General features: G+C 39.8%; 3 protein-coding genes across 3 annotated transcripts; 2 read left to right on the forward strand and 1 right to left on the reverse strand.

Annotated features, from left to right (window-relative positions):
• Positions 35,851-36,192, forward strand: LOC109236910. The gene has a single exon (XM_019403151.1). The coding sequence runs from the start codon at positions 35,851-35,853 to the stop codon at positions 36,190-36,192; it is 342 nt and encodes a 113-aa protein (XP_019258696.1).
• On the forward strand, positions 48,379-50,112 carry LOC109228052. The gene has a single exon (XM_019393237.1). The coding sequence runs from the start codon at positions 48,921-48,923 to the stop codon at positions 49,803-49,805; it is 885 nt and encodes a 294-aa protein (XP_019248782.1). The 5' UTR covers positions 48,379-48,920; the 3' UTR covers positions 49,806-50,112.
• LOC109228058 (small ubiquitin-related modifier 1-like) lies at positions 52,907-57,335 on the reverse strand. Its single transcript, XM_019393243.1, has 3 exons — positions 57,124-57,335; positions 53,479-53,628; positions 52,907-53,397 (listed from the first exon to the last, which is right to left on the reverse strand). The coding sequence occupies exons 1-3, from the start codon at positions 57,217-57,219 to the stop codon at positions 53,332-53,334; spliced, it is 312 nt and encodes a 103-aa protein (XP_019248788.1). The 5' UTR covers positions 57,220-57,335; the 3' UTR covers positions 52,907-53,331.

Here is a 72,089-nt window from a genome sequence, read left to right on the forward strand (position 1 = left end):
ATGAAGTAATGATTTTTATACCACGAACTTCATGATTGAAGTGCTTTACAAAGGTTGAATTAAGAAATGCTCATGAACCTCTACGCATTCCCTATTTTCTATTGCCATGCTATTCTTATTGAAAATGTTTCAAGCATGTTTGACGCATCAAATGATATGATTTAAACGCATGTTTCAATTGCAAATCACTATGCTCTCCTTTTGGAAGAAATTCAATGTGCTTAAAGATCTTTCTAAACATGCTTTTGATGCCATGATTTCCAAATGTTCTACATATTGGGATTTTATAGCAATCCTCGAAAGTAAAGGAACGAAAGGATGGAATACAAAATGCGGCCATCGTGCGAAGAACGAAGATTTACATGTGTGGCCAAAAGTGCCAAGGAAATGAAAGGATTTTCTAAAGTGATATGAGATGAGTATTATCTTCATATAATATTTTTTTTGAGAGTATCATTACATAACCGAGAAGATATAGGTTATATAGGCCTATATCCGAAACTATACGTGTCAGTGTATGAGGTTATTGATGGGTGAATCGTCGTTATATTGTGTTAAGATTATTCCCCTTAATTTGGATGAATTTATTGCTAGCATCAGTCTGAATTCCCATGTCAATCCACACGGCATCATGGTGAGACGACTTAGCTGATCGAGCGGTGATCAGACTCCATGCTGCACACATGGTGGTAATGCGTTGTTATGTCACATGGATCGAGGTGTGACGGCTTAGCCGATAGAACGGTGATCGGACTCCATGCCACGAGCATGGTGGGTTGTAATTCTTGATATTATATTTGATTCACCATACCCTGCCAATCCACATATACATCGTGGTGAGACAGCTTAGCCGATCGAGCGGTAATCGTACTCCATCCACGAGCATGGTGGTTTGTGTCGGTAGCTAATGATCTCCCAAACTAAATTAAAGAGTTATGTTTGAAGGATTCACTCACACTCTACTTTCTATTGCGGAATGGCACATTACACGTGTATCCGTTTACTACTCTTTCATGTTTTCCCTACTTATGTTTCTTGTTCCATTTTGTGTGAGGATACTTAGCTTTACATACTAGTATTATTCCATATGTGCTAACATCCCTTTTGCCGGGGGAGCTGCATCATTAATGATGCAGGTGGCTTAGGTTCTTTATAGGTGTACCCTCTTCTCAGCTGATTTGGTGAGCCCTATTCTACTTCGGAGCCTTATGTCTTTTTATTTTGCACATTATGTTTTGAGGAATAGTCGGGGCCTTGTCGCTGGCATTCCCATAATGTACTCTTGTTCACTTAGAGGCTCCAAAGACGTACTGTGGGTTGTATTTTGACTTGGGATCACAAACTAATGATGTTGTTGTATTTTTCAAATGTTCCACTTCTAGACTATAAACGTGTAATATTTTGGTAATCGGAAAATGAAGCTCTTATAAAAACGAAAATTCTGTTGTGCATACTATTCTCTTGATTGGTTTAACTATTTATATTTATCCTCAAATTATTCATGGGCAGAATTGAACGGTAGGCGCTAAGTAGGCTTGCTTGACTGGGGTAACTCAATCGAGTGCCGCTCCCGCTCCCCAAGGTCGGGGCGTGACAACAGTCCAATTCTAAAATCTTACCACTGAAATCAATTAAACAAGAGTTTATCAGAAGAACTGTGTTTTTTTTCAATTCACAACATCAGATAAGACTTTTAATTTACCAGTTAGCATGAGAAAATGCATAGGCCTACATGTCAAGTATACATGTCAAGTAATCAAATGTCATGTCATTGTCTAGCATGAGGAAGGTACATCTTTATGCCTACATATCAAATATATATATCAAGAACTCAATTTCCGAAGGAACTCATTAAGTACACATAATCTTACCAAACTCCAGGTGTCTAGATCAAATGCCCCAATAATATCACCATGGATCCATCAAAATAATCACATTTATCATTGTGGGGGTGCCTAGCATAATTGACCATCATCAAAGCACATATATGAAATACTGTGTCTGCGCCCATTGCTGGCATGTATGACCCCGGAGGGACGGATCCTACCCAAGCTCTAATCATAATCACTTAGCCCAATGGTAGGGTTGGTGCACGCGTAGCCTCAAATCAGTACAGCTTAGCCCAATGTGGGGACTGGCATATGCGTCACCTCAATATTAATATAAATGTTGCGGCATGCAACCTGATCTAAATACCCATATCAATAAGGCTCTATGGCCCAAATCAGTTAACAATCTGCTCAAGTCTCAATATGCATACATCTCATAGAAACACAATCCAATTATATAACATGGAATAACACAATATGTCTCAAATACCGCTCAACCTCGTGTCACATACAAGGACACCAATAACATATGAGGCAGCATATCTAAACTGCACAGAGACCGAGATATAGCATGTGGATATAACTATCACGACTGTACAATATGACTACTGCTAAGGAAAATAGCTCAACATGTAGAAAATATCCCTATCATGTCTCAAACAATTGAACAGGTAGCCTAGGCATGATTTCTAGCATGAATAATATCCCACAGTCACATAAATGGAGAAAACATAATATCAAGGAAGAATGATCGCAAAACAAGACATATAATAGCCTAAGAACTACAAGCATCATGAATACCTCAGTGCACGCACTCGCGCCCATCACCTAGCACATGCGTCACCGCCAACACATCTCAATTATCATAGTTCTCGGGGATATTTACCCTCAAATCCAAGTTTAGATATGTTACTTACCTCAATCAAGCCACATCAAATACCGAGCAAGCCAATCGATACTTTAGAAATTCAATACCATGCAAACCAACCTCTGAGCGACTCGAAACTAGCCAAAAGCAACTCAAAAACATCAAATAATGCCATAGGAAATTAACCCAAACAACAAAGGTCGAATTTTTAATCAATTACTCAAATTCAACCAAAAATTCGAACCCTGGAACGCATCTTGTAACCCGACAAAACTCACAAATTTCGAGAACACATTCAAATACGAGTCCAACCATACTAATTTCACTTAAATCTGACTCTAAATCGATGTTTAAAACTCAAAAATTCACTTTAAGAAAGTTTAGACAAAAACCTCCAATTTCTCGTTTGAAATCATCAATCAAATGCCAAAATTGAAGATGGAATAAGTAGAAAACACTTACCCCAAACCATGTGATGAAAATCGCCTCCAAAATTGGCCAAATCCGAGCTCCATAGCTTAAAATGTAAAATAACTCAAGGTCCGAAATAGAGTACGTATATGCATTGCCTAGTGGTACACTACGCGTTCGCAATAGTAACTTCGTGATCGCGAATCAACAGCTGCCCTGCCTTAAAATCTCACCGCGAACGCTATTGACAACCTGTGAACGCGAAGGCCATCAGCCCCCATGCATCATGAATGCAATGACTAAATCTCTCCAGCCCCAATTACTTATTAGCGACCGCGTCATTTGGAATGCAAACGTGATGAACATCCAACTCACCTGCCAAAATACTCACTGCGATCGCGTCCGGGATCTCGCGATCGTGAAGCTCAGCTGGAGTACGAGAAAAACCAACAACACAAACCCATCCGAAATGATCCGAACCATGTCTGAAACTCACCCAAGCCCCCGAGACCCCGTCCGAACAGACCAAGATGTCCCAAAATATAACATGGACTTACTCGAGGCCTCAAATTATACATAACAACATCTAAACAACAAATCACACCTCAAATAAAACTTGATGAACTTTTGAACTTTCAACTTCCAGAACTCGTGCCGAACCATATCAAATCAACTCGGAATAAACTCAAATTTGCACACAAGTTCCAATTCACATGACGAACCTATTCTAACTACTAGCACCACAATCTGAACCCGATATCATCAAAGTCAACTCTTAGTCAAACTTATGAACATTCCAAACCTTCAAATTGCCAACTTTCGCCAAATGGTGTCGAAACCTTCTAGAAACATCCAATTGCGAATCCGAGTAGACGTCCAAATCCAAATCACTACCCGGACCTAACAGAACTATCGAAATTCCGATCTAAGGCCTAATACACAAAAGTCAAACTTGGTCAACTCTTCCAACTTTAAGCTTCTTAGTTGAGAATCATTCTTCCGAATCATTCCCGAATCACCTGAAAACCAAAACCAATGATTCACACAATTCATAATACATCATATGAAGCTACTAAAGATTTCAAATAGCTGAATAGAATAAAAATGCTCAAAACGACCGGTTGGGTCGTTACAACATAAGAATACACTTCATTCCACAAACGAACAACTGAAAAATCCCTAACGCACTCGTAACTCAGGACTATACAACACATCAAGATAGAAATCAAGCACCCAATAGTTCTTTTCACATATCAAGCAAACTCTTCTCGTCACATTCGAACAATCTAAACATATCCCCCGGTCACATAATACTCATCCTATAGCTATCCGACCAATCACCAAGCCTTAAATCCCACTCCTAGGGACACTACCGGACATATAAGTCTAAAAGTATGTGCCTAGACAATCAAAGCTACCGAGCCCAAGCTGCGGTAAAAATCAAGCCTCAAGCCCTCTAGACTGGCCTATCACCCAAACACAGTAAACACATCACGTACCTCATCCATGGAATCACAAGTCGTCGATGCACAGCTAATACAGAGCGCTCACATATACATGAATGAGTGGAAGAAAATCAAAGAGATATGCTTCAAATTGAAACAATACCGCACAATAAGGAAAGAAAGATCAAAGATTTATCATAGACGCCCTGTAGCCTATCGAAGATAGGTATGGATGTCATCATATCGATCCGCAAGACTCTACTAGACACTTGCTCATGACTCGTAGAACCTATAAACCTAGAGCTCTGATACCAACTTATCACGACCTGAAATCTAACAAGTCGTGATGGAACCTAACCCAACTTGCTAGGTAAGGCAAATAACGATCAACACAACTCATATGATATAATAAAAGCCAATGAATGAAATAACTGAACTTTTCAATACAAAATCCCAAGGATTAGTAGTACAAATCATGAGCTTCTAAGACTTAGAATTTACAAAATGATATGAAATAAATATGTTTACCTCAAAAAATGAAAGTAACAATTAAAGATAATTTGTGGTTCTAAAGATATGTGATATATTCTAATACTAGTGATTAAACAAGTAATGTTAAGCTTAAGTAAGAAGAGACGATGAACCAAATCAGTGTTGTTGAGGCGATAGGGGCCTCAAGCTTGGTTGTCCCAGGGACCTCGAGGTCAGCTAAGAACAATAAAGTAAAGACAATAAAGCTGAAGAATAATCATTGAGCACGTTAAACGAGAAAGGTAGAACAGGATGTTCATATTGCAGAGAATAATGTGAGGTGGATCTTACAAAATGATTGGGGTCCCCTTTATATAGGAGGAGGGATCCCCCAATATAGTACATTCCTAATTGTAGTAAAGAATTATATTGGTACAGGTGTATAACAGCCTAGTACATGACCTATACCATTTCGTACATTTCTTATCTTTTAATTTATCCCCTGGTCCACGTGTCCTTGAGAAATTCCCGCTCTTTCTTGATTGACTTCGAGATTGCGCTGCCCTCGATGCAAGTCATGTTAGGCCCTCGATTAGCTTCCTCGAGGCGCGTGTTCCTCAGCCGGGTCCGACCTACATTTCGAGTTGCCCAGACTCGGGCTCATAACACAATTTAAGACCTCGAGATCGGGCTCCCTGATTTTGACCGTATACAGATAGTCCCTGCGTTTCTTAGAATGAAATGATGAGAAACGATTTATATTCCCAAAGTCCTAAATGATGATTTCATCCTCATGATGCAAGCGTTCGAAACGTCCCGTTGGTCCGTTTTCCAAAAATATTGAATGTATGTCAGCGTTGGTCGGCCACTAAAGCCGTCGAACCGTCATTTCCCGCTTATAAATATGAGGCGATTCCTCCAAGTGAAGAACTTTGCTCTTTATTCTTCCCTTTGCCATCTTCATCTCTTTCTTCTATCACTTATTTCCTCCGCCTCTTCAAGCGTTAGAAAAACACCAAGCTCCTGCCTGAAAACACCACATCCCTGTGCACCCATAACACTTAGCTTTTAACTATGGCAAAAACTTCCAAGACGGTCCCCAAGAAGGATAAAGCATCATCTTCCTCTGCCTCCCGGCCAGCAAAACTGGTGGTGCTGCCAACACTTGAAGAGATCACCCCTGGTGATTGCATTATCAAGAAGGACTTCAATATCGAGAATCCTCTTGACGTCGAGGGCCGATGAGAGCACGTATCCCGATACATTACCCTGATAACTAAGCGGCTCGTCAAGGAAGTAAAGGAGGACTGTCTATAGGGAGAGAAGACCGAGGTGCAGATCCCGAGGCCTGATAAAAGCATAACTACCCACAAGGAGGGGTTTTTGAGTGTTTACTCTTACCCCTTCACACTGGGCCCCATCGATCCGGTGGTGATCGACTTTTGCAAGACATACGAAGTCACCCTCGGTCAAATCCATCCTTCGTTCTGGCGCATCGTGATCATGTTGTGGTTTTTCTTCGAGAAGGCCAAGGGTTTGGAGTACACCCTCAGCCACCTAGTCCAAGTGTATCGGCCCCCGTTATTTCGAGGGTTCATCAAGCTGCAGCGTCAAACCACGAAGTCCTTTTTTGCCAGCACCGATGAAACCAAAGATCGGGGTTGGATGAGCCGATTTGTTAGAGTCAGGACTTCGGACATCATCCCCGAGGAAAAACTGTCATTCCTAGAGAGGTGGAACTTTAACCGTAAGTGGAGTCCGTATTTTTTGTATCCATTTATGTTCTATCATTTTCCATAACTCTCTCATCTTTCTCTCGGCAGCCACTGCTTAGGCGGCCCTAGCGGTGCCCGACCTCGAGGATTGGGTCAGGAAATTAGCTGCCACTTCTTCCTATTACAAGCGGAAGTGGCGTGAATTGGCGAAAGGCCAGTGGGAGGCCAAGAACCACGGTGAGTGCCTGTCTATAGTCTCAACATTTTCATACATTTTGGCGGCATTTTTACTTGCTCATGTTTGCCCATGGAGGTCTTGGAGATGTGTTCGAGATGAGGCCGGCCCCGCTTGGGGAAGAAACCAAGCCATCAAACCTGAAGTCTGAGAAGGACAAGAAAAGAAAAAGGGTCTCGAAACCCGAAGACCCTCAGGATAAGAAAACCCCTGCTCGAAGGCTGCAAAAAAGATATGCTCAAACGAGCGTAGGCTCGACCCAAGATCTCCTGAACAATGAAGAGAATGATGATGAAGGGCCAGCATTGGTGACTCGAGTTAGGGAACCAGTCAAGGTCGCTGAGCCTTCCAAACTGGACACATCATCTCACGCTGATGATGCCTCGAAGAGAGAGACGGGCAAGGCCACTGCATCTGCGGAGGTCGAGATTGACCCTTTGCCTTCAACAACTATACCGGAAGGGGTAGATGCCCAGACCCCCAATGATAATGAGAACGCCCCGAGCGAGGAGCTCGGGGCCGCGACAACGGGTCACTCCCTTTCGTTGCCAACTTATTCTGAGGGGCCAATCGAAGAGGCCAACGCGATGCCGAAGCTCGATCCAAATAAGATTATCAAAGACGACCATTTTCAGGGTTGCTATGCTTGGATCGAGGATGCCAACGGCTTTAACAATGCATCCTGTCTTTTCGAGGAGGCTCAACGTCTCCTTATCCGGGTAAGGACCTGCCCTTTTTATTGCTCCTCTCCTTGCCTTCTTTCGACTAATATGTTTTCATTTCGTGTGTAGGCTGTTGCAAAGTTTAGAACCGAGCAAAGCCAATGCGAGGTCGAGCTCAAGAAGGTTTCAGGCGAAGAGAAGGCCTTGAGGCTCCTTTGTGGTCAAAGAGAAGAGGAGCTTAAGGATCTCCGAGCAGCATTGGCTAAAGCTAAAAAAAGCGAGTCCGAGCTAGACGAGCAGGTAACAATGATTTTAACAAAGTTCGGCCTTCTTGGCCCTACTTCAGAGGCTAACACTTCGATATTTCAGTTGCAGCAAAATCTTGATATGATTGGGCAGCTCCGAGGTGAGGTAGATCAAGTTCGGGCTGGTTGCCAATAGTGGAAGAAGAACATGGATCAATTTGTTGCCGAAAAGGAAGATGTTAAGGCCCGACTGGCTTCGGCGAAAGCTGAACTCCGAGGTGCTGAAGCAAAAAGCATGACTCAGGCCAGGGAAGTCGAGGGGCTGGGGGCCGAACTGGCTAAAGCCCGGGTTGAAGCTGCACAGGCTTAGGCTGAAGCAGCACAAGCTAAGGCCGAAGCTGAGAAGACTAAAGCTGCGGCGGATAAATCCATTGCCAAATATAAGAGAAGCTACGGCCGTTCAAGCTGATTTCAGGGAAGTCTCTGACCAGGAAAGAAGGAGCAACGAATTGGCTAAGTGCCATCTCGAAGGGAGACTCTCGAGGAAATCTGTGCTCGGGGACTTGACCTTGCCGAAGAGATAGCTGAAGCATAAGCGCGGGAACCCGATGCTAGGTTTCTCGTCTCCTCCGATGATGAGGACATGGTGAGTGGCTCCGGGGACGGAGAAAGTGAGGAAGATGCTCCTGAAGGGGAAGAGGCTCGTGAGGATAAATCCCCTGAAGATGAAGACAACACTCCCGGGGACGTGGCCCCGATAATAGATTAAGCTCCTTTTTGTACAAGGACCCCTTTGTGGGCATTGTAATATGTTTTGTAAATTTTCCAAATGAATATAAAGTAGCTTTTGCTCTGTCCTTGATTTGTGTTGGCTTCTATTTTCTCTCCGTTTGTGAAAAATTCCGATGATTCAAATGCTATGCTCGAGTATCGGTTTAGACTCGTAATAAGCCCTTGGCTTTTATTGCCCAAGATCATACCCTTAGGGTTTTAGATGATCCCCGAGCCAGACTTAAAATTAAATTAATGCGAGCTCGGGGTAACGGGGCCTTTGGGTCCGAGTTAAATGAGAACGGGGTTTCGGACTCCCATAGGTCTTTGAATCTATATTTCTATTAAGCTGGCCCTTAGGCTGTTGTATATTGCCCCTTAGGCTCTTTTTTAGAATTGGCCTTTAGGCTCTTCAAATTGGGTCGTTTTAGCCTCTAAAATGGCTATATAATTTTTCCCTCAATTCGGCTAAAAGACTTAGTGAAATTTTAGTTATTCGTTAGCATGTGTTTTTGTACCCCTTGGGTTTTTCGAAGGCTAGACGTATCGGAACCTTATTAGTCATTTTGTTTGTGTGGACATAATTGAATGCCTCTTAAGTGTTTTCCAAATATTGGTGTTATAGAAGCCTTTGTATTGTTCGAGGGTTGATTTATCGAAGCCCTTAGATTTTTCGAGGGCCGAATTTATCGAGGCCCCTTATATTTTGCTTTTAACGGGGGTAGCCTGACTTAACCGGTTTTTCAATGTTTGAAGGCCTTTAATTTTATAGCAAAAATTGGACGTCTCCGAATCGCATTATTTTGGCCGTAGCCTTTATATGACCGTAGTCTTTAGTGCGGCCGTAGCCTTTATAAGACCGTAGTCTTTAGTGTGGCCGTAGCCTTCGGGTTTGTCACTTGGACTTGTTTCCCGATATCTTTCCGAATTTGTTCGAAAAGTTAGTCCCCGAGTAAATTGGCCTTGGCCTTCGTTTCGAGGGGGTGCCTCTTTAAGGTTTTATGAGTCCGAGTTTTCGATGACTCGGATGTATTGACTGTCAGTGACAGTCCCCGGGTATTTCGGTGTGCTTTGGCCCGTGAGCCGCTTCCCGTAGGATTGTAAGTTTAGAGCTCGTATGAGACACAAAGTATTTTTGATATAACCAGAATGCTTCTTTAAGTAGTTGATACATGTGTACATGTTTTGCCATCGAGGCTCGACTATTCTATATGGACACGGTTCGTTTGACCGTTTGGCCCATTACAAAGTTTTCCTATCGAGGCCCTCTTAGGCGTGAAACATCTTTCCTGAAAAAGTAACCTCCGAGGGTGATGCCCCCCAGTATTCGAGGTTGATGGAAAAGAAGCCTTGAATACTTATTGAATGTTCCTTAGGTAGCATATGGTGTTGCCTCGTTAAAAACCATGCCGGTAAAACCCATTTGGGATAAAACCTGATCTAAGGAAAAAAGAGTGCAACGCATGCTTTCAAACCCAAGGCCTTCGAGCTCAGCAGTAATATCACTTGAGCATCGNCGCCTAATACCACTTCCCAGTCAAGCCAACACATAATGATAAATATGAAAGAAAAGAAACGAACGGTTAACAGAATAATGATAATATAGAGTAAAAATAACTTAGAAGCATACATAATAACTCTAAAGATCAAGACTGACGATCAACTATCCCAAGATGTGGAGTCACGAGTACGTGAGCTACTAGATTTCATTAATACATTCTCCTAAAATAAATACAATACTTTGTGGGAAAAAAAAAGAAATAGTACAAGAGAAATTGAAAGATAACTCTAAGGCCTACGAACGGTATGTAGCTCTACATTAAGTCGCCTATCTGGCATCCGCTAAGGCCATTCCCCGTGCTTCCTGGCCTCCGGCTCGGGCTTCCCTGTGTGCATTCCTCACGGGGTATGTGTCTGCATCTGTGTTCAAAGCGTTATGTTTACTGATATCAACGGGTTCCAAATTTGGCACTCCCCCAGGGTTTGCGGGTGGTACACCGAGCCCTATGCCGCTATTTTCACCGAGTCCCTCACTGTCATGAGCAGGTGCGTTTTGTGTGCTAGACATATTTTGGCCTGAAATCAAAAAATCTTTGACAAGAAAAAGTGTGAAGAATAACGTGTGTTATCAGAAAAATAGCACTAAAATAATCGCTATTATCTTTAGCCCCACGGTCGGTGCCAAACTGTTTACCTCAAAAAATGAAAGTAACAATTAAAGATAATTTGTGGTTCTAAAGATATGTGATATATTCTAATACTAGTGATTAAACAAGTAATGTTAAGCTTAAGTAAGAAGAGACGATGAACCAAATCAGTGTTGTTGAGGCGATAGGGGCCTCGAGCTTGGTTGTCCCAGGGACCTCGACGTTAGCTAAGAACAATAAAGTAAAGACAAAAAGCTGAAGAATAATTATTGAGCACGTTAAACGAGAAAGGCAGAGCAGAATGTTCTTATTGCAGAGAATAATGTGAGGTGGATCTTACCAAATGATTGGGTCCCCTTTATGTAGGAGGAGGGAGCCCCAACATAGTACATTCCTAATTGTAGTAAAGAATTCTATTGGTACAGGTGTATAACAGCCTAGTATGGACCTATACCATTTCGTACAATCTTATCTTTTAATTTATCCCCTTGTCCATGTGTCCTTGAGAACCGCTCTTTTTTGATTGACTTCGAGGTTGCGCTGCCCTCGATGCAAGTCGTGTTAGGCCCTCGATTAGCTTCCTCGAGGCACGTGTTCCTCAGCCGGGTCCGATTTCCATTTCGAGTTGACTGGACTCGGGCTGATAACTCAATTTAAGACCTCAAAATCGGGCTCCCTGATTTTGACCGTATACAAAATACATCATCTGTTTGAAATATAAAGAAACAGATTTACAAATCTAAAGCTACCAAGGACAAGTGGAAGCTAAATTCAAAAGGCAAGTACATCTTCAATGCAATCTCCTTCCATATACAACAACATCATCTCCAAAATCTGCACGCAAGGTGCAGAGTTGTAGTGTCAGTACGGCCGACCCCATGTACTCAATAAGTAACAAACCTGACTTTAGGTTGAAAGTAGTGACGATGCCAGAAGAAGGTCTGAGTCCAACACCACTAGCCAATAACAACTCGTAATAATATAATGAAGGTAAAGGTAACTAACTCAAGAGACATATGCTTAACTCGTTCACAGTTACGGGAAAGTAGGCATGATTTTCGAGTATAATTGTTAAGCCCAGATCTTACCACTGAAAATCAATGAAACATGAGTTTATCAAAATAACTGTATTCACCAATTCACAACACCAGATAAGAAATTTTTTTTATCAATTAACATGAGGAAAGTACATCTCTATGCATACATGTTAATATACTTGTCAAGTCATTAATTATCATGTACCGTCTATCATGAGGATTATACATATTTATGCCTATATGTCAAATATACATGTCTAATCGCCAAGTATCATATTACCGTCTAGCATGAAGAAAAATACATCTATATGCCTACCTATCAAATATACATGTCAAGTATATTTCATCACAGTAAAACCATCAAAATAATCACACTTAGGACGCTCATGGTGCCTAGCACAAGGCTTCAACCATCACACAAATCAACACCTAGCACTGTACGGGTGCCTGGCATAAATGCCCATCAAAGAAGCACATATATAAAATAATGTGCCTGCAGCCACTACTGGTATGTCAGACTACGGAGGGGCGGATCCTGCACAAGCGCCAATCATAATCACATAGCCCAATAGTGGGGCTTGGTGCACGCATCATCCCAAATCAATGACGCTTAGCCCAATGTGAGCCTGGCGTACGCTTCACCTTAAAATTTATATGACTGTTGCAGCATGCAACCCTATCCAACAGAACTCACAAAGTGGCTCTATAGCCCAAACTCGATCATTAACTATCCTAGTCTCAGATGAACACATCTCACAATATTTAGTTCAACAGTGTTACACATAAGAGGCATCAACAACATGTGAGGAACCAAATAAGAAAGTACCGAGATAGAGATATCATACACATATATAACATCATGATTGGGAGTATGTGTACAATTAAGGCAAATTACTCAAAAATGGCAAGAATAGCCCTATCAAGTCTCAAATAGGTAGGACATAGCCAAGACATAATCTCTAACATGAATAAGAACTGAAATGACCATACAAGTCCAGAAAACACGAATATAACAAGGAATGATGGCAAAACAATCCCATAATAGCCAAAAAGCGACCTCTAATCATGAACACTCTGGTGCATGCACACACGCCCGTCGCCTAGCATGTACGTCTCCCCAATACCTCTCATATAACATAGTTCCTAGGTTTAATTATCCTTAATTCTAATTTTAGATAAGGTACTTGCCTCAAGTAAGCCAAATCCAATACCGAGCAAGCCAAATAACACTCTAGGAACGCCATCCTGCGCGAATCGACCTCAACCCAGCTCAAAACTAGCCAAAATTAACTCAAAAACATCAAATAATGCCAAAGAAAACAACCCAAATGATAAAGGTCGAATCATTATACAATTACTCAAAGTCAACCAATAAGTCAACCTAGGCCCGCACCTCGGAACACGATAAAACTCACAAATCTGATAACTCATTTGAATACGAGTCCAACCACACTAATCGATGTTCAAAACTCAATAATTAACTTAAGGAAAGTATAGACAAAATCTCCAATTTCTGTTTCGAAATCACCAATTAAAAACAAAAATCGTAGATGGAATCATGAAATATAGTCAAAACTGAGTTAAAAATACTTACCGCATCCATGTGGTGAAAATCTCTTTAAAATCTCCCAAAACCAAGCTATAAATCCCAAAATGTGATAAAATGAACCAAGCCTTCGAATATATAGAAATCTACCAGCAATCCGCTTTTGTGGCCACTAATTCGCATCTGTGACTGCCGTTTCTACGGTACAAGTCACGCATCTGCGAGAAAGCCTCAATTCAGCACTTGTCACTTCTGCGACACCAATTCCGCCTCTACGATCATGCTTCTGCACTCAAGGTACCGCTCTTGCGGATGCATAGATGCGCCCAAGATCCCGCATCTGCGACTTCTCACCCACCAGTCCATATTCGCTTCTGTGATAAAATGTCCGCATCTGCGAACACTAACCCCAGACCACTTTATTCGCTTTTGCGCCCCCTGTGTTGATTCTGTGGCTATGCACCTGCGCCCGTAGTTCTGCAGGTGCGATCACACCAGGTATCAAAAATCTCTACAAGGCCAGCATGATCCAAAATGGTCCGAATCAATCTAAAACACACTCGGGCCCCTCAGGATCTCGTCCGAACATACCAACAAGTATCAAAACATAATGCAGACCTACTTGAGGTCTCAAATCACACAAAACAACATCAGAACCACGAATCGCACCTCAAATCAAATTTAATGAACTTTTGAACTTCAAACTTTCAAAACTCGTGACGAACCATACCAAATCAACTCGAAATGACCTCAAATTCTGCACACTAGTTCCAAATGACATAAAAATCATATTACAACTCCCTAAATAACAATTCTAATCCGATATCATCAAAGTAAACTCCCGGTCAACCCTATGAAATCCAAACCTTCAAATTGCCAACTTTTGCCAAATAGAGCTGGAACCTTCTAGAAACATCCAAATGCAAATCTGGGCATACGCCCAAGTCCAAAATCACTATCCGGACCTAAATAAACCATAAAAACATCGATCAAGGATAAAATACCTAAAAGTCAAACTTGGTCAATTATTCCCAACTTAAGGCTTCCTAGTTGAGGATCATTCTTCCAAATCAATCCTGAATCACCCAAAAATCAAAATCGATGATACAAACAAGTCATAATACATAATGTGAAGATAGTCATGCTCTCTAACCACCGAACAGAATGCAAATGCTCAAAATAATTGGCTGGGTCGTTACACATATACTACTTCAACTTTAGACTATTAATATTTTCCCCATAACATCTTAAGATTTTAAGATTTCTTGGAAATTTCATAAATACATACATCATATATTTATTCCTTTAAGGTTATAAACCTCCCCTTTATGTAAAAATACTAGATGGTTGGTGCCTATGCATAGCACTATAACGACCCGACCCGTCATTTTGTCTATTTGAGCCTCGTTTCCCTTTTTGATGCTTCACACATGTGCATTTTTTGTTTTATGACTTGCAAGATTGGTTATTTTCATTTTGTAAAGGTTTTGGGTTGATTTGGACCATTTGGTTCTTAGTTTGGAAGCTTAAGTTAAAAATATTTACCGAATATTAAAACGACCCTAGAACAATGTTTTGATTGCTTCTATAGGATCATATCATGATTTTGGACTCGGGCGTATGAACGAAATTGAATTCGGAGGTCCCTGGGTTGATTTGACTTGTTTTTGCCGAAAGTTGGTAATTTGAGGTTTAGAAGTCTCCCTAAGTTTGACCGTGGGTTAATTTTATGGCTATCAGATTCAAAATTTGGTTTTGGAACTTGGAATAGGTCCATTTTCTATTTGGAACTAATATGAAATATTTGGTGTAATTCAGAGTTGGTTGATAGGATTCGGACGCTTGGTTGTGATTCTAGAGGTTCTTGAGTTTTCTTTTGAAATTCGTGCATTTTGATGTTCGATTCATGGTTCTAGATGTTATTTTCATGTTTTCATTGCGCGAGCGAGTCCATATGATATTAATAGACTTGTGTGGATGTTTGATTTGGAGCATCGAAGACTCGGGTGAGCTTTAGATGTGTTTCAGAAAGGTTTGGACTCAATTCCAGGTTGCTGGTGTGCGGGTGCTCCAGTTGTCACGATTGCGAGCACCAGCATTGCAATTATGGTCATAGTAGGGGATCTCGCGTGTCGCATTTGTGATACATTGATCACAATTGTGAATGGAGGCTAGAACAGGGTAGTTTCACATTTTCGACTCAAAGGTTGCATTTGCGATGGGAGCAAACTTCGCAATTGCAAAGTCAATGTCGCATTTGCGACTTCCCTTTAGGCTATCAGGCGCCGCAATTGCGAGTCCTTCTTCGCAATTTCTAGGGTTCGCAATTGCGAACCTAGTGTCGCAATTGTGACATCTGCACCTGAACAAAAAGGCTGGAAAGACGGGATTTCATCTTATTTCTCTTTTTTTAGAACTCTAGACTCGGTAGGAGGCGATTTGCAGAGGAGATTTTCACCTACAAATATTGGATAAGTGATTTTGATCACTTTTCAACTATAATACATGATTATATGAGATTTAACATCAAATTTGTGAGAATCAAAGAGAAACATTTGGAAATTTTGTCTATGTTTTAAAAAATAAAAATTTGTGATTTGAGAGTCGAATTGGACTCGAATTTGAAGACAATATATATATATATATATATATATATATATATGGACTCGTGGGGTTATGGATAGTCAAGATCTACCCTTGGACCCGGGTTTTGACCGCGTGAGCCTGGGGTTGACCATTGTTATTACATGTTCGACTTCCCATTGTCAAAGTTACTCTTATATGCATTTAATTGTAGTTGTTATTACATGCTATCTTTCTCATTGTTGAGTTATTCTCATGAATTTAGTAGTAGTTGTTATATCATGTTATCTCTTTCATTGTTAAGCTTATGCTACGTACTTGAATTGGAAGATGCCATTTCACGGGAATACCTTCATTGTTGAGTTATTGAGGTTGCAGTTGCGAAAGCTTCTAACACATTGTGGTTGAAGTGTTGATTATTGGGACATCCTTCCTTGTTGAGTTGTTTCTCATTCATTTTGTTATTATTGAGATTCTTGTACACATTGTGGTTGAGCCGCGAGCTATATGTTGTGGTAACATTATTATTGTTGATTTGGTAATCTTGTGGCATATGGGTACATGTGGTGCAAGTTGATTATTGTAATGTGATACTGATACACATGCAGTGGTATAATGGTGGGTATTGAAATGCATGCAGTGTGATAAGGTGGGATTTATGTGTGTGTAGCTAGTAAGGGAATTACTTGAAGCCACGCGGTAAGATAAGGGGGCTAAAATGAGTGTAGCTATTTCGGAAAAAATATTTTTTAATAATTACAAGTCTCACGCGGTGATATATAATATTATGATTATGACTTGAGAAATGAGAATATGAGGTGTGGTACCTCGGTTGTGATTCTTGTTGTACATTCTATGTTCAAAAGGCTTGTTGACTTAAACGGTTATTATCTTTCCTTCGTTGTTTTACTTGTATTCTCACGGTACTTGATCGTTTGTTGTTCCTATCATATGTCACTCTTGTTGGTCTTTATTGGCTTAATTTCTGTTGTTAGCCTTATATCATTGTATTGTTATATTGTCTATTTCTGTAGATTTCCTTTATTAGATTATGTTAATATTCTGTTCAGGTTTCTATGTCTTGTAGGTGTCATGACCTGGCCTCGTCACTACTCTACCAAGGTTAGGCTCGATATTTACTGGGTACTGTTGTGGTGTACTCATGCTATGCTTCTGCATATTTTTTTATAGATCCATGTACTTCTGCTCGTGGCGGACGCAGCGAGTTGACTTTGATATCTCGGAGACTTCAAAATCTACCTTCTTGACGCTCGCAAGCTTCGGAGTCACCTTTTACTATTTCTTTCCTATTATTTATCTTCGCATCAAACAGTATTGTATTTTGAGATTCTAGTGTGCTTCTTAGAGCTTATGACTCAGTTTCACCGGTATTGGGGGATTTTGTGATTGTTATTCAGCATTGATGATATCATGAGATTTATTAGCTTAATTAAATATTCTTAGTCTTTTTTTGGTTAAATTCTCTTGTGTGTTAGCTTACCTAGTCTTAGAGGCTAGGTGCCATCACGACTACCTCGGGTGGGATTTTGGGGTCGTGACAAGAACGGGCAACAGATCCAATATTTTCTATAAAGGATTCAAAAAGGTCACATTTGGCATTTAGACATGTGACCTAGATCAGTATTTTGACCCCCTTTGCCATATTACTATAATTTTTCTCATGTAGAGGGGATTTAACAACTTATAAATAATTCAAAAAACTAATATTTACCCTATTTGCAAGGTTTTTTTTATGAATCCACTAAGCATTGTGCCTAGGGTTGATTTTCATATATATAACATAAAGTACAACAATGGAGGGAGACATAAACCTGACCACTAGAAATATAATGAAAGTGCACTTGGCAAGCCAAAAAAGGTAACCAAATGGACCCTGAATGCTATGATGAGTTAGACCTGTAATGATGAACCAATTGTCTATCCAACAATGATAGACCCTTGGACTTACAAAATTAGAGTGAAGTAAGCTTAGGTCAACTATACAAAAATGCACATATGATCCTAAATCTACTAAACAAGAGAGTTGGAAGATCATCTTCCATATACAACAAGTTCTACATCTAATGAAGGTGTAGAAATGCCCTAGGAGAAGTGGCAAAAAACATGATGTAGTGAATGAGACTATCTTCCATTTTGCTTTGACATTGAGATCAAAGATATCCAAATGGAACATAACTAAAAAAAAGGTGCCTGGAGCTGGGCTGAATAGTTGCTGCTGTCTGATAATCCTGACAGAAAAGAGTGAACATTGTCTTGCTTCAACTGTCTAAAAGAACTTCAGGCCTGTAAGTGGTTGCTTCTGACTGCTGGAGAAGTAGTAGCATTTTGTTGGCTTTTGTTGCAGGGGGAAGGTGTGTGAACAGGGTTGAGTTACTAGGTCTGGATCCCTAGGAAGTTAAGAAAGGAAACAAAGTGGTAGAAAGGTACAAAAGCAAAAAGAAAAAAGAAGGACAAAGAAAAAGCAAAGAAAAGAAAAAAAAAGACAAAAAGAAAGTCCAATGTGAACAAGAATAAAAAAGGATTCAAGGAAAACAAAAGTGAAAAAGGTGTGGAAAAAGTAGAAAAAGGAGAAATGTTTTGAATTGCACAAGAAAGAGTGACAATGTGTCTCTCTAACCCCTTGTAAAGAAGTGAAATACTAAAAAGAGTCAAGAGAGTTATGCCAAAATGAATCAAAAGAAGTGCTTAAGGGAAGATTGAACCTACTTGAATAAAAACATGTCCTCCCCTTACCCAGAAGCCTTCACAATGACTCCACAAAAGACCTATAGGATCTTGAGTTGAAAGAAACCTACATTAGTGGATACTTACATAAGGGAAAAGCATATGGTACCTAGAGCCGGACTTGTGACCTTCTTCTTGAGAGAGATGAGTGAAACTCCATCAACCTCGATTTGTGTGTTAATACTCTNAGTAGAGAACATTGTCTTGCTTCAACTGTCTAAAAGAACTTCAGGCCTGTAAGTGGTTGCTTCTGACTGCTGGAGAAGTAGTAGCATTTTGTTGGCTTTTGTTGCAGGGGGAAGGTGTGTGAACAGGGTTGAGTTACTAGGTCTGGATCCCTAGGAAGTTCTTTCTGAGTGCCTGCACAGATGGCATGCTGCAGCTGATGTGCCTGCTGCTGATTACCTGCATGAGAGTTGGCTTGTTGTAGGTAAACCTGCTGCACGGGAGCTGATGAGTGAGAAGCTGATTGCTTGTGAGATGTCAGCTGGGGTGTTGTCTTTGCTACCTACACCTAGAGGTTAGGTGGCTGGCATGTGTGTGTGTGAAGAATTTGGCAGACTAAGGTGAATTGATGCAATTTCAGAGGAATGAGCATCAGAGATGCTAATATCATACACTGAAACTACAGCAATTGACCTAGCCTACTCATTGTACCTGCAAAATTGAGCAAACTTGATAGCAAAAAAGGGGCATTACAGCTCCTTATTTTGAAGATGATGTTCTATTTCCAGGTTTTTATGGTTTATGGAATCAGAGAATGGGTGGTAAATGAGGTGTGAGAGTGGAAGAATTTTAGTGGTGGGGGCAACTTGAGTTCATTCTGGACAACTACTATCAGGTTCTTGTGTGCGCTGAGGTAGATTGTATGGTTGCTGCGTTGGTTAGGAGTATGTTTGGATGGATAAAATCCATGACTACTACTCACTGAGGTGCTGCAGTGTTGAGGTGGGGGTTTAATTGAGGGAAGTTGATTGGACTTAATTGAGAAACTGCAACAAAAGAAAATAGGAGGAGCTATGAAGGTTTCTGCAGCTGCAACTGCTGCTCTCTTTTTGGCTGGGGTGGGATTTTTTGTGGGCATCGATGTGCTTATACTAATGCAAGTGTGATATGTGTCTATCAATTGATTTATTTTCAGGAGAATAAGCATCATATATGCTAATACCACTCCCTCAAAACATAGCAATTGATTGAGCAAAGAGAATGAGTTGAAACCTGCAAAAAAGAAAAGAGAGTTAGAGAAATATTGGGCATTGCTGCCCTGCTATTTGGTTCTTCTTTTTTCCTGAGGTTTATGGTTGTTTGCACTCAGTTTCTTGAGTGTGTTGATGCAAATTGGAGGGGCTGTAAGGGGTGGTAACTGGAGGTTGGAGATGTGGTGTTGGTTCTGTTGGGGGTTGGCTAGAAATAAAGGTGAGATGGGGTTTGGTTGATTGTTGTTGTGAATTGTGAAGTGACTGGGAGTTGGTTTTTGGTGGTGGTGTGCTATGAAATGGGGATAGTTGCTGAGGGGATTGGTATGGTGGTTAGGGGATTTATGTGACTGTCGGTTCATGCCCAATAGGGGGCATAGCTGGTTAGGGGAAAGTTTTATTTCCCAATGCCTTACACTAGTACTTTGTTTAGGTTTCAGTAGAATAAGCACCAAGGGTGCTGATACCACACACGGAAGGAAAAACAATGAATTAGGTAATTTATTAGGGGATAGAACCTGTAGAAAAATAAAAACTGTTAGCATGAAGGTGTATCTGGTGAAGTAGAGCAGTAGATCTGCTTCCCTATATCTTGCAATCTCAATCAAGAACATTAGAATGAGAGTGAAGAAGGTGTGGTGGCATATGGATCCTATTTGTCTTCTTAAGTGTGAATGCAGGGGTGCTATTTTGATCAAAGAATATCTGACCCCTGATGAGTGGGGGAAGTTCCAACAAGATGTGGTAATGGGTTTAAGAGAATAGGGTGTGGTTGAGTTTAGAAAGGGCATCTACAGGGCAGTTGGCTTCTGTGTAGGTGTGAGAGCACTTGAAGTCCTCACATTAGTGGCAGAGATTTGAGAGTTGCTGTAGTTTCATCTTCAAGGACCAGGGGAAGTCTTTGCCATTGGTTAGCCAATGAATGAGAAGTGAAGATTCAGATTCCAAGTGAACCTTAGTGAATCCAATATTCAGACACCATTGGTTTCCTAAGAAGGCTGCTTCAGTTTCTGCAAAATTATTAGAACCTTGCCCTAAAGGTGCAGCAATGGCATGAATGAAAGCATAGTTGTGATCTCTAATGATCACCCCTGCTCCAATATTCTTGGGTTTGTGAGTGCACTCCCATCACTGTTGATCTTCATAAAGCCATGGATTGGCTTATTCCAAACTACCTGAGTGGAGATGGTTTGATATTGGAGGTTCTCAATGAAAGGGTATAACTCCTGCCAGTTGAGGGGCCATTGGATTTCTGGAAAGTTGGCTCTGAGCAATAGGTTGGTGTTAGAGTTAATGGAGAATAAAACTCTGGTCAAAAGAGGAGGATTTGGCTCCATATTTGGTACTGCATCTATTCTTGCACAAATTCCAACAGATTATGATAGGCATGGTGTGTAGGATGAGCCTTTGTACTTCATTGTGACTGCTAAGAAGCCACCACTCAGTTTGAATTCCAACTGGACCTCCAAATTTCCTCCATAAAATTCTGGCAAAGTTACCCACACTAAAGAGATGGTCGACTGTTTCATTGGAGGAGAAGAGGAACAAACACACCCAGTAACAGTAGGACTGCTAAAATATAGCACCCTATCATCAGTTGGAAGTTTATTTCTGAGAGCTCTCCACAAACAAAATGACCATTTGAATGGGATCTTTTTGTGCCATGTCATCTTATTGGAGAAATTGGGTTGCTTCTTTTTCTGATTAGTTCCCATACAGTTTAGCATAGGTGAACCTGCCATCAGTAGTAGGGGTCCAAATAACTTCATCTTGCAAGTTGTTGTTGAAGAAGATAGAGGTCTGAATGATTAGAGGGATCATGTTAGCTGGTGCACTCTCATTGAGTCTTTGAAGGTTCCACTAGCCATTGTTCTAGAAGTAGGAGACTGAAACATTCCCAGGTCTGCCTCCTTCATTTTTGTGAGATGCTAGAGGACCTGACCCCAACAAGTTATCCCACCAAAAGCTACAATTTCCAGATTAAAGTCTCCATTGGATGTATTTTTCATCTTCTTTCCTGTTAAGAGTCAATCTTTTCCATGCTTGTGATTGTCCTGTATCCCATTTTTTGGAGATGGGATTAGATCTTTGACAGTACTTGGCTTTAAGAAAGCTACTCTACAAAGATTGAGTAGATCTGAAATACCACCATTGTTTATATTCCATTGATTTGCAAATGTCTTCAATGGTTCTGAAGCCAAGACCCCTTTCATTCACAGGGAAACATAACTTGTTCCATGATTCCCAATGGTACTTCCTTTTGTTATTTTCCATGCCCTAAAAGAAGTTTGTTGCTAGCTTCTCAATTTGTTTCATGATTGTCTTAGGAGGAGAGACTGCTGACAACAGATGGATTGGCATAGATTGGAGAACATGCTTTGTCAAAGTAGCCCTTCCTCCATATGACAACATTTTGCCATGCCAGCCCCTGATTCATCCTACAATTTTTTGAGGTAAGGTTGTTGAAGTGGATGATTTTCAGCCTGCCAATGTACAATGGACATCCCAGGTAAGTGAGAGGAGATAACTTCCTGGAGAAACCTGTAACTACTTGGATTCTTCTAACTGTTCACTAGAATGCACAAGGAGAGGTTATGAAATGACTTTTATGCCTATTGATCTGTTGGCCAGAAGTATCCTCATACTTATTCAATATCCATATGATTTTCTAAAGTGAGGACCTTTTCTCAGAAGAGAAAATGATGATATCATCTGCAAAGCTGAGTGATTGACTTAAGGGCCCCTTCTTTCCATATAGAAACCATTGAAAAATTGATCATGATTGAGGGTGTTAAGCATTCTAGACAGAAGCTCAACCCCTATGACGAACAGAGAAAGGGTAAGGGGGTCTCTTTGCTTTAATCCCCTTGTAGAGTGGAAAAAACCACGCCTAGTTCCATTTACAATGATTGAGTACCAGTGTTAGACATGGTTCTCCATATCATATCAATGACCAGCTCACAAAAGCCCATTCTCCTCAGCATTATACAAGTGAAGCTCCAGGAGACCCTATCACAGGCTTTATCCATATCTAACTTGATAACTACATTGGAAGCCTCATTCGGTTTCTTGATACCAGGGACAATTTCCTAAGCAAGCATGATGTTCTCAGAAATGCTTCTTCCTTTTACAAAGCCAGACTGCTTAGCAGAGATAATTCTGGGGAGTATAGGCCCAAGTCTAGTACATATGACTTTGGAGATGATTTTGTTTATGAAATTGCTGAGGCTGATGGGTCTTAATTCAGATAGGGAATTAGGAAATTCCACATTGGGGAGGAGAACCAAACATGCACTGGTCATGTATTTTGGCATGCTGCAGCCACCAAAGAAAGCTAATACAATATTTAGAAGATAAGTCTTGATGATGTCCCAGCAAGATTGGTAAAATTTGCCATTGAAACCATCTGGCCCTACAGCACTGCTGGGGTTCATAGTGAAGACAATCTCTTTGAGCTCAGATGGGGTAGGATTTGCAGACAGAATAGCATTATCTTCTGGAGTGATCATGGAGGGGATGCATGACAGTAAATCTTCTCTGATGGCTCCTCCTGGATTTGTGAAAATGTCTTGGTAAAATTCACATGCTACATTACCAATAGCCTCATCACCTTGAATTCCTTGTCCATTCTCATCTTTGATTTTGTGGAGATAGAGTTTCCTTCTTCTGCCTCTAATAAGACTGTGGAAGTATTTAGAGTTGGATTCACCTTCTTTGAACCATTGTAGTTGTGTTTTTTGTTTCAGAAATGTCTCTTCTAACTTCATGTATCTGATATATTGAGCTTTAAGATCATGTAATGTTGCTCTATCAGATTCATCATTGGTCTGAGCCAAAACCATTTCTGCTGCTTTCACTTGTTCTTCAAACTCTTTTGCTTTTTGGAAGATGTCACCATATTCTTGTCTTGACCATTTACTTAGACCAGTGCAAAGTGCCTTAAGATTTTGATGGAATACCCACATAGCACTCCCATTCACTTGTTTGTCCTAGATGCCTTTAACAAATGGTTAGAAGTTAACACTATAAACCAAGAAGTTAAGAAATCTAAAGTACTTGTTGCCAGTATCCTGCCTAACATTGATTTCCGTGAGGAGGGGATTGTGGTCTGACCCTGTTGAAGCTAGATGGAAGACATTAGTAGTGGGAAATGCAGCTAACCATTGATCATTCATAAGGCCTCTATCTAGCCTTTTCCAAACAATGGAGCATTGCCCTCTACCATTAGACCAGGTGCATTTAGGACCATAAAAACCCAAGTCGACCAATCCACAGTCTTGAATCATGCAAAAAAAGTCCATACTCTTGCTCATTTTGTAGGGAATGCCCCATATCTTCTCTTCAACTGAAGCAATTACATTGAAGTCTCCAATCACACACCAGGGAGAGTTATAGGTGGCAGATTTGTGCTTCAGCACCTCCTAAAGAAGTCTCAGAATTGGCTTGCATTTGGCATAGACTACTGTGAGGAAAAAGGAGATGTCATTTTCAACATGTGTCATCTCTAAGTTAAGCTATTGTTCATCATGATCAATAACTGAGGCAGTGAACTCTTTGTCCCAAAAAACCCAGATTTTATTATTAACATTGGAGGCAGCTTGGTGCATGGAGAGATGGAGTTTGAAAGGTTGATATGAGAGGTGTCAAGGAAAAGTTCTAAGACAACAATAAAGGATAATTTGTGAATGTGTTTTAGAATTTTGAGCCTTTCAATAGCTGCAGAGTTTCTGATGCCTCTTGCATTCCAAATGATTGTACTAATCATTGGAAATAGGAGGAGGTTTTGTGGGTTGATGGGACACTGCTACTCCTAGCAGCTTTGCTTCTGGTAATCCTTTGTGAGGGTCTCATTTTGGATGGAGCTCTTGTAGATGCAACATTGTCCTGATTTGGGTATCCATTCACTGCAGCAATCAAAAGATCACAGTGTTGTTCTTCTTCAGGATCTTCCTTACTAGACCCATTTCATCATCTTGATCCCCCATTATGTCATCCTCAGATTGTATTGGCCTGTATTCATCTTCCTGAGGAGAATATCTGTTGAGTGGCCATTCCTCTAGAACCTTTTTTAATGGGTGCAGATGTTGGTTTTCTTTGAGGTTATTGAGGGGAACATGAGTGACTTTATGTGTTCTGGATGAGTGGTTGTCATTATTGGTTGGTAAATCTAATTTATTTCCACCAGAGGTTGTTTCTTTATTGGACAAAAGAGGTTGGGAAAGGGAGGGATTGGCAATTACCATATGTTTGTAGGTAGGGGATTCCTCTGATTCATTAGGAACAAGACTATATCTTTTCTGAACTGCAGGGCTCAAAAAATGGTTATCATCAGGAGGCTCAGTAGGTTCATTAATACTGATTCATGCATATTGCTTTCTCATAGCTTTCCTTCTTTTCTGACTAGGTTTGTTCTTTGATTTTTGTGGCTGAATTTGGAAATCAGCTGGAGCATGGGCTTTTCCTTTAAGCAAGGCTCTCATTTGAGCAGAGTGATCTTCTTCAGAACTGAGGTTCTCAGAACCCTCCTCAATACCTACATTTTCTGACAACTGTGCCATTTGTCTGTCTAAATTTGAGATAGTGGTGGCAGGGGTTGATTGGTCAATCTTATGGTCAGTCAATTGTGTAGAAGCACACTCATGCAAAACATGAGGAAACCCAACCCCTGATGGTGTCTCTTCCTGTTTTTCTATTGGTTTCTCCTGACAATACTCCATTCCTCCTTGAACATCCTTTTAAGGCAAACTAACATTACGGGTAGGGGACTGATCAATAGCAGGGGTAACTTGTTCCAGGACATCTGGAGTAACCAACTGAGAAACAGAAGCCATAACTGACTCCTTGTTCTACATGGTGGATGCATTTCTGGCCTGTTGTTGTGGTAGTTGTTTTGGCATGTATGTCTGCTGTTGTTTCTTGCTTTGGTTGGTGCCTTTGAAGTTCTTTTTCTTTTGGGTTTGCCATTCATCTTTTGATATTTCAGTTACTGCATTTTGTTGACATGTTGGCTTTTGGTGCTCTATTGCATTTTGCATGTTTTGGTCTAGTGCAGATGCATTTGGTATTTCTCCTTGTGTCTTCTTTCGATTTTTGCTTGTACCTGCATCATCTTTGGCCTTCTTTTGATTGCTGATCTGGGATTCACTAGCTTCAGCAGCTTCTTACTCCTTTCTTCTTTTCATTTCCTGATCCCTAATTCTGAGTTGGCATGCATATAGTGAGTGGCCCTGGTGTCTGCAGTAGGTGCAATATGCAGGAACATTGTCATATTGTACTTCAAGCCACTGACCATCTCCATTCACATCTTGGTCTTCATCATAACCTAGCCAAACATGACTAGGTCTTTCTTTAGTGAGGTCAATCTGCATTTTGACTTTGGCCACACTACCTCTGGTTTTTTAAAAAGTTGCCTGATCTAGAAAAAGCGCCTTACCAATAGAAGAGAACAAAGGGGTAAGTATCTCCATATAGTAAAGGTGGAAAGGTAGTTCAGGGATTACAACCCATATTGGAACAATAAAGGAGTCCTCGTTAGGATTGAATCTGCAAGGTTTTATTTTTCAGCAAAGGGATTCAATTTCCCCCTTGTAATGATCTGACCGGTCATTTTGTATATTTAAGCTTCATTTCCCCTTTTGAGCCTTCCCATGTGCGTATTTGTGGCTATGTGACTTGCGAGGATGGTTGGTTCAGTTTTAGAAAGGTTTTGGATTGATTAGGAATATTAGGTTATTAGTTGGAAGCTTAAGTGAAAAATGTTGACCGAGGTTTTGACTTTTCTTAAAATGGCCCTTGATCGGTATTTTGATAGTTTCAATAGGTTTGTATGGTAATTTTGGACTTAGGCATACGTCCGGAATTGGATTCGAAGGTCCCTAGGTTAATTTGGTTCTTTTTGCCGAAAGTTAGAATAGGTCCATTTTATCATTTGAAACTAGTTTGTAAAGTTAGGCATCATTCATAGTTGATTTGATGGGAATCAAACGGTTGGTTGTCTTTTTAGAAGTTCTTAAGTTTCATGTCGATTTCTATGCATTTTGGTGCTCGATTCATGATTTTATATGTTATTTTGATGACCCGAGTGTGCGAGCGAGTTCGTATGATGTTTATGTACTTGTGTGGATGTTTAGTATGGAGCTCGGGGGGCTCGAGTGAGTTTCAGACCCATTCGAAGTGTTTCAAACCGTTAAGTGATTGCCGATTTCTGGGCAAGCGCTGCATATCTCGCAAATGCAAGCACCAGTTCGCATTTGCAGTGACCGCATTTGTGAGGTACATATTCCAAATGTGAAGGAGGGATAAGGGTGGTAGGCTTGCAATGCAAAGACAACCTCGCATTTGCAAAGGGGGACCTAGGCAAAGTGTTCGCATTTGTGATCAACTAATCGCATTTTCGATTAGGGAAGGCCTCGCTTTTGCGAGGTGTTAGTCATATTTGCGACATTATGCTGGGCTGGGGAGGTTCACTTTTGCTAACAGTTTCTCGCATTTGCGATGGTTGCATAGGTAGCCAGGCTTCGCATTTGTGGTAGTCGCATTTGAGAACCTCTAGTCTCAAATGTGACATCTATAGCTTGTTCATAGCTGGTTATTTCATAACTTAGTCTCATTTTATCACATTTTTAGCCCTATACTTGGTGGAAGGCAATTTTTGAAGGGGATTTTTACATCTAGCTATTGGGTAAGTGATTTTGACTCAATTTCAATATCTTAACCTGATTTCTTGTGGATTTTAACATCAAAATCATGAAAATTGAAAGAAATTTGTAGGGATTTTTTACTATGTTTTCAAAAATGAACTTTCAAATTTGAGAGTCGAATTGGACTCGGATTTGAAAACCAATCACATATTTGGACTCGTAGGGTTATGGGTAGTGAAGATCTACCCCTTGACTTGAGTTTTGACGGGGCAGACCTGTGGTCGACTTTTGTTTACTTTTGGTAAATTGTGTAAAGATCTATTACCTCGCAGTGGTTAGTTATGATACTTATTAAGTACATGGGGTCGGTTGTACCTATACTACACTTCTGCACCTTGCATGAAGATCTAGGAGTTGATGCTGTTAATTATGGCGGGAGACGGCATTGGAAACGTACCTGATTTCGGGACGTAGCTATCATTTATCCTTAGTAGTTTTAGATTTGTAATCTGTTACGTACATTTCAAACAAATATTGTATTTGTTTCATACCATTTTTGTAAGTCTAAGTCTTAGTGGCTTATGACATGTACTACCAGTCTTGGGGAGTTGTATAAAATTTAATTATTTCACTTTTTGGCTCTTAATTTTATCATTAAATTGTGTTTACTGTTATTTGGCTTACCTAGCGGGTTGGGTTAGGTGCCATCACCAGTAATACTAACAAGAGTAAAGGTAGAAAATAATAAAAGAATCCAATAATTGAAGTACTAACCACGTTTCTCGAATATAAAAAAAACAAAACTCTTTTCAGCAGCTTAACTCAACTAGGAAGAAACAATATCCATAATCAACACCGTCAAAGCCCACAAAGAATAACTATATCACAAACCAGACCAAGATTCATAACACATATGTTGTGGCACACAACCCGATCCAACACATAAAATACTGATGCAACGGCAACCTGATCCCATGGCCATACTATTGTTACGGCGAGCAACTCGGTCATTATCATACTATTATCGCGGCGACAACCATCCAATGTACCAATTCACATAGAAACATACAACAACATAACCTATATGGCGAGATTCATAATAAACTATTGAGGAGAATAGATAAATAAGGAAAAGATGAACACGAACAAAGAGTAATAGCAATCATATATCCAAGAGCTACTCTCACTAATATAACTGAATAAGAATCCAAAACAAGGTTATTAACACGCAAACGATCAAAACGATCAAAAACTCCCAACAAAGAATAGGTAGATAAGGCATGGAATAAGTAAGTCATAAAGCAAGTAAAGGAAATAAAATACGTAAAGACAAGAAGCAAGTAACGACATATATCTAGTAGCATGTAAAGGCATGTAATAAGTAAAGGCATGCAATAAGTAAAGTCATGAAACAAGTACAAGCATGTGATGAACAAAGGCATGTAACAAGTAAAGGCATATATAAAACAGAAACATATAATAAGTAAGGGCATACAACAAATCCGACCATATATCCGCAACACCCCATCATCTCCAATAGTCACCTCCTTGGCCTCCCTGTACTGTACTGTGTCCTTAAGGACAAGCAAGTGGGGGTCATCATAATGATGCACCTTGATGCACTCAAACAAAGAAGACTGTGAAACCACGCAAGCAAAAACTCGGCTAGGCTCCGAAACATCCTACCTCACGAACCTGTTGGCCAAACTTTGAACATCCAAAGCTAATGGTCTTTCCCCAACTGGAATAAAAGCAAGACTACCAATGCTCTTAGCCTTCCTACTCAAGTCATCGGCCACCACATTGGCCTTCCCAAAGTAATAAAGAGTGGTGATATCATAGTCCTTTAGTAGCTCCAAGCACCTATGTTTCCTCAAGTTCAAATACTTTTGCTTAAATAAGTGTATTAGACTCTTGTGATATGTGAACACCTCACAAGACATGTCTTAGAAATAGTACCTCCAAATCTCCAGTGCGTGACCAATGGCTGCCAACTCCAAATCGTGCATAGGGTAGCTCATCTCATGGGGCTTCAACTGAGGCAAAGAATAATCAATCACTCTACCCTCATGCATCAACACATACCCAGTGCCAATACGTTAAGTATCACAATAGACTGTATAAGAACCCGATGTTGAAGGTAAAACTGGAACTGGAGCTTTAGCCAAGGGAGTCTGAGCTTCTGAAAGCTCTCCTCGCACTCGTCAGACTACCTGAATAGGGCACCCATCTGGGTCAATCTAGTCAAAGGATTTACGATGGAAAAAAAAACCTCCACGAAATGGTGATAATACCCAGCCAGACCTAGAAAACTCCAAATCTCAGTAGGGGTAGAAGGTCGGGGCCAACTCTGATCTGCCTCAATCTTTTTCGGATCCACCTTAATTCCCTCACTTATGGTACTCTACAAGGTTAATTAGAGCTGAAAGTCGCAACCTAGTATTTAACGTACACTAGGACACCTATATTACACTATGTAACGTACACTTTGATTATGGTCTGCCAAAATGTTGAGATACTAGGTAAGAGTTCAAGTAATCTTAAGGGAAAGGGGTTAGGCATACCTCGAGATCCACAAAATGTGATTCTGGTAGACTCGATCAAATAAATGAGGGATTAGGAAAAAAAATGATTAATTTAATATTCGCAAAGAATTGTAAAAAGTTTAAAAGAAAACTGATTAAACATGAGCATGATATGTTAAAGAATATAAGCATCTATGCATAATAGAACACGTAAAAAAGGTGTGATTGAAGTATATGAAAATTATATTTTTTGATGACTTGATAAAATATAAAGAATATGTAATAAAAAGTAAAGCATTTATAAATTAACTAAATGAATTTTAATCAAAAGAACATAGTCGAAAAGATTTTATTAGATTTCAAGGTCAATCGTTTTAATTCACTGGATAAACTACAAGGAAGACTTTTAAAATAATGGATCAAAAAGGGAAAGAATTATCTTTGAACATATAGTATGATTAACTAATGATTTTGAAAGATTGGTTTGACAAATAAGAATATTGAAAAAGGTTATCGAAAAATGTATATGATAAAGTATTATTGCAAACAAGCTGAAAATACATATACAAAATAACACTAGCCTTCCAACTCAAACAACTTGACAAAAAATTATGTAAGAATATTGATTTTAAAGAATGGCTAAAATTATTTCCAAATAATACAAAGAGATTTTAGGAATATACCCTACGCAAATAAATTGTTCCAAATAAAAAGGAATCCACATAATAAGATAGAGAATAAACTTCTTATGTCTAGAGAAAATAAAACGAAGAACCATTTACAACTTAGTTAGCTTGTTAGAGTATTGAGTTGTGCGTTTGAGGTAAGTAACATTTCTAAAGTTGAATTTGAGGATATTTAACCTTGAGAACTACATTATGAGAGGTATTGGGGTGTGACGTACGCGCTACGTGACGGGCGTGTGTACGTGCACCGACATGTTCATGATTCGATGTCGCTTTTAGCCTAGTACCGAACTTGTCTAACTATCATACCTTGTTATATCCATGTTTTACCTACTTGTTTGGTTATTTGAACTATAATTCATATTAGACATCATGTATAGGCTACGTGCTACTCGTTTGAGATTTGATAGGGCTACTCTTGCCATTTCTGAACTATTTGCCTTAATTATAGACATGTTCTTAGTCAGATGCCATATCCGTGTACAATATCTCCATATCAGTGCTGCTTATTTGATTCCTTACGTATTGTATATGCCTCTTATGTGTAACACTAAATATTATGAGATGTGTTTATCTGAGAATTCAGCGGTAAATGACTGAGTTTGGGCCATGCCGGTTTGCTATTGATTCTGAGGTGACGCATATGCCAGGCCCATATTGGGCTAAGTACTATTGTTATGGGGATGCGTACACCAGGCCTTACTATTGGGCTAAATGACTATGATTAGCACATGGGCAAAATCGTGTTTTTACACGTACTTAATGATGGGCAGATATGCCAGGCACCCGTACAATGCTAAGTGTTAAAATTTTGATGGATCCACAGTGATATTTTGGTTTGACATGTATACTTGACAAGTAGGCATAGAGATGTACTTTCCTCATGCTAATTGATAAATGAAATATTTTACCTGTGTTGGGCTTTGACCGTTATACTTGAAAGCATGCCTAATTTCCTGTAATATGAACAAGTTGAACATAATATTCTTGAGCTACCCATGTTTACTGGTTTTCCCTTTATATTCTAAACTGTTACTGGTTATTGATGTTGGCTTCAGACTTTTTTCTAAGCTCGTCATTGTTTTCATCTCAAGGTTAGTATTGTTACTTATTGAGTACATGGGGTCGGTTGTACTCATACTACACTCTACACTTCATGTGAAGATCCACGTATATCCGATCGAGATGATTTTCAGACTTGAGTTGTTGTTAGATTTTTTGGAGACTACGAGGTAGTTGTTATGTCATTCGCAGATCTTGAAATTCTCTTTAAGATATTTCTATCTTTACTGTCCGATGATTCAAATAGTTGTATTACAAGATTTTGCTTGTATCTTGTTATTTAGTAGTGCTCGTGTACTCGTTGACACTAGATTTTGGGAATGTTTGTAGTAGTATTATGGTTGTATTCTCATATATTTCATGATATTTTTGTGTTGCTGAGTTATTAAACCATGTTTATTCTATTTTATTGTTATCACGTGACTATTGGATTACCTAGAAGGTTGGAGTTAGGTACCATCACGATCAGTAGATTTTGGTCATGACAAGTTGGTATTAGAGCACTAGGTTGTTTAGGTCTCACGAGTCATTAGCAAGTTTAGTAGAGTATTACGGATCGGTAAGGAGACGTCTGTACTTATCTTCGAGAGGCTACCGAACTATTATGAAACTTCATTTTCTTGCATTCTTATCGTGCGAATTTGTTATTTCTGAAGTTTGAAACTTGACTGTTATATTTTCTCACAGATGGTGAGGACACGTGCAACCGGATCAGGGGGACGCCCACCAGTACCACCAGTTAGGGCCGCGAGAGGCTGAGGCCGCGGTAGAGGCCGAGGTGTGGCTCGCACTACAGTTAGAGCACCACCTTTGGATCCACCAGTTGCTCCAGCTGAAGAGCAAGTACCAGATGTTGTTGAGCCAGTGGGACCAACTCAGGCACCCGTAGTGCCCATTGTTATCCCTGGACTTCAGGAGGTTTTAACCTAGATTTCGAGTGCAGTAGGGAGCCCAGTCTATGACCCCTGAACCAGTTGCTATACCACCCGCAGAACCAGCTCGGGGTGGAGGTCGTACGGGTCAAGGTTGCCCTAGAGGGGGAGGTCATACAGGTGGTGGTCAGGCTCGATGCTATGCTTTTTCGCTAGGCCAGAGGCAATTGGTACAAACACAGTGATCACAGTTATAGTTTCAGTATTCCATGGGGATGCTTCGGTATTATTTTATCCTAGTTCCACTTATTCATATATATCATCATACTTTGCTCATTATTTGGATATGTCCCGTGATTCTTTAGTTACACATGTTCAAGTATCTACGTCGGTAGGTAATTCTATTATTGTGGACCCAATATATCAATCATGTGTGGTGACTATTGGGGGATTAGAGATGAGAGTTGATCTTTTACTAATTAGCATAGTTTATTTTGACATGATTTTAGGCATGGATTGACTGTCACCGTGTCATGCTATTTTGGATTGTCACGCTAAGACTATTACGTTGGTGATGTCGGGGGTGCCGAGGTTGGGGTGGAAAAGTTCTTTGGATTATGTTCCCAATAGAGTGATTTTACATTTGAAGGATTGACGGATTGTTGAGAAGGGATATTTAGCATATTTGGCCTTCGTGAGGGATGTTGGTGCTGATACTCCTACCGTTGTGTTCCATTAGTGAGAAATTTCCTAACTGTATTCCCCAGCAGATCTGTCGGGCATGCCGCCGAATCGGGACATCGATTTTGGCATTTACTTAGTGCTGGGCACTCAGCCCATTTCTAATCCACCATATCTTATGGCACCAACGGAGTTAAAGGAATTAAAGGAACAACTTCAGGAGTTGCTTGATAAGAGCTTCATCAGGCCTAATGTGTTGCCTTGGGGTGCTCTCGTTCTATTTGTGAAGAAGAAGAATGGTACTAGGCGGATGTGTATTGGTTACCGTCAGTTAAACAAAGTTACAGTCAAGAACAGGAACCCTCTACCGAGCATTGATAAGTTATTTGATCAGCTTTAGGGTGCTAGGGTATTCTCTAAGATTGATTTGAGGTCTGGATATCATCAGCTGAAGATTAGGAATTGTGATATTCAGAAGATGACATTCAGGACCCCCTATGGTCATTACGAGTTCCTAGTGATGTCTTTCGGGCTAACTAATGCCCTAGCAATCGTCATGCATTTCATGAACAGTGTATTCCAGCCATATCTTGATTCGTTCGTCATCGTGTTCATTAACGACATCTTGGTGTACTCTCGCAGCCAGGAGGATCATGAGGATCATCTGAGGATTGTACTCCGGACTTTGAGGAAGAAGAAGTTGTATGCTAAATTCTTGATTCGATGGCGTTCTTGGGCCACGTGGTGTCTAGTGAGGGGATCAAGGTGGATCCAAAGAAGATTGAGGCAGTTCAGAGTTGTCCTAGACCATCTTCATCTACTGAGATTCGAAGCTTTCTTGGTTTGGCAGGTTATTATCGTTATTTTATGGAGGGTTTCTCATCCATTGCTGCACATTTGACCAGATTAACCTAGAAGGATGCTCCTTTCAGATGGTCTAAGGAGTGTGAGGAGAGAATTCAAAATCTCAAGACTGCTTTGACTACAACCCCTGTGTCGGTGTTACCTAGAGGTTCGGGATCTTACATAGTGTATTGCGATGCATTGGGTATTAGGCTTGGCGTGGTGTTGATGCAGGATAGTAGGGTGATTGCTTACGAGTCTCGGTAGTTGTAGGTTCATGAGAAGAATTACCCTATGCATGACTTAGAGTTGGAAGCTATTGTTCACACATTGAATATTTGGAGGCATTATCTGTACAGTGTTCATTGTGAGGTCTATACCGATCATCGAAGTCTCCAGCATCTGTTCAAATAGAAAGACCTTAATTTGCGGCAGTAGAGGTGGTTAGAGCTGTTGAAAGACTATGATATCACTATATTATATCACCGGGGAAGGCCAGCGTGGTGGCTGATGCATTGAGTAGGAAGGCGGAGAGTATGGGCAGTTTGGCATATTTACCGGTAGCAGAGAGGCCACTAGCCATAGATGTTCAGGCCTTGGCTAATCATTTTGTGAGATTGGATGTGTCGGAGCCTAGTTGTGTTATTGCTTGTATTGTGGCAAAATCATTGTTGTTAGAGCGTATCAAGGCTTACTAGTATGATAATCCTCACTTGTTGGTGTTGAAGGATACGGTGCAGCGGAGTGGTGCTAAGGAGGATGTGATGGGTGATAATGGTGTTATGCAGCTGACTGGTCGAGTTTGTGTTCTAAATATTGATGGATTGACCGATTTTATCCTTGAGGAATCTCACAGCTCGCGCTATTCCATTCACCCAGGTGTCACGAAGATGTATCATGACTTGAAACAACACTATTGGTGGCGGAGAATGAAGAAAGATATCATTGCATATGTATCTTAGTGTTTAAATTGTGAATAGGTGAAGTATGAACATTAGATATCGGGAGGTTTGATTCAGAGATTGGAGATACCGGATTGGAAGTGGGAGCATATCACCATGGATTTTGTTGTCGGGCTCCCACGTACGTTGAAGAAGTATGATGCAGTATGGTTATTGTGGACCGGGTGACTAAGTCTGCACACTTCATTCTGGTGGTGATTTCCTATTCTACAGAGCGGTTGGCTCATATTTACATCTGTGAGATTTCTGAACTAGGCATGCAGTTCATATCACAACTTTAGAGAGCAGTGAAGCGAGAGTTGGGCAGACGGGTTGAGTTGATTATAGCATTCCATCCTCAAATGGACAGGCAGTCCGTACACTATTCAGATCTTAGAGGATATGTTACGCGCCTGTGGTATGGATTTCGGGTGTTCATGGGATAAGTTTCTTCCATTAGCAGAGTTCTCCTACAGCAACAACTTCCAGTCGAGTATTCAGATGGCTCATTATGAGGCTTTGTATAGGAGGAGATGTCATTCTCTAGTTGGTTGGTTTGAGCCTGAGGAGGCTAGATTATTGGATACTTATTTGGTCTGTGATGCCTTAGAGAAGGTAAAGGTGATTCAGGAGCGGTTTCATACAACGACAGAAGAGTTATGCTGATAGAAAGGTTCGTGATGTTGCATATATGATGGGTGAGAAAGTTTTGCTCGGAGTTTCATCCAGGAAGAGTGTGATGATGTTCGGGAAGAAGGACAAGTTGAGCCATCAATATATTATTCTTTTTAAAGTGCTTGAGAGGATTGGAGAAGTGGCACACAGACTTGCCTTTCCACCTAGTCTATCAGGTGTTCACCCAATAGTTCATGTTTCTATGTTCTGGAAGTATTATGGTGATCCGTCACATGTTTTGAACTTCAATACGGTTCAATTAGATGGGGATTTGACTTATGATATGGAGCCGGTGGCCATTTTTGACCGGCAAGTTCGGAAGTGGAGGTCAAAGAATATAGCATCAGTGAAGGTGCAATGAAGAGTTCAGCCGGTCGAGGAGGCTACTTGGGAGGACAAGCGGGAGATGCAGAGCATATACACACCTATTTGAGACTTCAAGTATGATTCTAGAACCTTTCGAGGATGACCGTTTGCTTAAGAGGGGGAGAATGTAACGAACCAACCGATCGTTTTGTGTATTGCGGCCCCGATCCCCTATTTACTGCTTCTTCTATGTTCATTTTTGGTTATGTGACTTGCCATGGGGTTGATTTGATTCCGGAGATGTTTTCTAGTGAACTGGGACACTTAGTCCTAAGGTTGGAAGCTTAAGTTGGAAGAGTTTATCGGAGTTTGACTTTTGTGTAGACGACTCCGAAATGGAGTTTTGATGGTTCAGATTGCTTCATATGATGATTTTGGACCTATGCGTATGTCCGGATATTGATTTGGAGGTCCGTAGATTGGTTTGACGTTTTTTTGGTGGAAGTCGAAAAGTTGAAGGTTTGGAAGGTTGAGAGGTTTGATCGAGAGTTGACTTTGTAAATATCGGATTCGGATTTTGGATCCGGAAGCTGAAATAAGTTCTTTGTGTCATTTGGGACTTGCCTGCAAAATTTAAGGTCAAGGTGGTTCGATATGATTCAGCATTAGTTTTAGAAGTTTGGAGTTCACTAGTTCATTAGGCTTGAATCGATGTGTGATTTGTGGTTTTAGTGTTGTTTTATGTGATTTGGGGCTTCGAACAAGTTCTTATTGTGTTTTGGGACTGGTTGGTGCGATTAGTGGGGGTCCCGGGGGCCTCGGCAGTGTTGCGGGTGGGTTCTAACTATTTCCCTTCATTGTTGGACTGCTAATTTTCATTGCATTTGGTTTCCTCTTTCGCGAAGAGGAAACCAAAGTTCATTTGTTCATCGCGTTCGCGATGTTTGGAGAGGCTCAGGTTAGCGTGATCGCAAGTGATGTAACGCGATCGCGTAGGTGTGCACGCGTTCGCGAAGAGTCAGGACCGGTGACCTTCGCATTCGAGACTGTGTCTTCGCATTCGCGTAGACTATTTTTTAGGGCAGTGGTTATTTGTTCTTCACGATCACGAAGTAGGTCCCTCGATCACGATGTATAACACCTGGGTAGAATGTTTAAATCCCATTTCGAGGGTTAGAGTTATATCACATTTTGAGGTAAAGAGCTCGGTTTTTGGCGATTTTGGAGGGGATTTTCAAGATTTGGATCGGGGTAAGTGTTTTTGACTCGGATTTGTTATTATTCCCTTATTCCATCTTTGTTTTAGCATTTAAGTAGTGAATTAAAGTGAACAAATGTGAGAGTTTTGTAAAAACTTCTTCAGTGAAATATGAGGATTTGAAGGTCGAATCATGATCGAAATTTGTTGAAATTGGTATGGTTGAACACGTTATTTAATAGGTGTTTGGAATTTGTGAGTTTTCCTGGTTCCGGAGTGCGGGCCCATGATTGGCTTTTCTATTTTGATAAATATCGAAACTTTATTGTTTGAAGTTGTTTCCTACGGCATTATTTTTGATACTGAGTTCTTTGTAACTAGATTCGAGTCGTTCGAAGGCCGATTCGCGAGGCAAGGGCTTGTTAGAGTATTGAGTTGCGCGTTTGAGGTAAGTAACATTTCTAAACTTGGATTTGATGGCATTTAACCTTGAGAACTACGTTATGAAAGGTATTGGGGTGTGACGTACACGCTAGGTGATGGGCGTGTGTACGTGCACCGACGTCTTCATGATTCGAGGTCGCTTTTAGCCTCTTACCGAAATTGTTTTACTATCATAACTTGTTATTTCCGTGTTTTTCCTACTTGTTCGGTTATTTGAATTATAATTCATGTTAGACATCATGTCTAGGCTATGTGCTACTCGTTTGAGAGTTGATAGGGATACTCTTGCCATTTCTGAGCTATTTGCTTTAATTATACACATGTTCTCCGTCATGATGCTTTATCTGTGTACAATATCTCTACCTCAGTGCTTCTTATTTAATTCCTCACATGTTGTAAATGCCTCTTATGAAAATAATTAAACTAAATATTGTAAGGTGTGTTTATTTGAGAATTGTACTGTAAATGATTGAGTTTGGGCCATATAGCTGGTTTGGTATTGATTCTGAGGTGATGCGTATGCCAGGCCCATATTGGGCTAAGATCTATTTTTTTAGGGTGACGCGTGCACCAACGCTTAGTATTAGGCTAAATGATTATAACTAGCACTTGGGCGAGTACCGCCACTTTGGAGTCTAACATACCAACAATGGGCGCAGGTATAGTGTTTTATACACGTACTTGATGATGGGCAGATATGTCAGGCACCCGTACAATGCTAAGTGTGAATATTTGATGGATCTACTATGATATTTTGATTTGACATATATACTTGACATGTAGGCATATAGATGTACTTTCCTCGTGGTAATTGATAAATGAAATGCTTTACCTATGTTGGGCTTTAACCGTTAGACTTGAAAGCATGCTTAAATTCATGTAATGTGAACAAGTTGAACATAATAATCTTGAGCTACCTGTCTCTACTCATTTTCCATTTATATTCTAAATTGTTACTGGTTATTGATATTGGCATCTGACTTTTATTTCAGAGCTCGTCAATGTTTTCAGCCCAAGAATAGTGTTGTTACTTATTGAGTACATGGGGTCGATTGTACTTATACTACACTCAGCACTTCGTGTGTAGATCCAGGTACATCTGGTCGAGGTGATTTTCAGACTTGAGTTGTTAATAGCTTTTTGTGAGACTACGAGGTAGATGCAATGTCGTCCGCAGACCTTGAAGTTCTCATTCAGATATTTCTATCTTTACCGTCCTACCCCAGCGAGTTAGATCAGGAGCTTCTTGGAGTTAGCAAGTTATTATCGGTTGTTTGTGGAAGGCTTCTCATCTATTGCACCATCTTTGACTAGATTGACCAAAAAGGGTGCTCTATTCCGATGGTCCGATGATTATGAGCGAGCTTTCAGAAGCTCAAGACCGCCTTGACTTCAGCACCAGTGTTAGTGTTGCCTTTCGGTTCAGGGATGTATATTGTGTATTGCGACGCTGCACGCGTTGGTTTGGGTTGTGTAATGATGTAGGAGGGGCGAGTTATTGCATGTGCTTCACGTCAACTGAAGCCCCATGTGAAGAATTACCATGTACATGATTTGGAGTTGGCCGCGATTGTTCATGCTCTTAAGATCTAGAGGTATTATCTTTATGGGGTGTCCTGTGAGGTTTAGGCCGATCATCGGAGCTTGCAGCATTTGTTCAACCAGAGGGATATCAATTTGACGAAGCGCATGTAGCTTGAGTTACTAAAGGATTATGATATTACGATCCTTTATCATCCAGGCAAGGCGAATGTAGTTGCGGATGCTCTGAGCAGAAAGGCAGAGAGTATGGGTAGTTTGGGATTAATTTAAGCAGGGGAGAGGCCATTAGCTTTTGTACATTCAGTCCTTGGCTAATAGATTTGTAAGGTTGGATATTTCAGAGCCCAGTCGTGCGTCGCCGCTCAGTCTTCATTATCCGAGCAGATCAAGGCTCGTCAATTTGATGATCCGCACTTGTTAGTTCTTAGAGGGACGGTACTACAGGGTGGTGCCAAGGAGGTTACTATCGGTGAGGATGGTGTTCTGCGACTCCAGGCTTCATTTAATGTTTATTCATTTGCGTGTGTGGTCTATGTCTCTTTTCGAAAAGCTTTTATGTGATTTTTAAAAAAATTTAATTTTTTGACTTAAAATGAAGTTAGAGTTGACCACGAAAAATATTTTTGGTAAATGGCCTCATATTGGTGTTTTGACGATTCTCGTAAGTTCGTATAGTATTTTTGGACTTGTACGCACGTTTTGTTGGGGTCTGGGGTGACCCGAGCGCAGTTCGGCGCATTAAGTAAAAGATTGTGAAAAATGAGTTTTCAAGTTAAATTCTTGAGTTTTGAGGATAGATTCTTGTTATTTAACTTTATTAGTCGATTGGTTTCTCTTGCATTGTTGGATATTTTTAAGTTATTTTTGGTTAGATTTGAGCCGAGCGGAGGTGAATTTTAAAGGAAAAGCATTTTTAAAGTATTGATTGAGGGCTTGTGATGTAAGTATCTTGCCTAACCTTATGTGGGGGACTTACCGTTTAGGATTTGTCTTAATTGCTTATCTGTAATATGTGTGAAATGGAGTGTACACGAGGTGACAAGTGAGTACATGGCCATATGTGTGATTTATGTTTGGATTTGACTTGAGGTTATTCTTATTGTCTTGTTTTGATTAAGGGATATTTGCACTACGTGTTTCCTTTTTGGAAGACTACCTGAGTTCATGTTCCATAATAGAGATCATGTTTTAGAATTTGCATTTCCTAATTTGGCCAATTTGGGCGTTTGTGAGATTGTTGCTAAATTGAGTTAGCTGAATTCATGCTTATATGTTGAACGCCCATCTGTATTTCCTTTACTGGTCGTCCTTGTGCATTGTGTTGGCAGATTGTGATTTTATGTCTTGATGACAGTTATTGGCATGTGAGTTGTTGTGATTATGGAACATATGGTCTTGTTGGCCGGATTATTTGAGTGTATGCACGAGGTTTCTGTCGTACTATTGTTATTGTTAATATTGCACATGTAGCGAGACAAGGCAGTCTATATATATCAGGTTTGCCCATGTGGCAAGACAAGGTGGGATGATTTTTCACACGTGCGTGGCGAGAACATAAACATACTTCCAAAACTTAATTACATGATGTAGCTGGATACCAAAAGCTTATAGGAAAACTAATACATCTTACTATAACTAGACCAGACATATGCTTTGTTGTTCAGATGCTAAGTCAATTTATGCAACATCCAAAACATTCCCACCTAGAGGCAACATTGAGAGTTGTAAGATACATTAAGGGGTGTCCAGGAAGAGAAGTGATGCTGAAAAGGGGACCCTTGGAACAAATCACAGCCTTCTGTGATTCAACTGGGCAGCTTGCCCAAATACAAGAAGATATGTTACAGAGTACATAGTAAAGATGGAAGATTCCTTGATCTCATGGAAATCTAAAAAATAGCAGGCTGTAAGCAGAAGCTGAATACAGGAGCATGGCAGCTGTGGTAGCTGAAATTGTTTGGCTTACAGGGTTGATGAAAGAGCTTGGGATAAAAGTTTAAACACATGTGAAGTTATTTTGTCATAGTAAAGCAGCTTTGCAGATTGCTGCTAATCTAATCTATCATGAAAGAACTAAACACAGAGAAATAGATTGCCATTTTGTGAGGGAAAAGATCAAAGGTGGACTAATTGCACCAGAACACATCTCAACAAAAGAGCAAGTTGCAGACATGATGACCAAGGCCATAGGTACTGCACAACACCAGATTCTTGTGTCCAAGCTGGGAGTGTCTGATGTTTTCCACTCTTCAGCTTGAGGGGGAGTTTGTGATAAAAAGACTCCACTAAAAGGATAGGGACCTATATGTAATTGGTAAGACTTAGGGGATAAAATTGTAGTATAAGAAAAGAAAGGAAGTTAGATTGTTAAAAGGGCCGGTTATTGCTCCAATAGTGATTACGGAAACAATGAAATAAAACGGGTTCCTCTCTCCCTTCTCTCTAACTTTCTCTCTCTACGAACTACATGCAAATTACTTCCAATTGTTAGTTTTTACTCTTGAATCGTGTAAATTCACATAGCTAACCATAGCATCTCTAGAAAGAACCATACATCGAAGAACGGAGGAGGAAGATGGAAAATAGATGCGAAGTGGAACAAAAATGTATAAAAATTTAAACACGTGTCATTGAAAGGAGAAAAATTGTAGGACTTCAATTGAAGTGCAGTACACGTGTCCAGTACAATTTACATTGGCTTTAGTACAATTGCTCATTGTTGTGTTCGTCCCCTCTTGACACTTACATATAGTAGTCAAGTAATAATAATACCCTTAGCCTACATCAAGAAATTTATCTACTCTAGTATCGATTTTATAAATGACTAATTAAAGTTATTAGAAAAAGTGGCAGTTTAAAGGACATTACATGGTCTAGTCTATATGTAGAGAAAGATGTAACATAAAGAAAGAGGGTAACTTAGTAATTTCACATAGTCAGGTTATTAGTTAATTAACTACCAATCCTAGAGTTAGTTAAGCTGAATAATACCGACTTAGTCTAGTTAAGCTCAATTAGTTATAAGGTTAGCTTATATATATATATCCTACACACACATGTTTAAATCAATTTTTGAAGTAATTAAATTTCTCTCTCTAAGACTAGAACATTCGTTCTTCTCCTTCTTCTCTCTTCTCTACTTCTTCTCTCTTTTTCTGTTTCATTTCTTCTTATCGTTCATATACTATACAAATTGATCTAGCATAATTTCATGGTATCAGAGCGGTCAAGCTAATCAATAAGCTTGAGTTCCGATTCAACATCTAATTCCGCAAAATCAAAGGGATTTCTGATTTCTGCTTCTTGTTCTTTCAAATCTTGTGTCTATGGCGGCCAATGAACAACCAGCCGGAGTTCCTCCAGTAGTTCCTGCTGTAAACTTGAATCAAGGAGGGCTGCATGCAATTGACTACAATCATCCTCTATTTCTAAGCCCCTCAGATGGAAGTGGTATTCAGATAATATCCTTTCAATTAACTGGAATTGAGAATTATTCACTGTGGTTTCGATCTATGAGGATGGCATTATCAGGAAGAAATAAGTTGGGGTTGGTAGATGGTACATGCACTAAAGAAAACTTCCCAGAAAATCTATAGAATCACTGGGAAAGGGTTAACGCAATTGTGCTTTCTTGGTTAATGAATTCTGTGAGTAATGGTTTACTTGGTGGAATAATGTATGCCTCAAGTGCAAAAGCTGTGTGGGATGATTTACATGAAAGGTTTGACAAGGTGGATGGATCAAGATCATACAATTTGCATAAAGAAATTGCTACTCTTAGTCAAGGAACAAATTCTGTTTCGATTTATTTCTCAAAATTGAAAGATTTGTGGGAGGAATTTGAGGCACTGATCCCTGCACCTGGGTGTGATTGCCCAAGGTCAAGGGAATATGTTGTGCATCTGTAGAAACTGAAGCTATTTCGGTTCTTAATGGGCCTGAACGAGTCATATAGTCAAGCTAGAGGCCAGATTCTACTCATGAATCCAATGCCCACAGTCAATCAGGCATATGCTATGGTGATTAGTGATGAGAGTCAAAAGTCAGTAGTAGCAAATGCTGGAGTACTAGGAGCTAATCCAACTTCTGCAATCAACCAATTTGATATGGCAATGTACACCAAAACTGGAGGCAATTATCAGAAATTCAAGAAAAATTTCAATCTATTTTGTGATGTGTGCAAAATGAAGGGACACACTAAAGAAAACAACTACAGAGTTATAGGATATCCTCCAGAATATAGACCAAGAAAAAGGAATACAAACACACATAATGCTTACAATGTGCTATCTGATATGGAGTTACAGGGAAATCAGTCTTCTAGAGGAAATTGGAATGAGAAGTGTGTACAAAACTCTCAATTAACAAATAATGGTGTGAGTGCTAACACTTCCCAAGGCTGTAATCTAATGACAAACACACCTTGGATGGGAAACTGCACCTTCACAAAGGAACAATATGAACACATAGTGCAATTGCTGAACAAAGATCATACAAGTGCAGCATCTACTACAGCAACACCATCAGCTAATGCTGCAGGTATTCCCTGTGCCCTTTTAGCCTCTAAAAGCTTACATGAATGGACAATAGACACAGGAGCCACAAACTATATGGTAGCAGATATAGAACTACTAAATAAAGTGTCTCTAATGCAAACAAATCAAACTAAGAAAGTGCATCTACCTAATGGAGAAACTACTCAAGTCACACATATTGGAACAAGTACATTGACTGATCAAGACACTATAACTAATGTATTTTACATTCCACAGTTCAAATATAACCTATTATCTGTCTCAAAGCTAACTAAGGAATTGAAATGCTCAGTTGCTTTCTTCCCTGATTTTTGTATATTTCAGGAACTCTTCAGTGGGAGGGTGAAAGCGATTGGTAAAGAAGACAGTGGTTTATACATACTCAGCAGACAAAAAATATCAGAAAATAATGCATTTAGTCTAAATAGTAAGGAGACAGAAATCAATAAAGAAGTTAGTCCAACTGAGATTGAACTTTGGCATAGAAGGCTTGGACATGTATCTGCTAGTATTCTCAAGAAATTATTCCCTACTAATACAACAGACATTTCTGCTAGAATAGATCTATGTACTACATGCCCCTGTGCAAAGCAAATAAGGCAGCCTTTTCCTATTAGTAGTATAAAAACAGTTGGTAGCTTTGAGTTAGTTCACATGGATGTATGGGGTCATTTCCTACTGTGAATGGAAATAATTTTTTTCTGACAGTTGTAGATGATTTTTCTAGAATGACATGGATTTTCTTACTGAAATTGAAGTCTGATGTTTGTGTACTTATACAGCAGTTCTTTGCTTTTGTCAAAAATTATTTTGGAATAACGATTAAAACAGTAAGAACAGATAATGAGACTGAACTTGTTAACTCAACTTGTGAAATTTTTTTCAAAAGTTTAGGAGTGATACATCAGAAAACATGTCCTTATACTCCTCAGCAAAATGGAGTAGCTGAGAGAAAACATAGACATATCCTAGAACTTACTAGGGCCATAAGGTTTCAAGCTAATATACCTATGAAATTCTGGGGTTATTGTGTTCTTGCTGCAGTTTATCTTATTAATAGACTGCCTAGTTCTACTATTGAAAATAAAAGCCCATATGAAAGAATGTACAATAAAAAAACCTTCCTTACAGCATCTTAAAGTTATAGGATGTCTGTGTTATGCAAAAATAGTCAATCAAAATATCAAATTAATGCCTAGATCAAAACCTGCTATACATATGGGGTATGCCACAACTCAAAAAGGATATGTTCTATATGATCTGATAGACAAAACCTTCTTTGTAAGTAGAGATGTGCAATTCAGAGAATACATATTTCCATTCAAGAACAAACAAGACAATAATAAATCTATATTTGTTCATCCTAACACAACAGATTTACTCCTTCAACCAATTCAATTTATAGCCTCTGAAAATGATGTGTATACATATGAACAACCAAATAATACCATATCTGAAGGTACACAAGAAAACACTCAGCAGTCTGATAATACACTAGTAGAATGTAATCAGAATAATAGTCAACAAGCTCCAATTATACAACACAATGATCAAAATTCACAAACAATAAATGTAAGAAGATCAGAAAGAGGAAAGAAACCACCTATATGGATGAAAGACTTTGTGTCTTTAACTGCTCATCAAGATGAACCCTATGGCTTATCAAAACACATAACCTATGATCACTTAACTAATAAATATCAAGCATACTTAACAAAAGCTTCAAATATAACTGAACCGACTCTATATTCTGAAGCTGTAAAGGATCCTAAATGGATAGAAGCAATGAAAGCAGAAATTGAGGCTTTACAGAATAATCATACATGGGATATAGTCACTTTGCCTTCTGGAAAAACACATATTGGGTGTAAATGGATATATAAGATTAAATACAAAGCTTCTGGGAAAATAGAAAGGTTTAAGGCTAGATTAGTAGCTAAAGGCTTCAGTCAAAAAGAGGGAATAGACTATCAGGAAACTTTCTCTCCTGTTATTAAGATGAAGACTGTAAGAACTATCCTAGCTATAGCTGCCACTAAACAGTGGCATATACACCAAATGGATGTATACAATGCCTTTTTACAGGGTGATTTATTAGATGAGATCTATATGCAATTACCTCAAGGATTTACAAGTCAGGGGGAGAATAAGGTATGTAGACTTGTTAAATCCCTATATGGCCTAAAACAAGCCCCTAGACAATGGAATGCTAAACTAACAGAAGCATTAATGAATATTAAATTTCAACAAAGTCAACATGATCAATCCCTGTTCTTTAAGAAAACAGTAGAAGGTATTACAATGGTCTTAATCTATGTAGATGATATGTTGGTAACTGGTGACTCTCTAAAACTAATAGAGGAGACAAAAAATCATTTACAACAGTCCTTCAAAATGAAAGACCTAGGTGAACTTAAATATTTTCTAGGCATAGAGTTTGCTAGATCAGAACAAGGGATCCTTATGCATCAAAGGAAGTATGCTTTGGAATTGATTTCTGAAACAGGTCTAGCAGCTGCCAAACCTTCTATAACACCTATTGATACAAATATGAAACTAACAACAACTGAGTATGATGAGTATCTAAAAAGAACCAACTCAACTACTTATATAGATGAAGAACTAGCAGATTTAAACTCTTATCAAAGATTGATAGGCAAATTGCTATACTTAACAATGACTAGACCAGATATCTCATTCGGTGTTCAAACACTAAGCCAATTTCTTCAAAAACCAAAGAAGTCACATATGGAAGCTGCCTTAAGAGTTGTCAGATATGTCAAAGCCAGTCCAGGACAAGGTATTCTATTGTCAAGCAAGCTAAACAATACCATTTCAGCATACTGTGATGCAGGCAGCTTGTCCAATTTCAAGAAAATCAGTTTCAGGCTATCTAATCAAGCTTGGAGATTCTCTAATATCATGGAAGTCCAATAAACAAACTACTGTTTCCAGAAGCTCTGCAGAAGCTGAATACAGAAGTCTAGCTACAACTGTTGCAGAAATTATTTGGTTAATTGGTCTGTTGAAGGAAATAGGAGCTGAAATAAAATTACCAGTTGAAGTATTCAGTGACAGCAAAGCAGCAATCCAAATTGCTGCAAATCATGTTTATCATGAAAGAACAAAGCATATTGAAATCGACTGCCACTTCATCAGGGAAAAAATCATGCAAGGACTCATCAAAACAACCTACATGTGTACCAAGGAGCAGCCAGCAGATATATTAACTAAGGGCCTCAACAAAGCGCAGCATAGATATCTATCTTCCAAGCTAGGTGTTCTTAATGTATTCTCAATACCTAGCTTGAGGGGGGTGTAGAGAAAGATGTAACATAAAGAAAGAGGGTAACTTAGTAATTTCACATAGTCAGGTTATTAGTTAATTAACTATCAATCCTAGAGTTAGTTAAGCTGAAAAATACCGACTTAGTCTAGTTAAGCTCAATTAGTTATAAGGTTAGCTTATATATATATATATCCTACACACACATATTTAAATCAATTTTTGAAGTAATAAAATTTCTCTCTCTAAGACTAGAACATTCGTTCTTCTCCTTCTTCTCTCTTCTCTACTTCTTCTCTCTTCATCTGTTTCATTTCTTCTTATCGTTCATATACTATACAAATTGATCTAGCATAATTTCACTATATAGTGCTAATCAGTGTAGTGTTATTTAGTTTCACATTAGATTTGACATAGAAAAATACGTCAATTGAAGCATAATTAACATTGCGATATTAATAAGGGGACTAAACATAGAAACCGATACTGTATTTTCAACTTTAATTGAAAATAGTTTTATCAAGTATTATTGTCATCTTGCCTCTCGTATTACTTGTATTTGCTGTGTGAATTTAGCACTTATTAGTTTTCGAAGAAAAGATAAATGTTAAGGCGACAGTTATAAAAAGTAAATATATAGACTATACACTGATAATGTAGGAAATTTTTGCCCTATCAATATACTTAATCTGCTATGGTATGTTACTAACCATTTATTTTAGGTTAATAATCAATGCTTAGTGACTAGAATTAGAATTCGATATTCACCTTTTGATTGATCTGATTGTATATTTTTTTTTTTCTTATGTCATTGGCATTTAGCATTTTGAACTAAATCAATCACCAAAGGGGCATAATTAAGTGCAGAATGCAAATGCTCAAGATGATTTTGAAAGACATAATGTAAAGAGAACTCATTAGAGCTCTCGTCATGTGATTTATAGAATCATCGGAAGATTTGTGTAAAAATTAATCATCACAAGGCCTACTTTGAGGCGTGGGATAAGGATTAAAATAGTATTGCATTCAAAGACAGGATGATCGTTCTAAGCCTAATCACCGAGCATTATCCTATTGACCAAATTAATCAACTAGTGAAACGAGAAATTGGATGTTACTTTTCCTGTGATGTAGAAAATGGCCAAAGAGCTGTGAATTGGATTGTATAGATGAAATAAATTTGTTTGGGGGGGGGGGTGGGGGGGGGACCTTCCAATCCAAATTACTCGCCTACGCCAGTTTCTAGGTAGAGTGAGATTTCATTTCACAACGTCCACACAAAAGCTTTTCTGCTTCATCCCCCACCCCAAAACCCCTTCTCTCTCTATCTTTTTTCTTTTTCTCTCTCTCTCTCTCTCTTTAGAACTGTGTCTGTTCTTTTAACGTATTTTTCTTTCTTCATTGATTGAGCTGTATACCCAAGTACAATTACCCAGCAGATCTGAGTTCTGATACCATGGGTCACTCCCCCCTGAGGAATCCTATGTCTTTCCCTCTACGCTTTCTTCTTTCCCTCTTCTCCCCTTTTCTAAGTATTGACTAAATTGCCTCAACTTCCACAGATCTGAGTGTCTTCCATTGGCATTTTCCTTTCATTTCAAAATTCATCATTTTTTTATTCCTTTTTCCGGTCTCCAAGATATTTGTCACGAATCTCTATAACGAAGTTTCCAATCCTTAGATTCCCAAAATAAGAAGTTCCCCATTTCAGTTCCGTGCCTAAACTTCTTCATTGATTTTTGGTTTTGCCTGCTATCTAACTGAACTTTAACATTTGAATGGAAAGCGCCGCTGGTGGCAGCGGCAACAGTAGTAGTCTAAGAACATTGATGTTCAATGATAAAATCGATACTCCTAACCTCGGAGACTTCCTCAGAGTCAAAGAAAACAACAATAATATTACAGCAGGTCTTACGTTAGGCGCTGTGTTGAGCAACAAACCAGAATGTTCTACTTCTTCTTCCCCTGTCCATTCCTCCAACAGAACTCTTCTTGATATCATTCAAGAGGATCCTAACAGCAGCAGAAAAACCCGAAAAACTTGGAAACATTTCAGAAACAAACTCCGTCTTAAACGTGCTGCCGACACATGGACTTCTAACATTTCCATTCAACAGGGTAATAACAATCCGATAGTTATGTCTCGTAGGCTGTCCCCTCGATCACCTCCTCCCCTTGATGATGTTACTTACCCAGAGGACCTGCCCGTTGAAAATTTCGGTCAGCCGGAGATTTCTGCATCTGGGTCACAAAGAATATTGCGAAGAATTTCGAGCAGAAATGAAACTGCAGAAGAGGAAGAAAGTGAAGGGGAAAATGCCGGAGGAGATGAACCGGTGAGGATGTCATTAATGGCGTTATTAGCAGAGAATGATGGAGATGGGTCAGCCTATATGATAGGAGATGGAGATGGAGATGAAGAAGATGACGATGATGAGGAAGAGGTTGATGATAATGGAGTTTCCGGCGCCGGCGACGGCGCCGGTGTCGGTGCCGTCGGAGAATATAACAATTGTTGTGTGTGTATGGTGAGACATAAGGGTGCTGCGTTCATACCATGTGGACATACATTTTGCAGGTTGTGTTGTAGGGAGCTTTGGGTTCAAAGGGGTAATTGTCCTCTCTGCAACAATTTGATTTTGGAAGTTCTCGACATTTTCTGATCAATTTGAACCATTTCAACTTCGACAGCTTCAATATTTAGCCTTTTAATTTATTTTCTCTTCTTCTTGGTTCCCCCAGCTTGTTTCAATGTTGCATCATTACATTTGTCTCTATATCCTTTTCTGAATTAGCCCAATTTAGTGGCTTTGTGAATTAGTGATTATTAGCTAGTGATTATTAGTCAGGCATGAATAGGATAATGGTCCTTGCTATCCTTTGTTTATATTGTACCTCTGTCTTGTATGGACTAATATTCAAAGTATGAGTACAAAAACAGAGAAGAAACAAAGGTCTTATTTGGGATCACATGGATATTTTTACTTTACTCTCGTATATGAATTGTGGAATTGTCTTTCTCTTGCTTTCTGCTTTCTGGAAGTAGGAAAAAGTCACCGGAGAATAGCTGTCAAGCTTGTATTGAGAAGGACTTGACAACTAGTCCAGATAGTGGGACCGTTAATAATGTCTTACTCCTAATGCGGGAGAGATTCCACTACGTGCAACCCAACATGTAATTATTTGTGACAAATCCCCCCACGAACTACCTTATGGTATCTTAAAGATATTTTTCTTTTAGGGTGTGTTTGGTATAAGGGTGTTAAACGGGTGGGCCGGGCCGGGCTGGGTTGGCTTTTTTAGACCCGTATGGGTTATGGTCCGGACCGGTTACGGGTTGGGGCTTAACGGGTTTAATGGGTTCGGGTTCATCCGGGTAAAAAATGAACCGTAAGGATTACGGGTTGAGGGGGGCGGGCCGGGTTTAGTGTATTTTTAATTTTTTTTTTGTATTTTGTATAACTATTGTAAGTTATATTAATACTTTGTATTAATATAAAGAATACAAGGAAAATGGAAAAAAATTGTACTTATAAATTGCAAGTGCTACATTTTTTTCAAAATTAAAGTTTGCATTTAAAAAGTAAATTAATATCTTATGTATTTTTATTGTGTACTAAAATATATTTAATGCCTATCTTATGTATTTTTACATTGTATCAAGTTGTTTATTTGATGTATATTTATGATTTGAGCATTTATACCCTAAATATATACACTATATTTTTTATAACCTAGGATCCGGTATTTTACCTTATATAATACTCCTATATGATTTAAATTATATTTCTTTCATTTTAAATACGTATAAAATATATACGCAGGGTATAATCAAGACTTATAAAATATATACTCAAAGCAATTTTCACTGTAAATCATACAAAAAAGTGACAAAAGTATTCCACTATTATTACATGTATCATACATTCATACTTGCAAATTATTTGTATGATATATATGTTAAATTCTAACAATTTTAAATTATGTTAATTAGTATACAATAATTGGTATATTCATGGTATGTGTAAGATATAAAATATTTATACTAGAATATACCACTATTATGTTTTTAAAAATTAGACAAGTATGTAAAGCTCCCAAAAAAAATTTAAAAAAAAAATTACCATTAAACCGGTCTGGGCCGGTCCGGGCCGGGCCGGTTAACCGGTTTAACGGCACTGTTCATTTAACCACTTTTACCGGTCCGGGTAACCGGTATTTAAAAAGTAAACGGAGCAACCCGCGCGGCCCCCCTAACCCAGCCCAGCCCAGCCCCCTTTAACCGGTCCGGGCCGATTCCGGTTTTAACCGGTCCGGGCCGGTCCGGAACCGGCTGACCCGGCCCGTTTAACACCTATAGTTTGGTATAATGAAAAATGTTTTTCAAGAAAATGTATTTTTGAAAAATAAGTAGTAATTTTATTCATTTTCCGGTGTTTGGTATGCAAAGTAAGGAAAATGACTTCTCAAGAGTATTCATAAATAATTTAAGATATAATAAACATGAAGTCATAAACTTTCAAACCAACAACCTTTCGAATCCACATTTTTCCATAAATTTTTCGCTAAACTTTCGAAACCGCGGAATTTCTAACCCGTAAATTTTATAATTTCTAAACCTATAAACTTCCAAACACATAAACCTCCAAACTCATAACTTTGGAACTTGTAAAATTTTGAACCTTTAAACCGATAAATAAAAAAATAAAACTGAAAAATATAATAAAAATTATTTTTGGGGGGGAGGGGGAGGGGACGCAGTTAGGGGGGTGGATGGTGCAGAAAAACGAAAAACCAAAATTTGAAATATATATATATATATATATATATATATATATATAATATTATATATATATATATATATATATTTTTTTTTTTTTTTTTTTTTTTTTTTTTTTTTGCGGGAGGGAGTTGGGGGTGGGGTGGGGTGGGGATGGAGGGGTAGTAGGAGTGGTGTGGTATCAGAAAAACTAAAATTTGAAAAAAAAAAAAAAAAAAATTTTTTGGTGAGAGGGGGTGGGATGGGTTGGTTAGGGTCGGAAAGGTTGAGAAGGAGTTTTGGAAAATATTTTCCCTTCTCTTGATAAGGAAAATATTTTCATCCAATTGGAGGAAAATGAGTTCATAAGGAAAATGTTTTCCAAACATTTAACCCAACCAAACATGGGAAAATTGAAAAACATTTTCCACAAAATATTTTCCTTCATACCAAACACACCCTTAATTTTAACATTTAGGTCGATTGGGCTAGTAAAGGAAATTTTAAAGGTGACTTCTGCTCGTACATTAATTGGCGCAGGATGAAACTGTAATCACTATACTGTTAGCTTCTATCCTTCTGATTAGTTTAATGCTTATGAAGATCAACAGAAAATAAAACGGGAATTAAGCCGTTGTAACTTGTAACCATTAATCAGCAGGTCTTTGCAACCTTAATTTGCTTCTCACCTTCGATGAGGTTCTGGTAGTCATCTTAATGGTGAAAGGTGCCGGCCAATCATTAACGATTGTTAAAGATCAAATTGTAAGATAAACTAGTTTTATCATCCAATGAAGCAGCGCCAGATGATGTGAAATACCAGATGCTTTAACATATTCAGTAGCTAATTAGGTATTGGGTGAGGAGTTGGTCAACCATCATTAATGCCATCCTCCTATAATGGGTTCACATTTATTAAGTTACCAATTTATTGCAAGTTTACTCAACGTATGTGCTTTAAATTTGATATCAAGAGTTGTTGCAATATAATACAGACTAATTACATAACATAAATAATTATTATAATTCTCGAATACTTTTGTTGACACAAAGGTTGCCCAACTTTGCTGAGGGTAGGGCTAGGCTACTGCTTCAACAGTCTATTTCTGTTTGTCTTGGCTTTCTATGACCACCAGATCCAAGCAACCAGCCGTGGAACTAGTGGTATCTCAGTTAGGATGTGTTTCAGCATTTGTAAGATGTTGATGTTTTATCATTACGAAGGTCTGAAATATAATTAGGCAAAGTGAGATGCAGGACACATATTCAGAGTAAACTCTGATAATTGCTGATGGAAAGTGAAAACTATTTGGAAGCCAACGTCTAGTACTGAAAACTAATACTACTAACATCCATACGTATCCCCCATTTAGGCAGATGGGAGAGTAATAACCACCAAGTTAATAATTAGGAACAAAAGCGCAGCAGCATCAAGCATCATTGCCTCCAGTTTGATGTAGCATAGCATCGATTTCATCACCCTCCTCCATCTCAAGCTATTTCAACAATTGTAGAAAAGAATGTGAGATAAATATAAGTTGGTTAAACAAGACAAGTTGTGTGAAGTGTTTCAATACCTCATCAGGAGTTTGCTCTCCCTTAAGCCTGCGGCCATCAAATAAGAATGCAATTGAGTTCATGTCAACTGACTGACGGTCACAGTAAGCATTCATGAGCTTGCGCAACTGTGTGTTACGCTTGATCCTGAAAAACACTTCATTTCCATCCTACATGCAAGAATTGATGGAGATTACCAATGAAAAGAAACACAATTCAATATGAAAAGGACTCCTCAATTCCATCTTCTCAAACTCTCTTCCTTGTTTTTAGGTTGAGGGAGGGCACAAACTATGGCAAAAGAATGCCAAACAACGCAATACTAAGAAGCAAATGTTTGAAAAAGTGCACATTGGGGCCACATAACATTACAACTCAACAACTCACAACCACGTTATTTAACAATGAGAGGAAAAAAGAAAGGGAGAGAAATAGGTCAAGTGCAGTTTGCTGCGTCGGAGTCTACATTCCGTGCTATATACTCCTGGTTAGTATGGAAAAGATCTTGCTCAGTAATTATATAACCATGGAAGCAAAATTCTATAAACTAAGCACTAAAGCAAAGATGATATAGGCACCACTGAGGTCTGAGGCAGAGAGGCCTCTCTAGCTACTATGAAATACATCCAACTAGACTATATTATCGGTCACATTCTAAGGTAAGATTCAAGCAATCAATGATCTTGGCCCTGGGACGGAGGCCAGGTTAATATAGACGAGCACAATAATGATTACACTTATTTCCCTCAAGAGTAAATGTGTTGACTATTACTATTACCACAATATTAACAACCACAGAGCACAGCCATCAGAAAGCGTTTAAGCAATTTATCCAGCACAAGAGGGTCTAGAAAAAGAGAAGGCTACATTATCCGAATTGAAAAAAAAAAAACATTGAATGTGCAATGCTCCAAAAAAATATTGCCTATACCATTGACACTCATCATGAGGATAACAGAAGATCACTTTGAAGTTTGCAACAAAATACTAATACATGGAGGGTTTCTTTTTATTTTTCTTCTTGGTTTTATGGTAAGTAAAAGTATTAACTAATACAATGTGGTTGTGTTAAGTGAATCTACTTTCCCTTAATTATGGTTTGAGCGTTGGATGCATGTTTTCATCCATAGACCGACTGACCCATCGCTGAGGTTTTCTAAACAGCGTTAGCAGTAGAAGGTAAACAACAAAATCAAACACCATTCCGGTCATCACAGAATAGACTGTGTCAGAAGATATGTCTGCCCCCACACTGAGTGCCCTCTTCCAAATACCAGTAGAAGGTAAACAACAAAATCAAATACCATTCCGGACATCACAGAATAGACTGTGTCGGAAGATATGTCTGCCCCCACACTGAGTGCCCTCTTCCAAGTCCTATCTCTACAGCAAAAGATACTGTCTTCCTCGTGGTCACACACAAGCCCAGTACTCCCACACTTAGCATACAATACTTCTATCCTCCAGCATCCTATTGACATGTTGTCCAATTAATACCAAGAACCCTTCCATGTCCAAGGGAAAATTCTTATTATCCAGATTCCGGACAGACTATAGAGTCAGATCATTTCTTACATGGAAATCAAAGAAAGGTAGAGCTAACCTGGGCAATAAAACCTGTATATTACTCAAGAATGCAGCTTAGCATGTATATTGAACAGAGCAGATATAAACAGACATAAAAAAGAATATTTGAAAATTTACTGGAACTAGTAATTTATGAGCATGAAATGGAACAGAATGAGACCCAAAGGGAAAGAACAAAAAAGAAGGTGAGGGAAGAAAATTTAGTGGTGAGCAGATAAACTGTAGAATCAACAAATTAAACTGAACAAAAACATGTTTCTTTTATAAGTTGGGAGCTTACAGTTTTCAACTTGTAAAAATAATCATTATGAGGGTTTCAATTAGGTTTTATGTAACTGCCCAATGTTAACCACACAGATTCATAACATACCACAGTAAAAAGAAAAAGAAGAGGGTCACTAAGGTTTGGATTACTTCCATCCCACTCATTATTCATTCCATGTCTTGCTTATATACATGACAAACATTACCAAAGAGGTACAAATAATGGTATAGGGGGCAAGAAGAGATCCAAACTGTATTTTTCCATTTATGTACAGTAAGTTGTGATCTACACCAACACCTAAGTATGTGGCCTAGTGGTCAATAAGTGGAAGAAGAACCATAAGGTTTCAAGTTTATACCCCAACGGAGGCAAAAAACACCAGACGATATCTTCTCATCTTTTAAGCCTTGGTGAGTAAAGTTGTCCGGTACCTATATTGGTGGGAGATAGCATGTACCCGATAGAACACTAGAGGTTGGCGCAAACTAACCCGGACACTACCTTTACAAAAAAAAAGGTTGATCTGCACCAGGTATGAAATATTATAGTAAGAGCTTTATTAATCCATATTCAAAAAATTTGGTCTGCTCACACTGCCCAGACCAAGGGCCGGCTCCATAGTTATGAGGGGTAAGGCTTGAGCCTTAGGCCCCAAATTTGGAGGGCCCCATTTTTAAAAAATTATAAATTCATAAGTATTTAAAGAACTTTTAATACAAAAATAGAGTTTTTAATATAAAAGGAAAGAAAACTTTTTAGATATATAAATGAGGTAATAATTTGACTTACTTAAAAATGGGTAGAAGAATAGTCTTTCCAACATTTCAGTTCTCCACTCTTTACTCCTTCATTAAAAAATTTGCCCGCTCTTCCTTAATTTGTCCAAGTTAATCTTTCTTTTTTCTAATCACTTTATATTTCAGAAAATCCTACATATTTTCTGTCTTTCTTTTTGATATTCTTAGTCACTTTCTTTCTCCAAAATTTCATTACTCACCTTCTTTCTCAAAAATTTTATTAGTTAAAGTGTTCAACAATACTTTTAAGTTTCCAGTAGTTCTATACTTCTATTGCTCTAAAATCTTATCTAAGGTCAACAAAATCTCAAGAAAAATTAAATGAGTTGGTTATATTATCAATAGAATATGAACTATTAGAGAAAGTCGATTATAAAAAAAAATTATTAACAACTTTGTATCTCAAAAAGTTAGAAGAATAGACTTTAAATAAAAACATATCTTATAACTTTCTTTTAAAAATTTATAACTTTCTTTTAAAAATTTATGCCTCACACAAAATTATGGCTTTAGGCCACGTATGTGCTTGAGCCTCCCCTGCCAGACCTTCTACCAACTCCCGAGTTTTCCTCAGCTTTTACATGGTAATTTGTTTGGTTTTAAACTTTAAAAAAATACAGCAAGAATCAAGATATGGCTCGATGTTGGTTTTTCTGCAAAACAAATCTACCCAAAACACCGTACGTACCCTCGTAAGGTAAATCACAGTTTACAGTGCACAACACCCCCACCAGTGCGTGCAGAAACATGAAATCCATCAGCCCGATTAACTTCATGATTATGTATCATTGAACCACATGCATATTCAAAGGAATCATGGATTAATAGAACTGCATCTTTTATCAGTGTAAAACTGCTCGACTACACGAGTTTTTTCATCATTGCCGAAAACAAACATAATCACAAGAACTATCCTGAGAACGAAAATCACAGCTGTATGCGAGCATATGCACATGAAAATCAACACAGAGGGAAGTAAAGAGATAAAAATACATGTTAGTCGATAATGAGTATACCTGACCCTTAACCTTCAGATTGATATGAACCGCCTGATCGTTAGGCTTCTTCTCTTCCTCTCCTGCGCCACCACTACCGCCGCCGCTAGCCGACATGATGATCACGCTTATACTATTGTTGTTCCGCCGAGGGTTTTCTTTTTACACTGAGAATCAAAGCAAAAAAACCTCTTGAGTTGAGAAAATACCCAAAGGGCTCCTTTAATACGCTCAGCGCTTCCTTTTCGCCACGCGCAGAGAAACAACTGTGAAGGGTATTATATTATAGGAAAATAGATAAACAAAACGCGTCGTAATCTATTTACCTGTGACGTGGCTATAGATAGACGCGAGTGAGGAATTTTGTTATGAACCTGAGAGTGGGAAAGCAGTATAAACTATATTCAATATATATTTGAATTCCGCGGTGAAATGGAAAAAACGAGGGAATCGATGATCATGACCAGGAAAAGAGGAGAGCGCCGAATGAACGGTCAGGATAGGTGCAAGAAAGAATCTGACGGCTTGGAAGGGAAATGCGCTTGGAATTTTGTACTCCACTGCAGTTTGCCAATTGCAAAAAGGTTCAAATCGATCTTATAGCCCGTTTGGCCAAGCTGCAAAAATCAGCTTATTTTGAGAAGTGCTTTTTTTTAAAAGTGCTTTTTTCAAAAGTATTTTTGGTGAGAAGCAGTTTGTATTTGGCTAATTAGTTTGAAAAGCACTTCTGAGCAGCAATTAGTGTTTGGCCAAGCTTTAAAAAACTGCTTCTAAGTGTATTTTTCTCAAAAGTGCTTCGCAAAAAAGTACTTTTGGAGAGAAGCTACTTTTTTCTGCTTCTCCAAAACTGCTTCTGCTTCTCCTCAAAAGTACTTTTTTCCCTTCCAAAAGCTTGGCCAAACACCTCAATTTTTGGCCAGAAGTGCTTTTGGCCAAAAAAAAAAAAAAAGCACTTTTGGCCAAGAAGCTTGGCCAAACAGGCTATTATTTCTTCCTTATCCATGGTCGGTGACGGACCAATGGATATTGTCATTTAGGAGTGTTCATAAAAATCCGAAAAATCGAACTAAACCGAAAACCAGACCAAACCGATCAAAAAAACCGATACTTTTTGGTTTGGTTTGGTTTCGGTTTTGAATTTTAAAAATCGATCAAATTTGGTTTGGTTTTGGTTTTAATCAGAAAAAAAACCAAACCAAACCGACTATAGGAGTAGCTGTTTCAAATTTATTATTACACCTATATATATATATATATATATATATATATATATATATATATATTTTATATATAAAGTTTCAAAAATTTAATGGTAAATGTTAATAGTTTGCACTTTTAGTATAGTTCTTTACCTTTACTTTCTAGTTTGATTGGTAGTTTTCTTTTGTTAAGTGTAAGAATCCATTTCGTGTTAAAAAAAATATATTTTTAATTGAGTCCTTAATTTTTCATCACTATTTGATTCAATTATCATCAATATATCTTGGTAAATAATAGATTTCTCAAAGGGAAATTGATTTGATAGTGTTACGTTAAAAATGTAGTCTCCGGAATATGTGTTTGGTAGTGGATGTCTTATATTTAAGAAAAAACCGATAAATAACCGAAAAAACCGACATAAACCGAATCGAGAAAAAACCGACTTAATTGGTTTGGTTTGGTTCTAATATTTGAAAAACCAACTTTCTTGGTTTGGTTTCTTTTTAGGGAAAAACCGATCCAAACCGAACCATGAACACCCCTATTGTCATTAATTAAGAAAAAAAAGAGCATGGAAGATTTTATGGCTCTAATTATGGCTAAAATCTTTATCTGCTTCCTATGTTTATGACAAATTAATAAATACAAAAACAATTTACTATATTTTATATATGTATTTATCACTTTATCAAAGTTAAGTGGTATACATTCTTAACTTTTAAATTTCAACTTTTAATATGCTAATATTAAATTGCTTGATTTGATATAAATGTCAAGTTTGAGTAAGTATGTAACGACCCGACTGGTCGTTTTGCTTTTTAGAACCCCGTTCCCCTAGATAAGACTTCCCGTACTTGCTTTCACTGATTTATGACTTGCGGGAATGTTGGTTCGGGATTTGGAAGAGTTTGGGTTGAAATCGGAACACTTGGTTCCTCAAGGTTGGATTAAAAGGCCAAGTTTGACTTCGGTCAACGTTTTGAGTAAAAGACCTCGGAATCCGGATTTAAAGATTCCAACGGGTTAGTATGATAATTTCGGACTTGGGCGCATGTCCGGATCGGGTTTTGGATGACCCGGGAGCGTTTTGGTGCCTAATAGTGAAAGTTGATTCCTTAAGGATTTTGAAGTTCTTAAATATTTGGTTTGGAGCGGGTTTTTGTGTTATCGAGGTCCGAACGGAGTTCCAAGATCGGGGTTAGTTCCGTATTGCCATTTAAGACTTGCACGCAAAATTTGGTGTCAATCCGAGTAGCATAAGTGTGTTTCGCCGCATTGGAAGTAAATTGAAGAACTTGAAGTTCATAAGTTCGATTCAATTGGTTTTAGGGGGTGATTCTTAGATTTAGCGTTGTTTCGGGCGTTCCGAAGGTTCGAGCGAGTCCGTTTTATGATTTTAAACTTGTCGGTATGCCCCGAGCGTCAATCGGACGAGGCTCGAGTGAAGTTGGAAAATTTTGAAATGAGCTGAAGATCCAGTCTTCTGTCATAACCGCACCTGCGGTTGGTCAGCCGCAGGTGCGAGACCGCAAAAGCGGTCGTGCTCTCGCAGAAGCGGCCAAGGCAAGCCAAGCCCAAAGCTGCAGAAGCGATTTTCTCCCCGCAGTAGCGGCCCAGTTGAATTTCCGTAGAAGCGGACACTTTTCCGCAGATGCGGTGGGCGCAGGTGCGGCCTAGGACCGCAGATGCGGAAATCACTGAAGCAGTGACCCTTCATTTATTTGCGGGTGTTAGCCATTTTTGGCTCATTTCCACTCATAAGTTGGGCGATTTTGGGGCTCTTAAGAGAAGATTTTCACCTAGCATCTTGAAGTAAGTTATTCCTACTTATTTTTGAGTTTAATACTTGGGTTTTGGGTAGATTAACACACAAAGAATAGTGAAAAATCATGGGATTAGAGTAAAACTAGGATTATGATAAAAATAAGATTTAATCACGAAATTTGTTATGGAATAAAATAGAAATCATATATTCTTGATCCTTAGGTTATAGAGAACAACTTTCTTCAAGAATTTCTGGAATCCAGGCACGTGGGCCCGAGGACGAATTTTAGGAAACTTGTGTTTAGGGTTGGGAAGTTACTTTAATAGTTAGAATGCGAACTTGTGAGCTTGTATTGACTATTTCTTACCTCGTTTAATTAGTTTTGGATCATTCGGCTCCAAATTGAGGGTTTGAGCACGTTCTTGATATTGGAAGTACGCTTTGGAGCGAGGTGAGTCTCCTTTCTAACCTTGTAAGAGGGAATTGTCCCCATAGGTGAAATAATTGAATAATTTGCCACTAAATGCGGGGGCTACGTATGCACTAGGTGACGAGAGTCCATGCGTAGCCACTATTATGCTTAAGTCCGGGTAGTCTAGGACCCAAAAGCATGCTTTATGTGATATTCTTGTAACTTTATGGTCAATTTGGATTGCTTAAATCATGTTGAGTGTGGTAAATGAATTTATAAAGAGGAACTTCATTTTCTTGACCTCTTAAAGAGAAGCTGACATTCTTTGAATAATTGCTTCCCTGATATATCCCTGTCTGACTGTTTGTTGTGTTTAATTATAATTGACCGCGTCGCACGTATGATTCGCGAGCGGGGTAATAGATGCATCTATGGTTCGCGCCGTTCGACCCTCCAGCAGTGCACACTTTATTTTTATGTTGGATCGGGCCGTACGACCTCGGCACTAATGCGCATGCTTCTTGCTCGGTATTTTTCTGTGAATTGAACTTTGTTAAATGCCCTGAAATGTAAATCGCTAACTGCGATATTATCTAGGAAAGGACCTATCACTTCTTGCTATAAATTGTTATTTATTTGTGACATCCATGCTTAGCATAACACTTTCTTATATTATTTGACCCTAGTAAGTGTCAAGTCGACCTCTCGTCTCTACCTCTTCGAGATTAGACGGGATACTTACTGGGTACATATTATTTATGTACTCATACTACGCTTCTGTACTTAATTGTACAGGGTCTGAGGCAGGTACATCTGGCTACCAGTCTGGTGTGCATTCTTGATAGTAGGCCGAGATTTCCACGGTGAGTTGCTCCCTTCCTAGGCCGTTCAGCAGCATGATGGAGTCTCTCTTTATTTTTGGACTGTCTATTCTATTTCAGACAGTAGGATAGATTTATTATTTTTGTATATTCTACTAGATGCCCATATTCTTGTGACATCGGGTCTTGGCACACACGTTGGTAGACATTCCTTTTGGGGTTGTATAAGTATTACTTTCCATTGTGAAACATCATTTGTTTCAAATTCCAAATTAAGAAAAATGCTGGACTTGTTTGGTAAAGTAAAATGAGAACTCACTAATATTTCAAGCGTTGGCTTGCCTAACAACGGTGTTGGGCGCCATCACGATCTGTAGTGAAATTGGATCGTGAGAACATGGTATCAGAGCACTAGGTTCACGTAGGTCTCACAAGTCATGGGCAAACCTAATAGAGTCTTGCGGATCAGTACGGAGACGTCTGTATTTATCTTCGGGAGGCTATAGGGTGTTAGGAAACTACGCTTTATTCATTTCCCATCGTGCGGTGGTCGGCATACAAAATTTCCCTCTCCTATTCTCTCACAAATGGTGAGGACGCGCACGACAGATGTTCCAGACCCGGGAGGAGCTGCTCCCCCGTTGCTAGAGGCTGACGCAGAGTCCGGGGGAGGGCACCGGCCCGAGGTAGGGGACGAGGGCGTCCCCGAGCTATTCCAGTAGCACCACCGACGGATCCTGCGGGAGATCGTATCATTGAGGAGCAGGGCGAGGTGCCCGCAGCTGAGACTACCCCGGCGGACTTCATGATAGCACCGGGTTTCCAGGAGGTCATGGGCTGTATGTTGCGATTCATGGACACCATGACTCAGGCTGGTTTATTTCCAGCGGATCCAGCTACATCACAGGCAGGGGGGAGCACAGACCCCTACTGCTCAGGCTCCTGGTCATGCAGTTATAGTGTATCAGACTCCGGGTGCACTACCCGCGGATGGGGCTCAACCAGTTGCTGTAGTAGTGCCCGAGCCCAGACCAGCTGCGGATGTTGATCCGCAGAAGATATTGTACAGATGGACCAGACTATACCCTCCTGACTTCGGGGGTGAGCGTCATGAGGATGCCCAGGATTTCATTGATAGGTGCAGGGACAGACTGCACAACATGAGGATATTGGAGTCGCATGGGGTTGACTTCACTACTTTCCAGCTGGAGGGCAGGGCCCGTAGATGGTGGCAGTCTTATGTCCTTGGCAGACCAGCAGGTTCTCCTCCCATCACTTGGGGTCAGTTCACACAGTTATTCCTGGACAGGTATATCCCACCCTCTGAGAGGGAAGAGCTACGGTATTAGTTTGAGCAGCTGGAGCAGGGCCAGATGTCTGTGACCGACTCTGAGGTAAGGTTTTCTGAGTTATCCCGCCATGCACTGATGATACTTCCTACTGACACAGAGAGGGTGCAGAGGTTCGTTGCAAGGTTGCATTCTGGAATTAGGGCTAACATGGCCCGAGAGGTGGAGATGGGGACTCCTTATCAGCTAGTAGTGGAGATTGCTCGGAGGATTGAGGGCTATCGTCTAAGAGGTAGAGAGCAGGTGCAGCAAGACAAGAAGGCCCGATTCTCCGAGAGTTCAGAGGTGCCCCAGCTAGAGGCAGAGGTCAGTTTGGGAGGGGTCAGCCTAGCAGGCCCCCACATTCAGCACCACCACCTCCTCGAGGTGCTCCAGCGCGCCCCTATTTTAGTGCCATCCAGAGAGTTCCTATCGCCCGCCAGCTGTTCAGGGTTCCTCTAATGGGTATTCGAGTCCCCAGGGTTCTTCTAGTTCCTATTTCAGTGCTATGCCAGAGAGTTCATACCGTCCACCAGCTATTCGGAGTTCCTCTGGTGGGTATTCGGGCCATCTGAGCCTAGCTTCCGGACAGCAGGTTATGGTGCCGAGAGGTTGTTATGAGTGTGGAGATCCGGGTCACATGAAGAGGACCTGTCCCAGACTTCGGGGCAAGGTAGTACAGCAGAGTCAGCAGCCCATTATTTCAACACCGATTGCCCGGCCTCCAGAGGCGGGGGACAAACGGGTAGGGGCCATCCTAGAGGTGAAGGTCAGGCGGGGAGAAGCCAGCCAGCTACTACTCAGTCAAGTGGAGGCCAGCCAGCCGGCGCTCCAGCCAGATTCTATGCCCTTCCGGCCAAACCAGATGCATTGGCCTCAGATGCCGTTATCATAGGTATTATTTCCGTCTATGGTAGAGATGCTTCCGTGCTATTTGATCCAGGGTCTACCTAATCATATGTGTCATCTCTGTTTGCTCATTTCCTGGTTATTCCTCGTGAGCCTTTGGGCACTCCTGTTCACGTGTCCACTCCTGTGGGCGATTCTGTGGTTGTGGATCGGATCTACCGGTCCTGTGTGGTCATATTCTATGGTTTCGAGACTAGATCAGATCTCCTGTTGCTCGATATGATCAACTTTGAGGTCATCCTAGGCATGGAATGGTTATCCCCATATCACGCCGTCCTTGATTGCCAGGCCAAGACTGTTACATTAGCAATGCCAGGGTTGCCAAGGTTAGAGTGGAAGGGCTCCACAGTTGATACATCTAGTCGGGTTATTTCTTTTCTGAAGGCTCGACATATGGTCGAAAAGGGGTGTTTCGCTTATCTAGCTTATGTTCGGGACACCATCGCAGAGTCTCCGACGATTGATTCAGTTCCAGTGGTCCGGGAGTTCGCCGATGTGTTTCCTTCTGACCTTCCTGGCATGCCACCGGATCATGATATTGATTTCTGTATTGATTTGGCTCCAGGTACCCAGCCAATATCTATCCCACCGTACCGTATGGCTCCGAAAGAGTTGAAGGAGCAGCTTGAGGAGTTGTTGACAAAGGGGTTTGTTAGACCAAGTGTGTCACCTTGGGGTGCACCAGTGTTGTTTGTAAAGAAGAAGGATGGGACCATGCAGATGTGCATTGATTACCGCCAGTTGAACAAGGCTACCATCAAGAACAAGTACCCGTTGTCGCGCAGTGATGATTTGTTCGATCAGTTGCAGGGTGCTAGGGTGTTCTCTAAGATCGACTTGAGATTAGGGTACCATCAGTTGAGGATTCCGGACTCAGATGTTCCGAAGACTGCTTTTCGCACCAGATATGGTCATTATAAGTTTCTGGTGATGTCCTTTGGCTTGACTAATGCCCTAGCGGCGTTTATGGACTTGATGAACAGGGTGTTCAGACCTTATATTAATTCTTTGTCATCGTCTTCATTGACGACATCTTGATATACTCACGTAGCCTGGGGGAGCACGAGCAGCATTTGAGAGTAGTGCTTCAGACATTGCGAGAGCAGAAGCTATATGCTAAGTTCTCCAAGTGTGAGTTTTGGCTAGAGTCAGTGGCATTCTTGGGGCATATTGTGTCAGAAGAGGGTATTAAGGTGGATCCCAAGAAGATTGAGGCAGTTCAGAGTTGGCCACGTCCTACTTCAGTGACCGAGATCAGGAGTTTCTTGGGGTTAGCAGGTTATTACCGTCGATTCGTGCAGGGCTTTTCATCTATTACATCACCTCTGACTATATTGACCCAGAAGGGTGCTCCTTTCCATTGGTCCGATAATTGTGAGGCGAGCTTTCAGAGGCTCAAGACAACTTTGACTACAGCACTAGTCCTAGTGTTACCTTCCGGTTCGGGGATGTATACTGTGTATTGCGACGCTTCACGCGTTGGCTTGGGTTGTGTAATGATGCAAGAGGGGTGAGTTATTGCATATGCTTCGCGTCAGCTGAAGATTCATGAGAAGAATTATCCTGTGTGTGAGCACGTGATTTTTGCCCTATATGAATTACTCCAACAAATTCAAACAAAATAATTTTTCCATTGTTTGCAATTTTGTGGATTTTTGGGGCATTTTTTTTAATTATTTGCATATTATCTGCGCATGTTTATTTCATTTGAGTAATGAAAAATACAAAAATACTTGACATTTGCACTTAGGGTTTAATTTTGCATTTTAGGATTAATTAGTAGTAAAGAAAATAACAAAACTAGTTCAATTCGCATTCTTAATTTTGATTTTTGATTTTTAGTAGTGTTTCTTTTGAATTTATTTGGTGTTAATTAGTCTAGGATTAGTTGAGTATTAGGAGTTAATTTAGATTTTTACTTGAATATTAGGAATTAATTTGGATTTTTAGGAATTAATTAAAATGCATAATTGAATTGAAAGATAGAAGTTTGGGTTGCTCGGATTTAATTCAACCAGGCCCAATAGATACCCCTTTAAATCCGCACAACCCAGGCCCAAAACGCCTTAGCCCAGTCCGGCTCAGAGACGCCAAAACGACGTCGTATTGCCCAAATCAATCTCAACCATCGAGATTGATTAATCCAACGGATGGGAAGCCCCCATCATTAACTATATAATTGTCTGAACCCAACCCCACCCCCCTCAGACCCCCTACCCCTCGCTTCTCTCATCAACATCAGAGAACCTTTCAGCTCTCCGTCGCCTACCACCACACGCCGCCGGCCGGAAATCGCCTTTGCCGGCGGCGATCGTCCGATGAACCTAAAATTTACACCACGGATTCCCCATGACCTCCTCTTTCCAAACCCCAAACTTCCATGGCTCCAATCACACCCAATCTTCTCGAATATTCGAGTCTGTTGCCGCCGCCTCCGCCGCCCACGACGGCGCCGCCCCAAATCATACCAAATTTACACTCCACAATCCCCAGGCCGCTCTAAGACAAGAATCCTAACCGAAGTCCTTCAATTTCACATCTAGGGTTTGAGTCTAATAGTGAGTTTTCCCCTATTCTTCTCTTGTTGTATTTCTTTCTTCTTCTGCTCTCTTCCTTTTGCTTCCTGTGATTTGATCTTGTTTTGGTAGTTGTTGTTAATTAGTTAGTTGTTGTTTGAATGCATATAGATATTAACTCAGTAAGCTTTTTCGTTTATTTCTGTTTTGATTCTTAGTTTTGGATTCCGTATATGTTCCAATAATTGTTTTGTAGGTTAATTCTGTTTCATTTTGTTTAATCCTGCGTCGGTATTTTAGATTCTAGTTTAATTTTTGTTTCGAATCTATTTCTATCTGTCTTTGATTCATTAATCGATCCTGTTTGAAGTTCTGTTTGAATTCCAATCCCTTATGATTGTTGCTAGCTAGTGTTAATTAGTTTAAGTCAGTTTAATTGGTAATTATCTTTCATAATTCCATAGTTTGGTGTCTGGTTGCGAATAACCCTTAGGCTTAGTTTAGTTAACCTTAGTTAAATAATTGTTTGGAAATAGTTGTACTAGGCTAGTAATTTCAGCATGAGTTCAAGGGCAATTTAGGTACTTAGAGTGGCACAAAAATGCTGTAGGTTAAAATAGAATACCCTAGACTCTTCTAGAATAGGGCCTTAGTGTACATTTCGATAGTTTAGTGGCCATAACTTGAGCAACAAGTCAGAACATTAGGGATTACTGAATAAAATCTGAAATAAAAGAGGGGGAAAAGGTGTGAGTGAGATCTAGAAGCTTCCCCCTGAAGTTTGCCTATAAAAGGCAGCCTACCTTCCTTCTTTTCCAGGTTTTGGAGATCAGAAAAAATTCCCAAAGGTCTGAAAATCTAAAAAAATCCCTAAAAATCTCTAAAACTTTTTGAAGGCTGAAAATTTGAAATTCAAATTCAAAACCAATCTGAAATCTGAGAGTAGAAAGTTCATTCTAGATCATAGGTATTCGGAAAAATCAGCAAAAATAGCAGAAAATCTCATAAAAAATACTGTTCTATTAGTTTCTTTTAGTCTTCAGCTTCAATACCATTTCTGAGCATTCTAAGGTGTAAAAGTGAGTCGAGTTTGGATTTGAAATCAAATTTGGGGTCTATTTGCCTGCTGATAGTCAACTAGATTCGATTTGAGATTTGAATCTCCTTTTATTGGTCTTCAAAATAATTTCTCTTCCACTCCTTTGCTGCTGGCTGTCATTTGCTGCTGCTGACTTCTTCTCCTTCTTATTACATTCTAATTTCCAGGTACACATCCTGTATCTCTCAGATTCTGGAATGGAATGAAGTGATGCATGTTCTTCTTATGTTGAATTCTTTATTGAATTGTAATTAATTTCAGCATTCTATCATATCTTAGTATGTAATTGACTAAGGACTGTTTAGAAGGTTCATGACTGAAGTTAGCTTGTCAGTATTATGGTTGCTAGCATTACAATACTCGCGTGAAAGAGATTATCATAGTTATTACGAATGTTGTGAATCATTTTCAGACTTGTATGAGTGATAAAATATGATATTAGCTGTAGCTTAATAACTTTAGTTTGGTTATTATATCAATCTAAGGTCTGCGTTTAGATTAAGATGCTATTTGGACTGTAGAAATTATATTTCAGATTTAAGAGTATACTATTAGTTATGATATGGATAATGTTTAGCTATTCTGTCAATTTGAAGTTCTAACTCGAAAGAAGTAATAGTTCTAGAAAATAGGTTCAAAATGATTTTACATTTTCGTCCAATTCTAGTATCTCATGTTGGAGTCGAAATGGCTTAGTAAATGAATCCTAATCATGTTAATTCAATCGCTGAGTACATCAAATGTTCATAGGAGTTCAGTAGTTCAGAATTAAATTGGTAGTTATCAAACATGAATTTACTTTTATCCAAATCAATAATCCAAAATGTTTGAAGCTTGGGCTTGCCTATAGGCCCAGGGCTGATAGTCTATATCTATTGCTTGGGCCTCAACATCATTCATGCATGGCCCAGTTCCAGTCCTACTTATCTTTTAATTGGGCTTGCGTCGAGGCCAAGGCTAGTAGCAGTCCATAGGACAAATTGATTTCGCTTTCCCTCTGTTGAATCACATTCGAAACTCAATGTTGAAGGCTTGAATTCATTTTAAGTTTGCGGGATTAAATTCATGACCTAGGTTTTGGGCCTCCTAGTTAAGTAGCATGCTTGAATTAAGAGGTGTGCCTCTTGTTCAAGTGAGGACTTGAACTTGAAGCCCAAATTCCTTGATCACCTGAAACTATAGCTTTAACAATATTAATTAACTAAGGCTCTTTAGAGACGAACCCAATAGAAAAATTATAGTTTGCTCTAGGATGGCCTTTAAATAATAAGATGAGATGATCCTCGCCAAACAAAATGCATAAATTGCGGGGCCCTCATTAAATGCTTTCTTAAAAATATTTTAGAAATTCGGGACATGCCATTTAGCGAATTTTCATGGCTTCCCGCAAAGTTAACAAGACGCTAGACACTTTAGGCGCGCACTTTAATAATATTACCTTCTTAAATACGGGTGTGCATTTCATGCGACCCAAATCCAAATCCCAAAACGTTGAATAAGAGGTGTCAAGGATCCGGGTGCATTTCATGTGACGTGATCCAAAAACACGCTCTTAAGCGACGTTCACTTTCATAAAAACTAATTAAAAGCGGTTAAACATTTCTAAAATTGCACAATAGGATAACATGTATTAAAATCAGATGTTAGCCAAATATAGCAGTTGAGCGACCGTGCTAGAACCACGGAACTCGGGAGTGCCTAACCCCTTCTCCCGGGTTAACAGAATTCCTTACCCAGATTTCTGGTTCGCGACTGTTAAACAGAGTCAAACCCTTTCCTCGACGGGATTCAAACCGGTGACTTGGGACACCATAAATCTCCCAAGTGGCGACTCTGAATCTCTTAATAAACGAATCCCATTTCGATTGTCCTTTAATTGGAAAATCTCCTTTTTATTATACCCTTTCAGGGGTGTAGTAAGCGGAAAAAGGAGGTGTGACACTGTGCACGATTTGGAGTTAGCCGCGATTGTTCATACTCTTAAGATATGGAGGCATTATCTGTATGGGGCGTCATGTGAGGTTTATACTAATCATCGCAGCTTACATCATTTGTTCAAGCAGAGGGATCTCAATTTGAGGCAGCGTAGATGGCTTCAGTTACTGAAGGATTATGACATCACCATTCTTTATCATCCGAGGAAGGCAAATGTGGTCGCGGATGCCTTAAGCAGGAAAGCAGAGAGTATGGGTAGCTTGGCATTCATTCCAGCGGAGGAGAGGCCACTAGCTTTGGACATTCAGTCCAACAGACTTGTGAGGTTGGATATTTTAGAGCCCAGCCGAGTCCTTGCGTGTGTCGTTGCTAAGTCTTCATTATTGGGGCAGATCAAGGCCCGGCAGTTCGATGATCCACATTTGGTAGTTCTTAGAGAGACGGTGCTACAGGGTAGTGCCAAGGAGGTTTCTATGGGCGAGGATGGTGTTCTACGACTCCAGGGTTGCCTATGTGTTCCTAATTTTGATGGCCTGAGGGAGAGGATTCTAGAGGAGGCACACAGTTCACGGTATTCCATTCATCCGGGTGCTACAAAGATGTATCGTAACTTGAGGCAGCATTATTGGTGGCGGCGGATAAAGAAAGACATAGTGGAGTATGTGGCTAGGTGTTTGAATTGCCAGGCCTACTTCAGCAGATGCCTATACCTGAGTGGAAGTGGGAGCGCATTATCATGGACTTCGTAGTTGGGTTGCCCCAAACCTTGCGGAAGTTTGATACAGTGTGGGTCATTGTTGACAGGTTGACCAAGTCGGCACACTTTATTCCGATCGTGACTACTTATTCTTCATAGAGGTTGACTCAGATTTACGTTCGGGAGATAGTCAGGTTGCACGGTGTGCTTGTTTCCATCATATTAGATAGAGGCCCTCAGTTCACTTCCTATTTCTGGAGAGCCGTTCAGAGTGAGTTGGGGACCTGTGTGGAGCTCAGCACATCATTCCATCCTCAGACCAACGGACAGTCGGAGCGGACAGTTCAGATTTTGGAGGACATGCTTAGAGCATGTGTGATTGACTTTGAGGGGCAGTGGGATCAGTTCTTGCCCTTGGTAGAGTGTGCTTACAACAACAGCTATCAGTCCAGCATCGAGATGGCTCCATTTGAGGTTTTATATGGTTGGCGATGTCGTTCTCCTATTGGGTGGTTCGAGTCTGGTGAGGCTAAGTTGTACGGTACAGACTTGGTGAAATATGCTTTGGAAAAGGTAAAGTTGATTCAGGAAAGGCTTCGCACAGCACAGTCGAGACAGAAAAGTTACGCGGATCAGAAGGCGCGTGATGTATCATTCATGATCGGCGAGAAGGTTCTCTTTAAAGTCTCGCCAATAAAGGGTGTTATGAGATTCGGGAAGAAGAGCAAGTTGAGCGCAAGGTTTATTGGCCCATTTGAGGTGTTGAGGCGAGTTGGGGAGGTTGCTTACGAGCTTGCTTTACCTCCCAGCTTATCGGGAGTTCATCAAGTTTTTCACGTGTCTATGCTTCGGAGGTATCACGCTGACCTGTCCCATGTGCTAGACTTCAACACTATTCAGCTAGACGAGAGATTGGGCTACGAGGAGAAGCCAGTTTCCATTGTTGATAGACAGGAGCGCCAGTTGAGATGCAAGAAAATTTCAGCAGTAAAGGTCCAGTGGAGGGGCCAACCAGTCGAGGAGGCGACCTGGGAGTCCGAGGAGGACATGCGGGACAAATATCCACACTTATTCGGCACTTCACGTATGAATCTAAACCCGTTCGAGGACGAATATTTGTTTAAGAGGTGGAGAATGTAACGACCCGACTGGTCGTTTTGCTTTTTAGAACCCCGTTCCCCAAGATAAGACTTCCCGTACTTTCTTTTACAGATTTATGACTTGCAGGAATGATTGGTTCGGGATTTGGAAGAGTTTGGGTTGAAATCGGAACACTTGGTTCCTCAAGGTTGGCTTAAAAGGCCAAGTTTGACTTTGGTCAATGTTTTGAGTAAACAACCTCGGAATCTGGATTTGAAGATTCCAACAGGTTCGTATGATGATTTCGGACTTGGGCGTATGTCCGGATCGGGTTTTGGATGACCCGGGAGCGTTTTGGTGCCTAATAGTGAAAGTTGATTCCTTAAGGATTTTGAAGTTCTTAAATATTTGGTTTGGAGCGGGTTTTTGTGTTATCAAGGTCCGAACGGAGTTCCGAGACCGGGGATAGTTCCGTATTGCCATTTATGACTTGCACGCAAAATTTGGTGTCAATCCGAGTAGTATAAGTGTGTTTCGCCGCATTGGAAGTAAATTGAAGAACTTGAAGTTCATAAGTTTGATTCAATTGGTTTTAGGGGGTGATTCTTAGATTTAGCGTTGTTTCGGGCGTTCCGAAGGTTTGACCGAGTCCGTTTTGTGATTTCAAACTTGTCGGTATGTTCGGGCGGGGCCCGGGGGCCCCGAGCGTCAATCGGACGAGGCTCGAGTGAAGTTGGAAAATTTTGAAAGGAGCTGAAGCTTCAGTCTTCTGTCATAACCGCACCTGCGGTTAGTCAGCATCAGGTGCGAGACCGCAGAAGCGGTCGTGCTCTCGCAGAAGCGGCCAAGGCAGGGCAAGCCCAAAGCCGCAGAAGCGGCTTATCTTCCGCAGAAGCGGCCCAGCGGCCCAGTTGAATTTCCGCAGAAGCGGACACTTTTTCGCAGATGCGGTGGGCGCAGGTGCGGCCCAGGACCGCAGATGCGGAAATCACTGAAGCAGTGACCTTCATTTATTGCGGGTGTTAGCCATTTTTGCTCATCTCCACTCATAAGTTGGGCGATTTTGGGGCTCTTGAGAGAAGATTTTCACCTAGCATCTTGAGGTAAGTTATTCCTACTTATTTTTGGGTTTAATACATGGGTTTTGGGTAGATTAACACACAAAGATTAGTGAAAAATCATGGGATTAGAGTAAAACTAGGGTTTTAATAAAAACAAGATTTAA

This window comes from Nicotiana attenuata, chromosome 1, assembly GCF_001879085.1.
Source record: "Nicotiana attenuata strain UT chromosome 1, NIATTr2, whole genome shotgun sequence".
Taxonomy (NCBI): domain Eukaryota; kingdom Viridiplantae; phylum Streptophyta; class Magnoliopsida; order Solanales; family Solanaceae; genus Nicotiana; species Nicotiana attenuata.

What these genes read in the sequence shown, in the direction of transcription:
- LOC109228052 (XM_019393237.1), top strand. Translation starts at nt 48,921, where the DNA reads ATGGAAAGCGCCGCTGGTGGCAGCGGCAACAGTAGTAGTCTAAGAACA.
- LOC109228058 (XM_019393243.1), bottom strand. Translation starts at nt 57,219, where the DNA reads ATGTCGGCTAGCGGCGGCGGTAGTGGTGGCGCAGGAGAGGAAGAGAAG. An exon ending in ATCTGAAGGTTAAGGGTCAG is followed by an intron (nt 53,629 to 57,123) that starts GTATACTCATTA and finishes TCTTGCATGTAG; the next exon opens with GATGGAAATGAAGTGTTTTT. An exon ending in GAGAGCAAACTCCTGATGAG is followed by an intron (nt 53,398 to 53,478) that starts GTATTGAAACAC and finishes TTGTTGAAATAG; the next exon opens with CTTGAGATGGAGGAGGGTGA.
- LOC109236910 (XM_019403151.1), top strand. Translation starts at nt 35,851, where the DNA reads ATGGGTGAGAAAGTTTTGCTCGGAGTTTCATCCAGGAAGAGTGTGATG.